General features: G+C 37.4%; 1 pseudogene across 1 annotated transcript; it reads left to right on the plus strand.

The window, feature by feature from the left end:
• Positions 1-1,718: 1,718 nt before the first annotated feature.
• Positions 1,719-30,649, plus strand: LOC311606584 (annotated as a pseudogene). The gene is made up of 2 exons: positions 1,719-1,800; positions 30,248-30,649. The product of its transcript is annotated as an uncharacterized misc_RNA (transcript).
• Positions 30,650-72,089: the final 41,440 nt, after the last annotated feature.

Raw genomic sequence — 72,089 nt, forward strand, 5'->3', positions numbered from 1 at the left:
TATAAATGTTACATTCATAGTGATTTGGCTATTTCTATTTGGCAAACTTGAAGTAAACATCTTTCCTATCTTGTTAGGTCTAAATTTCTAAATGAAAATCAATATCTATCATATCTCATCTCCATTAACTTAAAACACCTTCTTGATCTAAAAACATCTTAACCCCTAATCTACTAAGCTTCATTGAAAGACTAAACTATCTGGTCTTCAATCCCATCAGAGATTTGAGAAGGAATAAAATTTAAATACCTGAATGAACCAGAAGTGCAGGTTAGCAGCTTGCAAAATGAAAAAATTATTGAGACAATTTACTGCCTGAACAGTCGCCTAACACTCTCTATAATGCTGGAGCATCATCTTCAGCCTTCTGGCCCAATATAAATATATTTGGAAGGCAGGAACTATTGAGAACTTGTTTACCCTGCCTTGGCAGAGTTCAGCCACAGACTCTGCCTGCATCTAAACTTGCCTATTTTTTGGCAGGATTCTGTCTGTGGCCGAAATGAGGACATTTTGCCCAGTGGCTTGTTTGCCACATTTGAGGTCATCTCCATAAGGAGGTTCTTTGATGTTCATCATCTTCTTTGGGGAAGGCTGTGTGTTGCCAGGAATTAACTTGTCTTGTCAAAGAATCTTTAGAATAATAACAACATTTTAAATGTCATATTCCATAGGTCTCTGAGGCTTTATAATTTCCTCTCATGTTTCTTTGTAATTTCATTTTAGACATTATCACTCTTTTGAAGTAGATTTGCTTTCTCACTATATGCCAGTATTTATCCTTCTTTCCTTTTTAAAATTTAAATTGTATGTACAGAACAAAGTATCAGACATGTTCTGGCTTTGTACTTTCACCCTAAACTATTTAGAAAGCAAAGAAATTTGCTAGTTTTTCCTAGAGTTCCTGAAACATCCACACCATCTGTTTTAGTCAAGGTTACTCTGGCAGTGATAAAAACACCATGACCAAAAGCAAGTAGGGGGGAAAAGAGTTTATTTGGCTTATACTTTCACATCAGAGTACTTAACTGAAGGTAGTCAGAACAGAAACTCAAACAGGGCAGGGAGCAGGAGGCTGGAACTACTGCAGAGGTCACAGGCTTGCTCAGCATGCTTTCCTCAAGAACCCAAGACCACCAACCCAGGGATGGCACCACACTCAACAAGTGGGCTCTCCCTCATCAATTACTAATTTAAAAAAATGCCCTATAGGCTTGTTCACTTATAGCTCAACCTTCCTGGGGACACTTTTTAAATTGAAATTCTCTCTTCTCAGAGGACTTCAATTTGTGTGAAATTGACACAGAAATAGTGAGCACACCATCCTTCCATGAATGTACTGTAAGTGGTAAATTCCTTTGCTTCTTTTGTTCTTCAGTGATGAGTGTTAGGAAAACACATGTTACTAGGTGTTCTACTTTTCCTACTAGGTTTTGTCTGAGAAAAGTAATTAGTCATATAAGTTCTTCTTGGAAAAAAAAAGAAAACTTTTGAATTGAAAATGGTTGTAGTACAATGGAATCAAAATATCTCAGATCTAGTAGATTTCTTTGTAACCTCTTTTACTCAATTAATACTACATTTATATCACTTATATTATACAAAAGTAGTGTGAAAAAATACTGAAAAGCTCATATATATACACATATATACAAAATCAAAAATACTATCAGATATTATATGTAAGCAACCTAGTAGGAAAAGCGGAACACCTAGTAATGAGTGTGCTCCTTACACTTGTCACTGAAGAGAAGCAGCAGCAAAGGGATTTACCACTTGTACTACATTCACGGAAGGATGGTGAGGTGGCTAGTTTTGTGCCAACTTCACACAAACTGAAGTCCTCTGAGAAGGAAAATATAATTTTAATATATATAAACTTAGATTGAGATGCATTACTTATTAAGTAAGTTAAAAACTATTGTCTATTGCTGTGTATCAGCAGTATGTTCAAGAGAGAGAGGAGAGAGAAAGAGAGAGAGAGAGACAGACAGACAGACAGACAGACAGAGACAGAGAGACAGAACCAGAGACAGAGAGAGAGAGACAGAAACAGAGACAGAGACAGAGAGACAGAGACAGCGATAGACACAAGAAAGAACATGTGTCTGGGGAAGGAAAAGCGGGTCACCTAAAATGACATTATTAATAGCAGCGGTATAACTGGAAAGAGACTCACCTAACCTCACCATGACATTAATTATCGAAGGCTGCTTAGGAAGCCATAGCATACACTAGGGAACGCTGGGCAATCGGGTAGAGAAACATACAGTCCTTGGAGTGAATTGTTCAGCAGCTATGGGAAGTTTTTAAGTTTTATTTGTGGAATTTATACATCCATCCCTTTCTCTATGAGAGGAGGACTGAGTTGAAGTCAGGATAGTATTAGGCATGGTTCCCTGATAACTAGGCTAACCAATAGAGCTAAAATTCAAAATGTGGTTAGGGGCCATGCCTCAAAGAGTCTGTCCCACATACTTAAGATAGTAATTGAATGTGTGACAGATAGGCCAAGGGTGCTACCAATCATCAGAAGCCTACTATCAGGATGTATCTTAGGAAAACAATATAGCATATTGTTAATTAAATCATAGTCACCGAGTCACCAAGTAACAAACAGCCAATTCATGCATCCCTGGTTACTATGGTGATTTTACAGAGTTTTGGTCACAGATATGATTTGTTAATTTACACAAACAAATCTTATCCTTAAGTATTTCAGGCAGAACTATATGTAATTTTACCCTTGCCTTTATAAGTAAGCCACTAAAGCTCACAGCAGCTGCGCTGATGCTGGAGCATAGGTGAATGCAGCATGAACTGTGCTGCAGCCTAATTTGGAGTTGTTATAGACAGCATTTTGACTATAAAGTGATCATGTAAGAGATACTTTTGCAAACTTTGGGTGTTTTTTAAAACTTAATTTTAGACTTAACTTCTTGACTTTGAGTTATTTGTATTTCTTACTTAAACTTTTTTATTTTTTGATACTTTCATGCATGAGTACCATATTTATATCATTTCCATCCTTCCCTCTCCCCTTCCAACTTCCCCCCCATCTCCCCGACTTCCCAAATTCATGACCTCTTCTAAGCTTTTAGTGTTGCACTTATGTGCATCTGTTCAGGGCTAGTAACTTGGAATTGAATAACCAACCAGGGAGCTCATTCCTGGGGAAAAGTGATCCTTCCACTTTGAGCCACCATTAATTGGTATAACTCTTCATGTAGGTGTGTAAAATTATCCCCAGCCACACTGGTATGTCAACTAATGTTCCCATTATGGAAGCTTTGTCTAGGCCACTGTGTTTCTGAGATTACAGAAGTGAAGCTTCTCTCACATCTAGAAGACACTATGCACCAATGGGTCTCCTGGCCATCTGGTCCTTACCACCTGTCCCTTACTCTTCCATGATTTCCTTTGAGCTGTTGGCATCAGTGTTGCACTGTAGATGTAACAGTTGTGGCCGTGCAACTTATGGTTCATTAGTCTCTGCATTTTGACTAATTTTGGGTCTCTGTCACTCTTAGATAAGGAGTGACAACTACATTAATTTGCAAATATTCACATTAGGCACTGGTCTTTGAGAATTTGTACGTAAAAATACTGAGATAATGAATATTTATATATACTTATCTGAAGACTCCATGAAGTTAGGGCTTAATATTACTGAAAGCAAAATGAATAGTCTTAATAAAGAAATGTAAATGCTCTTGGACTTTTGGTTGCATATTTCTTTGCTTGTGATTTCAAAGTATTCTACTAGCAATATGAACTTCCCCTACATAAAGAAATGCAGTTATACAAGCACCACTTAATGAAGATGGATTATACTGACTGACTTCTATATGGTGAAATATCCCTGCATATCTGAGAGGAAACCTACTTGATCACAGTAGATATTATTTTTGATGTGTTCTTGGACTCAGTTTGCAAATATTTTGTTGAGTATTTTGCATCTATATTCCTGGGAAAATTGGTCTGTGATTCTCTTTCTTTGGTGAATCCTACATCCAAGGATCTTTCATTTTCAGACAATTGCAGTTTGAGTTGTATAAGGAGAAGGACTAATATATTTCCATCCTGCCATCAAGAGGAATCATCAGACCCTTGTAATAATACAGGATGGTAACTTGGAGTTGCAGGAAGTAAGCAGGAAATAAGGTTAAAAGTTAGGAGAGTTAACAGCTTGCCTAGTATTAAGTAAGGCTCAAATTTGCTCTTACAGACTGAAAAAATTAATTAATTGATGGACTAATTAACTTATTAACAGAAAATATATGAAGGTATCATATATTTTCTAAAGTCTAGTTTGAGAAATGACTAATGACCTGAATAGTAGTTCAAACAAACATATTAATAGAAATATACTTTTTAGCTGGATAATAATTTAGCAAGATGTACGGGAAACTCATCAAGGAAAGTATGTTCTGAAAATAAGTGAAATAGAAATAAAAGAAATGCATGATATAATAAATCACATTAGAAAAGCCCAGGGGGAAACATTACCAATAAACTGGATCAAACAAAAGGAAGAATTTTAGAGATTTAGCCCAGGTTGAGGAAAGATTATATTCAAAGATCTATAAAGAAAACATTAAGCAAAACTGCAAGAATTATGGGATGTCATGAAGAGACTAAACCCAAGAATCCATAAAGTACCAGAATGATCTGACTTACATAGTAAATGCATACAATACCCAATGTCTTTAAAGTAGAACATTCTAAAACTTTGGTATAAAACATGGATACTAGTGCCATTTAGGCTCTCCAACAATTTCAATACTTTCTGGTATATTCCTCACCATGGATATGGGGAATCTTGACTAATATACAAATCCTTAAGATAGAATTAACCATTTTTCCAAAGAGGTCTTAAAGACTTCTAGTTTATATTTTTCCTATTTACACTGAAAAATGAAAAACAACATGCAGAAAAGTAAAATAAGCAAATAAATGGAAGAATCTGCAATAGATATGAAAAGAAGAGAGCCTCTCAATATCACATTATAGTCAAAATGCTAGCACTACCTGTTATGGAACTTATCTTTCTGTTAATTTAAACATAACCTTACATAACAAAGACAGCTGCAAGAAGAAAATATTGATTTGTGTATTAAGACAAACTCATCAGTATTATGTGACTTTTTCTTAAGAGATATTAACAAACTTCTATTTACCAATATATAGGTAATTTGTATCAGAAAAAAGACATTGTTCTACAGAGATCATGCTTGGTAAATCAACAAGTTTCTTGGAGTTGCTTACAAGAGCATGGATGAGCAGTTACTTTTGGGAGGATGAATAACTCATCTGAGTTAAAGTCTCATTAAAAAGCCATACCATGGTGTATCAATGACCCAGAAAAGCTGTGCTCATCAAGATTTCTTTCCAACATCTAAGTACCTCTGCTGGACAGAGTCTTCTATGCCAAGAAGTCATTCACTATTTTTATAAGCTTATGGAGGAGTATTATGGATCTTGTAACTATCTAAGTCTTGTCAGCTTCCTAAGCCTTGAAAATTTCTTGAGTGTTATAAGCTTCACTCTTTCATTAAAAGAGAATGTTTCCATTTAGAGAAAAGAGTTACACAATAATCATAACAAAACAACAATTTTCATCAGAAACTCTAAAATTCAGAAATGTGTGTAATAATATAAACTAGGATCCAAGAGTAAATGACTGCCAAAAGATGATTAATGTAGCTACTAAGGTTACCTTTAAATTAACAGAAAGATAATTTCTATAGCAGATAGATCAAAATTAAACAATCCATATGTATTTCATAACACATATACATTTTATACAAGAGAAAGAAGAAAGAAAAGTAGATACAAATATATAACCTTGGGAATGAATATATTTCATCAGAGGAATATATGAACAAATGATAACAGGGATATATTATGTTAGACTCAATAACAGCAAGTTCTTAACTTTAATAAGATGAAAATGAAAAGAACAAATGATATTAAACTAGGGAAATAATAAGAACCTAGAAATTGAAAAATATTATTCAGTAATAACACTAAATATAAATGGGCTTGGCTTTCTAATTAAAAGATGAAGAACAAGCAACTTTTCTTCTACCAGAGAGATACCCCATTGGAAATCATATGCATAGACTGCAGCTGAATGTATAGGAAATGGCAAGCAAGCAGACCCTGAAAACAAATAGTAATAGCTGTACTTATAGATGACACAGAAGACTTGAAACTCAAATAGTATAGAAGATATAGTATGGTCACTACATAATAATAAATGGAACAGCACACCAGTAAAGTATAATGAGAGTAAATATATATATTTAACATTGCTAAACCTTGTTTCACAAATAATTCTTATAAATATGTTAAGTGTAGATGCAAAATTATGGGTCCTTACAATTCTTCATTTTAGTCAGAAATATATGGAACTAGAAACAATCATCCTGAATGAGATAACTCAGACCCAGAAAGACATGTATGGTATATACTTACTTAATAAGTAGATATTAGCCACATAGTACAGGATAGCCACATTATAATACACAGACATAATGAAGCTAAGTAAAACGGAGGACCCTAGGGTGAATGCTTAATTTTCATTCAGAAGGGCAAATAGAATACACACCAGAAGTAGCTGGAGAGAAGGAACAGGATAGGAGCCTACCATAGAGATCCCTGAAAGATCCTACCCAGCAGGGGATAGAATTGGATGCTGAGACTCACAGCCAAACTTTGAGGAGGAGCTCAGAGAGTCTTATGGAAGAGTTGGGGGAATAGAAGGAACTGTAAGGGACAGGAGCTCTACCAGGAAACCAATGGAACCAACAAATCTGGGTTGGGGGTGTGGCATGTGCAGAGTGCTGCAGATACTAATGTACCAACCAGGGACTACACGTGGTGGGGACCTAGGCTCCCTGCTCAGATGTAGTAGATAGGCAGCATAGTCTCCTTTTGGGTCCCATAATATGAGGTGTAGGGGCTTCTTCTGACTAGGACTCTGGTGCCCAACGGTTGATTACTTCACCCTGGCCGGGCCAGCCTTGCCAGACCAGAGAGAAAGAGGATACAGATAGACCAGATGAGACTTGTGTGGCTGAGGTCAGATGTTGGGGGAGGAGGGCTTCCCTTTCTGAAGACTAGAGGAAGGAGGGAGGGGGGCACACAGGAAGGAGGTTGGAACAAAGAAGTGGTGAGGGATGGGTTACAATATGGATGTTAATTGAACAAATTAAAATAATAAATAGAGACTATTACAACTAATAAAAGCATAGAGCTAGATAGATTCACTGTTGCAATCTCTCAGACCTTTAAAGAAGAATTGACACTAATACTCTTCAAATTATTCCATAAAATATAAATATTTTACCAGAAATCTCTTAGATCTGATCATTGTTTTTGGCAAAGTATGAGGATGGAAAATCAACACATAAGATCAGCATTATTTTTAATTGTTAGCATTTATTATTGTTGTTATTAATAATAATAAATATTATTATTAATATCATCTAGGTATAGAATGGGTACAGTGAAAAAGAACCAGAAAAACAACCTGAAGAGAAGACCAATAAATAAAATAGCACAGATACAGCGTCTTCAACAAATGATGTTGAGAATGTTGTATACTCTTATGCAAATAGTTGGAGTAGAATCTAATTGTAACCACATATCAATTTTAATTAAAATTGATCAAAGATGTTTGTATATGCCACAGAAAGTACTAGAAGAAAGAATTTGGAAAATACTTCCAAATATATGCATAAGCAGGGCCTTTCTGAATGGAATTGCAATAGCAGGGCAAAGAGTAAGATTTGACAAATGGAGTGTAATAAATTAAAAAAGCTTTGTCAGTAAAAGAAACAGTTATGAGAGTGAAGAGATAACTCATAGAATAGGGATATCTTTTCCTTGCTAACTATTCATCTGGCAGATGATTAGTGTACAGAACATACAACGAACTCAAGAAATTCAGTCCCATCAAATTATCCTATTATTAATGGAAACATTATAGGACAGAATATTCAAAAGAAAAGGTAAAGATTGTTACTGTACAGATGAAAAATTTCAGTATTCTTAATGGGCATCTTTGCACTCTGATATCCCATAGCTTCAGAATTTTTTTATTAATTTATTTATATTACATCTCAATTGTTATCCCATCCCTTGTTTCCTCCTGTTCCTCCCTCCCTCCAGCTTTCACCCTATTCCCCTTCCCTATGTCTGTGACTGAGGGGGACCTCTTCCCCCTCTATATAATCATAGGGTATCAAGTCTCTAGTTGATAGCCTGCTATCCTTCCTCTGAGTGCCACCAGGCCTCCCCATCCAGGAGACGTGGTCAAATATGGGGCATGAGAGTTCGTGTGAAAGTCAGTCTCCATTCAACTGTGGAGAACGTCCTGTCCTTTGGCTAGATCTGGGTAGGAGTTCGAGGTTTACTGCATGTATTATCCTTTGCTGGTGCCATAGTTTGAGCAGGACCCCTGGGCCCAGATCCGCCCTTCATAACGTTCTTCTTGTAGGTTTCTAGGACCTTCTGGATCCTTCTGTTTCCCCATTCTCCCATACTTTCAGAATTTTAAGACCTAGTCTAGCTGAATCCTGAATGCAGACTGTACTGTATGTCTACGTTTCTTTACCACAGCATGGTTTATGGCTTCTTTTTCTGGTTGGGCAAAAAGAAATTGCAGTAAAATAACAACAATCATGAGGCATTGAGATTTGCCTCTGGCCATTCATGAGTCTCCAGTGCCACTACATGCTATGAGACCCCTTTCTACAAGCCAATGGAAGCTGGCTGTGATGGGCGTGTTCTCTTCATGCTCTACACATCATATTCTCTGTGTGTCTGATGAGCCGGGATGTGAAATATTCAGGAAATTATAGCCTGTCTGAAAGAACGCCCTTTTCCCTTTGTCTTGTCACAAATCTGTGGCATCTCATTTCTCTCTACTAAAAGTTCTGCTATTATGTTCCTTTTTATTACTACAATATCATTCATGACTGAAGCACTTACATGTATATGTATTGTTAAGTGCTAATGGCAGTGGCAACTTTCTAGACTTCAGTGAATGAGCTTGTAAAAAGAGGGTTAATTTTCTTTACAACTAAGCGCATTATTGCTTTTGCACAGCGTTTCCTCAGATTTTTGTCCATTTTCTTATGCTGTTCCTTTTCTCAGTGATTTTCCGGAGGAAGATGGGGGTTTGTAGACATGGTTTTTAATTCATCCTTCTAAGCTTAAGGAAATCAGTCGCTGTCGTCATTCAACAAGACAAAGTAAAGATGCTACATTAATGTTCAGGTTCAACTGTGAGGAAGTGTACAGGGCAGTAGCTAGTGACTGAGCCACTTCATGTAACACTTTATTCTGTCTCTGAGATATATGTTCTCATTTAATTTTATTTTGGAGAGTAACTCTCTCACAAATTAAACTCTACCGTTCCAAACCCATGTCTTTGCCCTGACACACAAATGATCACAACACCTCCCTAGTGACAGAGAAATGCTTTCCATCATGGTGATCATTACCTTGATCTGCTAAGGTCAAGGCACATCTGTGCTCAGATACAGACTTTCATAATCTGCTTCATATGAGTTACTTTGCATTCTACTTATTGTGTGATGTGTTATGTGCTATGGTTATGATGGTCACAATATATAAACCCACTTAGAATCATGTGCTTCATTTATTGCTTGCGTTTGCATAAATGTAAGTTAAGGTTTTACCTTTATATGCAGTAAAAATTAGCTACTGTGTTCTTTAGTATTTGCTGGGTTACGTTTTTCCGTTTTCACAGCTTGCTCATATATTGGATAAAAATTTTGGGTGATCTAAATGATAACTATATGGGTTTTTCATTTGAAAATCTAATATAAAATGTTTACAATGAGATAAACAAAAAATATGGCTGTTTAAATTTGTTACTTATTCTTCTGAGGTAGGTTTAGACAAGAGCTTATCTTCACAGATATGTTAAGATTGATGATTGATTATTTAATAAAAGTAACAGTAGTACTTATATATTTGCTGTATTATAAAAACATTGAAGCTTTTTATCGTAAAAACCAACTATTACAGTCTTATTTTCCTATTTACTATCTTCATAGTACTTGTTTTCTCTGTCAAAAGAATATTGATATAACAATAAATGTTATCTGCTTAAAATGCAGGAAATAAATTCCCTTAAAAAGACTAAACCTAGCCACACTTCTTTTACTCAGATTTTTGTATATTTTATAGATGTATTGAATAAAGATAGGGGATGTCCACAGGATCTTCACTCGCACAAGCCCACTTCCCTATTAATAACCAGTCTTCTAGATATTTGTACACTTAACTGACAAGTGATGATTGTATGTATTATGGGATATAATGTGAATGTTTGATACATGTGTAGCATGTGGTGGGAGGAAATTCAGATAAATAGCACATATTACTTCACATGACCTCTATTTATTGTGGTTAATACATTTAAAATATATAAATATTCCTCAAGGAATTTTTCAGCATACCACATTGCAGTATAATGAGTAGCACAGCCCATTCTTCTTATTAGTACAAATTTTGTTATCTTTCTCTTATGTTCCTCTCCCTGTGGTCTGGTAACCAGCTTTCCCTTACGTTCTTTGGTTCTGTAGATTCTATACACATATAAAAATGTATTAGAATTTTTATGTGGCTAGGTCATTTCAAAGCAGTTTTGTTGCACAATCTTCATCCTGTTATACATGGCAGTTTCCTTTTGAAGGCTGGATAGTATTCTGTTGCATTATTATATATATAATAATATATATGCAAAATTTATATACTTTCATATATACACACTATACATCTCAGTCTTGTGTGTGTGTGTGCGCGCGCACACACACACACACACACACACACACACACACACACACACACACACAGAGTTTCATTTCAGTTGCAGTACTCATATACCCTGACAAAAAGGATATTGGATGAGGAAGAAAAATGTCCTTTGACTTACAGGTCCAAGTACAAGTCAGTCATTCTTTCTGGCAGGTTCTCAGCTAGTCACATCACATCCACAGCCAAGAGCAGAGAGAAGTGAGTGCACTCATGCTTCCTGCTTGCTTCTGCTCAGCTAGCTTTCTCTACTCCTGAACTTCTATAAAAGCCACCACAATGTAGCATACATGTTTGCTACAATTTTCTAGCTTATTTATCTTTGATGACTTTGCTACTTCCATTAACTTGACTATTGTGGATAAAGCTGCAGTGTGCATGGAAAATCATATGTCTCTTGAAAGTACTAATTTCAGCTCTTTTGTGCATGCCCCAAAGTGGACTCATGAGATACCATGGTAATTATACTCTTAATGTTTATATAAGAATAATAATTTTCCAACATACCTGATTTTATCATATAATTGCACAAGAATTGTTCCCTCTTCCTCCCGTTTCTTTTTATTATAATACTCATCTTTTTTCTCTTTCATGATACCGCTTTAACAGGCATGAAATGAAAGCTCATTTTTATTTTCAGTTCATATTTGATTGACAGTTAGTGGTATTAAGAAGTTTTCAGACATCTACTGACCAAGTGTAGATCTTCTTTATGAAGGTGAGAAACATCTATTTAGGCCCTGGTCTACTTTAATAGAGTTATTTGTCTTTTCAGATCTGGTATTTTTATTTCCTTCTATATTATAATATAATACTTTTGTACAGTCTTGTCTCCAGTATGCAGTTTGCAAATACTTTTTTTCTATTTTGTAGGTCTCTTATTGTATTGTTTAGTGTGCAGAAGGTTTATAGTTTCATATGATTCTCCTGGTCTATTCTCCTGTTGTTTCCTGTGATCCTGGAATTATTCCCAAACTAGGTTCTCTTATAGCAGTTGTATAACTTCTCATCTCATATTTAAATTTTTAATTTATTTTGCTTCAATTTTATACTTGGTGATTCTAAGGAAAATTCAATAATAGATTTTGGCAGTGTTTAATATAGCATATAACTGCCCTTCCACATGATCACAGCTTAGTGGAAAATTCCTGATTGTTCTCCAAGTAAACTCAAACAGGACCTCCAAGTAAACTCAGTGAGTTTTCTCTAGCCAGGAATGAGTAATCCTAACATTTAGGAAGGTAGAAGCGCATGGGTCTCTGTGAGTTTGAGACCAGCCTGGTCTATGATGTGAGTCCAGGACAGCCAAGGCTACACACAGAAACGCTGCCTCAGGGAAAAAAAAAGGTTCTGTTTTGTGCTATTATTGTCTTAAGTTTATTTGTTACATAACATAGTATGGGAAAATGTCAATCAAAATAAATTTAGAATATTAAATCTAAAATAGAGAAATCAGAACATATAATCATACTCTAAATTCTGTAACTCCAGAGATGGACAAAATTAAAGCAATGAGACCTAAAACCCTAGATGTGCTTCATATATAAATTAGAGCCTAACTACATCAGTGAATTGTTCCTACATAGGAGTTCAGTTAGACTAAATGCCTTGTGATAGGACGTCCTTCTTTTCTAGTGAGGTTCAGCATCCAAACTGAAGCACCCATTTGCCAACTTAAACTACTTCCAGTTGCTATATATTTAAATATAGTAACGTTTTTGTCTGAGAATTTCATACATGCATTAAAGCATTTTGAATTTTACTAGTGATTTAGAAAGGAAGAATTCAAAGCTATACTTTTTATTAGTTGTTTATGAAAGTGATATAGATACTAATATAAAATAGTATCATAAAATTTTAGATGATGATCAAAATAGAGAAACACAATCATAGCACAGAAAGAGGTATTTGGAATGCCCTGGGACCAGACCACATCGAGCTCTGAGGACTTGAAGGGAGGGCATGAGGTGAGAATGACTCTTGCACAGAATGTAGGTCTCAGGTTCCTCACAAGCAATCAGCAAGTCTCAGATAAGGTGAAGTTTGAACAACTGCCTTTGGTAGGTTCTTAAGAGAGTGTGGTGCCTGTGGTTCACTGTAGGATTCCTATACACCTTGAGAGAAGCATTTTCAAAACTTCCTAAGATCTTAGCACAGTTGTACATAACACGTACAGAGACAATGAGGGGAGATGGAAAAGGATGAAGTTCAGCAAATAGTTATTTCAAGCTCTTCATGTCTTTAACTAGAAGATAAAATTATGGAAAATCTAAATATTAGATGTCAATGGTTTCAAAATTATTTTAATAAATTTTAATAAAAACTAGTTTCATTTCCAAATTATTCTTCATGACTATTTTTAGTGATGACTTTTAAGGTACTTGATTGCGCAAGCCGGTGGACAAAAAGTCTTCTACAATTCTTAAAGAATTCGTATGGCTAAACTTATATCTAAATATCTTAATATACCTTCTTAAAGAATGATAAATGAAATCCAATTTCCAGTGAGCTTATAAATAAATTTCCAATCAAGTTGAACTTTTTACATTGTTTTAAAACAAAAATAACACCAGACTTGCAAAATGTGTATGCATGCCTAGATGTTTTAGTCTCAGCAGTTAACCTAGACACTCTAAAAGGGCAGGGAAGCCACAGCCATTATCAAATACCTAAGAGATGAATCCTGGTGCCCTCCAGAGTCCCTCTCACTTGTGCCTTCCTGTTATTCCTGGTCATAACTGATTACACCTGCTGGCTCCTTCTACAATTTCTGAGATGAGCAGTGGCATTCCTTTTATCTCCTGACAAAATGACGTGTTCCACAACTGGCTACTCACAAGTTCTGGGTACTTGGGAAGCACCAGTAGACATGCCAATGAGGTTGCCTTCCTGAGACAGACTGGACTGTAGGCAGCCATCTTCAGGCAGTGGCACCTGGGACTCACTGTCTTAGAAATGTTTGCTTGAGAATCTCTAAAATGATTCACAATTCCTAATAAAAATTATTACTCTGGTAATATTTATCCCTAATATGTAAAACCAATTACGCATATTTTTCCTAGAAGCCTCTGACAATTAAAGTAATTATTTAATTGGGATGTTCATAAACTTGTCTCTGTAAAATGTATGCCAAAGACAAAAAACTTCTGGAGATCACTTTGCGTGCATATTTTTATCTTTCTAAGTCTAGTTCTTTCCACAGACATGGCTTCACTTAACTACTCACTATTTATAAAACTGTGAAGAGTGATGATGGGAAGAGCAAAAATATGGTTCTATCTTTAATCACAGCCAATTAAGGAAAATGCATGGATTAATAGGATACAGGACAGCAGTGTGGTTGGAACTCGGTGGTTCTCACCTTCTTGGCTTAACAACCCTAAGGTTCTTTTATTCTCTAATGTAACCCACGGGCACAGGAATTAGTCAGAGCTTACATGGATGCCCAGATTATAGCCTATGGATTTTGGAGCAACTAAGTTTCAACTAGGTGCCTAATTCATAGCAGAATAATAGGGAAAATGAGAACAGTGCACTGATTTTTCCAGCTAAACGTATTTAGCACAGAACACATAGTTAGTGATGAGTGTATAAATGAATTAGAACAAGTTTTCTAATAAAAGAAACTGCGAAGTCAGTGCATGAAAACATTAGTTATGCAAGGAATGTCTGAAGCTTTGCTAATAACATTTGCATAGGCTACAAAAAATAAATATCATTCCAGCGAAGATATTTTGGCATATACTATAAAGTTATATCCTTTTGTCTTTTGGTTCACAAATTGCCTGATTGGTGGAAGGTGAAGACAAAGGCCAGAGAATTTAAATAATGTGTGTTTTCTGTAGCAAATAAGTGTACTGTTTTTTAATGCAATCCATGGATCTGAGCAGTTGTTAGCTTTTCTTTCTTTTCTTTTCTCCTTCTACCTCTTGGGACTATCTTCATCTACTCAGTTTATTCACGATCACATAGATGTTTATTTGCTGTTTCTTTTGAGCATTTTGATTATAATGTAACTCTGGGATCATCCTCACCTCTTCTCAGGGGAATATGAGTGATGGAGCTGCCTCACTTTTGAACTCCTCCAGTCAAGCCATCCTTCCCAAGTTCCACACAACATAATGCCAACACTCCATAAAACTCTAAAAGAAATCTACACCATTGAGAGAGACACCATTGAGCCACAGAGAGTCTCAGCAACATGCTTTTCACTCAGTCCCATTTTGATAATTTATAGACAGTCATAGACATCCATATCTGCTGATTTCAGAAAGTCATTATCATGCACTTTCTTCTTATAGTAATATGAATTGGGGCTTTTTGGTTATCTTTTCTTGGTTTCATAACATTCTTCTTAATATGCCTAAAGACAAGGTGTTAGAATCAGTGCAGCCTTTTTGCCTTCTCCCACAGCAGCCCCCACATGTAGAGTTCCCCAAAAAATTCTGACAGCAGTGAGGCAGGGATTTGAGGAGTATATTATGCAAATACTGCCACCCAGCAGCATAGAAGAATAGATTCCTGCTACTGAACATGCCGTACAATTACCTTTGAAAGGCTCATTGTATATATCTGTGTGCGTCACAAGTCAGTCTAAAGAAAAAATAATTACTTAAGTCTTAATTGTTGCAAGTTTTTATATTTTTTTTTCATAAAAGTGCTGTTGCTGAAGCATTGGCATGCCTTTGAAATATGACCTATTATTCTTGTTCAGCTGGTGGCTTGTTGCTTTCAGAAAAAAAGAGTTTCACCTTGTACGCATTTTGAATGTAACATGCTGAGTCTTATTGAAGCATGGATGGGGACTGCAGTTATTTGGTGGGAGATATTGAAATGGCATAAGAGAAAGGCTAGACAATTAGTACAGTCCAGTCTTCATAGAGAGTCGACTTTGAAGAGAGAGCTCTTCATTTCTGGCTTTGTTTGGTCTTTTTCTCCTTTTTCTGGAGCTATGAGGAAAGAATAACATCTTCAAACTGAACTGCTTCTTTCTAGAGGTCATGCTGTTTTCATTCTTTCTTTCTTATTTTTTCAGTGCTTAATGCTTTAACCTCTAGCTCTTGAGGTTACTTCTTTTTCTTAATACTGTTTTTTTATTTTTTTTACATTGACATTTATTTTTAATTTTTAAAATATTTTTAATTTTTTTACATATACTTTTATATTATTATACACATGTAAAATAACTACATACAGCAAGAAGAACCATGATACAATCAGGAATTATATTAATGTTACACTCATAGTGTTTTGGCTATTTGTATTTCACAATCTTGAAGAAAACATTTTCCTATCTTAGTGACCCTAAAATTCTGAATATAAATCAATATCTATCATATCTCATCTTTATTAACTTAAAACATCTATCTAGACCTAAAAATCTTAACCCCTAAACAACTAAGCTTAATTGTAAACCTAAACTATTTGTTCAGCCTCACCAGAGATTTGAGAAGGAATAAAATTAATTTCCTGAGTAAAGAGGAAGTGCAGGTTAGCAGCTTCAAGATTGAAGAAAAAAATAGTTTGCTGCCTGAACCCATAACACTCTATAACATTGGAGCATCATCTTCAGCCTTATGATCCAACATATCTGATATATATATATGGAACTATTGAGCGCTTACTTTACCTATATCCAAGCTTGCCTATTTTTTGTCAGTAGTCAAAATTAGGACATTTTACCCAGTGGCTTGTTTGCCATGTTTGAAGCCATCTTCACAAGGAGGTTCTTTGATATTCATCATTTCTTTCGGGCAGGCTGGATGTTGCCAGAAATTAACCTGTCTTGTTGTCAAAGGACCCTTAAAACAATAAAAAAAAATATCTTTAAATGTCGTATTCTGTAGGACTCCGGGGTTTTTGAAGACCTTACCTACCTATTCTACCTTATCCCTTATCTGTCTATAGAGGCATACCTATCCATTACATGTAGGATGTATATTCTTGTAATATAAATAGACTAGTAATTAACATGACTGTGATTTGATCAATTGACGATTAACTTGTCTAACTTACTCATCCTAAACAGCCTGCAATAGCACTTTCACATTATTGGAGGTAATTCTTGTATTCTACTTGAGTGGTATGGGTACAATACCTCATACTAGAGTAGAAATATATATATATATATTGTGTGTGAAGAATAATCTTAAATTTGAATTCTATACCAATGTATCAAAATTAAACTTATTTTGCATCAATATGCAAATTTCTATACCAATGAATCAAAAATAACTCTGTGAGCACAAATAAGGCCTTAAGTTGAGAAGTTAACTCAATAATCTACTTTTTGTCCTATCATCACTATGTTGTTCTATATTCCTCCTTCTTTCTTTTCAGCCCCTACCTCCAAACCTAAGAAAGAACGAAAAAGGAAAAGAGAAACATCTCTGAGTCCAGCCTCTTTTTCTTTCTGGATAAGACTAATAGTAACTTATAACCAACTCCCAATGAAAATAAACATCAATAGCCCAAGAAATCAACCAAAACCTACCCAACCTCCCCTTAAGGGAAACGGGGCATCATTCCCTTAGGCTTTCTTCTGGCTGATTCGGGATAAATAATACCTTTGTAGGGCCCAAATAAAATTGGGGAAATGGTTAAACAGGCTAGATTCATATGTGGTCCAGTTTCTAAATGTTGAGAAATTCCAGAGTTAATTAGAGTCCTATGTGTGACAGTTTGAAATGCTGGACCAATTGGGAACACGAAGTTTTCTTCGAAGCTATCTTGGGAACTGTTTTCTTGATATGAGATGATAGTAATAAAATGCATCAACCACATTTATTTTCAATTTTCTGTTTTTTAATCATACCTCACATATGAACTTATATATAGTTCATTTCTGCTTCTTTCGTGAAGCTATTTGCATGGTCCAATGCCATTAAAATTTCCAGCAACCGTTTTTACTGGGTCTTAACTCCAGACTCTTTGTGCCTCTAGAAAATACCTTCTATATGATAACACACCGAGGGAAAGCATCTTAAAGCAGAAATGGTAATCTTAAAACTCCCAGGTTACAGTCCATCCAGAAGGAAGTTAGAAACTCCCAGGCCATCGTGCATCACTGAGGGACATTAGAATGTCCCAGGTCACAACCCGTCATTGCGGGAAGTTAGGGCAGGAACTTAAGGTATCAATCTAGAGGCAGGAACTGACGCAGAGGCCAAGAAGGAGTGCTGTCTACTAGCTTGCTTCCAGACTTACTTTCCTTTCCTATTCAGGCCAAGCCTATATACTTAGGGATGGTGCAACCCGCAGTGGCCTTGGCCCTCCTACATCAATTTGCGATTATGGAATGTGCTGTAGATACCCCCGATGGTTAATATTATGATGGAGTTAATTCATTAGCTAAAAGCACTCTTCCCTGGGGGGGGGGGGGCGAGGTTGAAGTGGAAGTTTCTGGGTTTTATGAAGATTCAGCTGTGTCATGTGAGCGTGTTTTTTGTTTTGGTCCCAAGTGTGGGAGTGTTTTTCCACTGCTGAAGGCAGACTTGTGATCTTTGTTAGCTGAAAACAGACTTGTGAGAGAGCACGTAATGTTTTCTTGGCAGCTGTTTTGTTAGAGGGGCATGGTGTTTGCCAGCTGAAAAACATCTTTGTGTGGACTCTGAGGAGGGAAAAATAGAAGCCCGTGGACAATGAGACAACAATTTTGCGTTGCTAAGCTTAGCAACAGTTCACATCACGTCACTGTTTTTTTTTTTCTACACTTTGCTTTGCAGAGACAAATGCTCCACAGAACTTCTCATAGCGCTCCAACTGGGTTTATCCCTTTCCACTGACTCGCGCAATTTCGGTGGAGTCTGACTGTTTCTGCTGGATTGTGCCACTGCTGCTGGTTTACACTGCTGTTTGGTGTTTGATGTTTGACTGATCTACTGGTATGTTGATGATCAAGACTGTACTTACCCCAAGGAACTATGTCTAAAGAAGCTCATAACCTCTTTTCCTACAAAACTTCCCCTCCCACCCCCACCCCCCACGTAAGGTTCGTGGGTCAGAAAGTAGGTAGAATCATTTAACAGCCCTTTAAAGAGTAGGTTTTTATATTTTTGGTTGTGAGCCTAGCCTTTAACGGCTGAGCCATCTCTGGGGCTGGAGAGATGGCTCAGAGATTAAGAGCACTGGCTGTTTTTCCAGAGGTCCTGAGTTCAATTCCCAGCAACCACATGGTGGCTCACAACCTGGTGCCCTCTTCTGGTGTACAGGTGTACATGCAGGCAAAACATTGTATACATAATAAATAAATATTTAAAAAAATAAAAATTTAAAAAAGTAAAAAGGAGGTTTTTGAAAATTCTAAGCTTACGGAGGGGTGCCAAGTTAACAATCAAAATTAGGCATCATAGATGGCTTCTAACTTGGAGAACTGGGTTCAAGTTCCAATTTACAGTTCACTAGAGATAATTTTAAAAATCAACTTAGCCAGGCATGGTGGCTATACATAGAAACTCTGTCTCAATTTGTTCACGCAGTGTGTGTGTGTGTGTGTGTGTGTGTGTGTGTGTGTGTGTGTGTGTGTGTGTGATATCACAGGATGACTTTTAGAAGTCAGTTCTTACCTTTACTTTGAAGCAAGGGCTCTCAAGTGTGCTGCTTGTGCTGGAATGCTGCATCCTTCAGGCTAGCTGGCTCAGGAGCTTCCACGATTTTTGAAAATTTGTTTGTTCCTGCCTCTTATCTTGCCATAGGACTCTTAGGTTACAGATGGGTGCTAACATACCTAACATTTTAAAAGTGGTTTCTAGGATGGGATTTGGACTTTTTAGCCTGAACATCAAGTACTTTTTCCTATTAAGCTTTCTTCATGTGCCCAGGTCTTAGAGCTATTGCAATTTTATTATGAAAAAAAATACTATTCATGTGATAGAATAAAGTATTTCACAGTTATATTAGTAGTTTTGTGTGAAAATAGCATTCATTCAGAACTTATTAAATCTTCACTTTTGATGATCTTTTGTTATTTTTAAATAAAAATAAAATGTGCACTAGGAATGGTTTATATTCTAACTGGAAAATTTGAAATAGGTTTAAATAGGACTGGTTTCCTCCGTTTACATTTCTGGAAATTACACTAATTAAAAATGTTAAAATTAATAACAAATGTGGCATACTTAGATCAGAGATGAAACATATAATTTATGCTATATGTTGAATTCAGATACTGACATTAGCTTGGACTACTTCAAAATATGGCCTTATTTATGTGTGGGTCTATTTTTAAAAATTTTTTATTAATTTATTCTTGTTACATCTCAATGGTTATCCCATCCCTTGTATCCTCCCATTCCTCCCTCCCTCCCATTTTTTCCTCATTCCCCTCCCCTATGACTGTGACTGAGGGGGACCTCCTCCCCCTGTATATGCTCATAGGGTATCAAGTCTCTTCTTGGTGACCTGCTGTCCTTCCTCTGAGTGCCACTAGGGTCTATTAAAGATATAAGTAGCAATGAGTAGGTTTTACTAGAACAGTGGAAGGCCCTGATTCAATATGTAACTGCTGTTTGTATGTCCTTGAGAATACATACACACATACACATAGAACCTTTGTATAGCCATAACACACATCACATTGAAAGGATTTGTCTATAAGTCATGGAAGAACAAAGTGGTCAGCAAACCAGTCAAAGCTATGAAATTGATATTAGATTTTTATAACATAGAGTAATGACTGCATAATTTCACGTGAATATTCCTTATAAGACAACATTCATTGAACACACACACACACACACACACACACCCATATATAAACACTGGGGTGACTGACCTGAACCTTGAATGTTGCATTGACGCCTTCTGACACCAGGGTTTCCAATACCATTGAAATCTGATGTTAATAGAGCCTTTTACCTTTATCAAACTGGGAGCTTCACCTTCTCAAAATGCAGTTGTCATGGAAACAGCAGTTCCAGGAGTTTTGTTTTCAGAAGGTATCGAAAACCTCCATGCCAATATAATCACACAGGGAAGCATATTAACATATGCAGTTCAGCTCTATTTTTAAACTGGAGGAGGAGAAGAAAAGGGTGCAATAATACTTCCATTAAACCCTCCAGGGGCCCTGTGTAACCTTTGTGCCATGCCTGACTCTTATTTATACTCACCTTTGTTCCAGAAACTGATTCAGGCAGCCCAAGCCCTTGCAATTCTTACCAGACAATTAAACAGAGATATACAACATGTGTGAACTTTCTGTACCCACACCCTCTGTAAATGTGTCTTTTTGTTGCATCCAAGTATTAGAGGAGTTTTCTTTGAAGGTGGTAGCTATATTATTTCTTTATCGTTATTTTGGATGATATGATGATAAAGCTAGTTGTCAATTTTTCTTTGTTTTGTTTTGTTTTTTCCTAGACAGGGCTTTTCTGTGTAATAGCCTTGGCTGTCCTGGACTCACTTTGTAAAGACCAGGCTGGTCTCGAACTCACAGAGATCCACCTGCTTCTGTTTCACCAAGTGCTGGGATTATAGGCATGTGCCACCACACCCAGCTTGTTTGTGATCTCTTAATTAAGCTTTCCACCTGACTACATTTTTATTATAAAGATAATAGTAAGCTTTCAAACTGCACCTTTTAGACCATCACTGTTGATACATCCTTGAACATCCAGATCACAAGTTTTGAATAACTAATCGCTGAGGAGCTGTCATTATATATATATATATATAATGGAAATGCAACCGTAAAGAACAGAATTAATATCTGATCCTCAAGATGACCTGGAGAGGCTGGTGAGAGAGTTAATCACAAGGACCTGTAGAAACCATGTGGAAAAACTACAGAGTTGCTAACCGTTGTTTCCAGCACTGGGAAATAGAAACAGGCCATTCCCCAGAAGTTGATGGCTTATAGGCCAGGAAGAGACGGGAATCAAACAGCAAAGGTTGATGGTGCCTAAAGAGTATAACTCCCAGGTTTATTCTCTGGCTTATACATGAAAATGCATATATGTGCATCCCACCCCACCCCCAACACACCCAAATGCACCTGCTTACACTAGTGTATATATTCGAGGATGCACACAGAAATGACCTTGGATTATTTCATCTAAAAGACATATTGTGATGAGGAGAAGTGATAATATATTGTAATAATGGCTGCTACTATGACCTGATATTTATTTTTAAAAGCCTAACAAACAAGGGTCAGCAGTAAAAATAGGTACTTTTCATGGTTCCTTTCACGGACTGCTAATGAGGGACCACTCAAAGCTTTAATTTATTCCTCTCTTGAAAGGTGATAATACATCTCTCACATAATGTTTTGAAAGTTAGTGCGGATGCATAATAAGTACATTGTTAATTTTCAGCAAATAGCTCTATTTACCTTCCAATGAGACACTGGGTTACTTGAGGTCAGCAACCCTTATTTATATGTGCATCTCCAAGTCCCAGCACAGAATCTTGACAATCATAGAGATTTGGTATGTGTTAAATGACTGCCTAGGGAAATTCAAGTGATGACATCAAACCGTAGTTTCTCCCTAGCAGTGTAATTGACCAGGTACTGGCACAGAGCCCAACTTTGTTCTGGGGTTGTGTTCAAAACTTTTTCCTTATAGCTAGAAATAATGAGGAAACTTTTCTTGTTCACTGTTTTCTATGAAGCTTTAAAGATATGGGGCTTGGTTCTACCTACAACTGTTGTTTCACGCTCAAGGGTACACCAGGGCCTCAGAAAGTGAAAGTGAGAGAAATAAGAAATAACAATAGGATATATAAAATGAGAAAACATGTTATACCTGCATCCACTCATCCATGAGGGTAAGAGATGACACAACTCTATTTGGGATGGTGAATATATTTAAGTAGGACTTTTAAAAAAAAAGGCTTTTGTTACTTTAAAAAAGAAAACAGATGACCTCTTGCTTTCCTAGTAGCCCATGGAAGTGCATCTAGTGCTGTTTTCATGTAGAATACTGAAAATCTCCATTCCAAGAGATCATGGCCTCATCGACATATGAAACTAATTCTACGTGGGAAATAAACATTAAAGAATGTGATACTTTCATTTCCGAGTTGCGATGATTCCCTAGTCTGAGAAGACCATCTGGCATCTTTGTTGAAAGTTTGGAATTCAGATATAGAACAAGGAATGTTGTCCTCCAACCATGCACTGAACCAACCATGGCTATCTGTGCACAGGGCACCTTAGGTATCTGCAATGGTGGAGCCATTGTCTCATTTTCCCATGTTAGGTGAATGTAGAGTTCTACTACTTGTAACTAGAAACATAATTTTAAAAAGAAAAGGCAGACATAATGGCCCATGCTTTTAATTCCAGCATTCTGAAGGTAGAGGCAGATTGATCTCTGTGAGTTTGAGGCCAGCTTGGTCTAAAAAGCAAATCCAGGCAGTGCTATTACACAGAGAAACCTTGTCTCAAAAAAAAAAAAAAATCAAAGGAAAAGAAGAAGAAAGAATGAAAGAAAAGAAAGAAAGAAAGAGACTGTATTGGAGTATGATCACAGTGCAGCTGTGGTTTGAGATTCTGTTATAAATTTAATGGAACTTATTATATATTTGTTAATGAAATTCAGATACAATGTCACCTTCTTATAGTAAAAGTCATTAGAGAAACAAGGCATGTCTGGTAGTAAGTAGTTAGGTCAGAATGAAGCCTAGTACTAATTCCACATTTATCTTTTGATTGCTATTTGCCTTATCTCTCAGTGAGGAATGTTAGTAATTGCTAGGAGGTATCGGAATCCAGTTCCAGGAACTGAGAACTGAGTTATTGGTGCTGTTGTAACCTCTGGCCTTCTTGGATGCCTGCAACAAAGATGGTTGCATCTTATGCCTTTTGGCATTTGCCTTCTTGGAGAGATAAATATGTAATTTCTGCAAAACTAAAACAAAGTAAAAAAACAAAACAAAATATTTTCCCCAGTAGATAAAAGCTCAAGTTGAAATGAAAGAGTTCAGATTGCGGAACGTTTGCTGTGAGTTTTGTTTTTGTAACTATTTTCCACAAAAGTCATCATGAGTACTAACATAGCAGAAGCATGAGAATGAATTTAGCCCTTGAGTACTTTCTTTTAGGCCAGCCTTCTCTGGTATTCAGTAGATCCTGGAGTATATATGCCAAAACTTTCCCTTGAATAAATTAGCACATAAGATATACTGGCCAAGCAGTTCTTGAATTCTAGCAATGTGGCTTATTTTTCTATATTTAAGTAGAAATTTGCTGAGCCCTGACGATACTTCTTCTATCACTCATGAAATCCACATTTTGAGCTTAATCCGGAAAGCGTGTCTCAGAACACAAATGTGTCTCTGGGAAAGTGGTCAAAACATGCATTGTACTTCAGAATAGTAGTTGTTGGCCAAGCCAACACAGATGGTTGCTCTCCAGGCCACTCTAGAGATCAAATGGAATTGAAATGTTCCGCAACATTTCCAAATGAGAAGGGCCAAAAACACATGGCCCCTTAGAAAAGAGAAAATATTTTCTTCATTAGCAAGTGGACAGATCCAAGCTTTTCTCCCTAGCTATATTTAGTCCTCCTCTGAAAAATCACAGAGAAAGCCTATTTTGTACACAAACACCACTTTCCAATGTCCCTTTTAACTAGAATATATCTGGAAAACAAAGAAATATTAAGACACCACCCATAGTATTTCAAGACAAGTAAGAAAAAGTTTTGAAGGGGAAGCAGCTGGAAGCAAGCTGCCCAACTACATATAACTCCAGTCTTACTTAGTGCTAGATTCAAGCAATGGCTAAGTGAACAGAAGATAAGCACTGACTATTTAACTGTAGCTTCCTATTAACAGCTAGCTAAGTGTTGCTACATCCCCTGAAGTGCAATGTTAAATGAACAATGTCACAGCCCACTGGATCATAGTAGCAAGTGTATGTTGTATAAGAGTCAGCATGGCTCAATAAAATTCTACATTTGGCTGATGACTGATTCCAGAAAAAAACAGATACAATGGTATTGATTAAAAGACAAACATGACTTTTTACCTTTAAGTACAGCTACCATGTCATAAAAGACCAAAAATTGTACAAGTTCAAACACTGATGGCTAGAGATGTGGTTCAGTGTTACTGCATTTGTTTATAATTTATGCCACCCTAAGTCTGATCCCTAGCAGAACAACAACAGCAATGACAACAACTATAAATGAATAAATATGAATATGGAGTTTATTATAACTGTGGATCTATAAACAAACATATCCAAAGGTATAGGTATCAATCTGATATTATCCTTCAGGACTGAGGGAGAAGGTACAGACTAGAAGCATTAAAATTCCGTAACTGGAAAAGAACTGTCCTTAAATTGCCAAGGGTTGTCGGTATATCTGGGTATATGCTAAAACTTGTGCATAGCATACATATTAAATGGAATGAGTAGCCCTTCACAAAAGAGAATATCCAAATAGCCAAGCTCAATCACAAAATGGGCCGGGGCTTTACCCTGCTGGCTATCAAAGAAGGACAAATCTAATCCATGCTGCCATGCTAACACATGCCTACCAGACTGGCTAAAAGGAAACAACAACAAAATGAAATAAAGTAGAAAATTCCAAGTGTTGACAGGCCTGTAAAACATGAAAGTCATGTCCTGTTGGGGAAGTTCAACAGAAGTACAGCACCTTAGACACCCACCTTAGTCTACCAACATGAATATGGGCATCATCTAAGATACCTCTAGATGTGTAGCTAATTAGAAATGTGTGAACACATTCAGTAAAAGAAATAGAATCTTTCCAAAACAGCATTTAAAGTAAACCTACCAATTTTTCAAAGCTCTGTTAATAATAAAACTGCTAAAATAATTACTTTGTATTCACTCAAGGGAACATGGAGAAGAGAATTGTTTACAGTTGTTCATGACAATATAAACTTCACAAGCTTAATGCTGAACGGAAACAAACACAAAAATGACAGTGTGTTATTTCATAAATGCAAACTGTAAAACTCAGCAAAGCCAATCTAGCCCATTAGAAATCACAGTACCTTTCCTTTGGGGAGTTAAAGAGAAATATGCACTGGGAATGAAGCAGGCTGGGGGATTCTATTAATATTCTGTTATATTTAATGTGCTTGCAGATGATGACTGTGTTCAATTTATAAAATTCATTAATCATACTTACATTCACTTTTAAGTATTTCAATGGAAAGTTTAAAGAAAATAAAACTGTTTTCCCATGTGTCAAGTTAAAAGCCAAGGACCTTTAAGTTGCCTGTTTAAAGGATGAAACTATGTATAGAACACACTAAATTATTAATAATGACTGTTAGGAATTATATCATGACTATTTTTATTTCTTTTTTGTGCATTAAGCAAAAATAGCTACAAAAAGGAAAGTATTTTCAGCTGAAACTTCTTTTGATATTGTTAAATTACACCTACCTATCTATCTGGTTTTGGTCATGGGAATATAAGAGATTCCTAGAGACCAAAATTATGATCGTTCCGTGCGTTTATCATCCAAACCTATATTTCAGATATTGCTAGTAGAAAGAAAGCAGCAAATGAAAGAACATAAGAATAAATGTAATTGAGCTCTTCTGTGGGCCCATTAGCAATGACATATTTGTATGGGAATTGAAGTGCAGCTGCCTGATGTTACCATTAGCAATGTTAAAGCTGCTATTTCTACACAATAACAGAAACTCATATGCATGTTAGATGTATATAACTTAATGATTTTATATGTCTGCAAAAGAGTGATGTCATCAACAAACTCAAGACACATGCATCACGTGTGTGTGCTTGGTTGTTTGTACCCACAACTGTTGATATGACAACATGTTTTAAGGTATCTTAATCTATCCTTAAGGATCTTGGCATCCCAGCTCTAATATGCTGAGCCCATTCAGGCTTTCATAATACATTGTAATCTTCCAAAGTAGCTCTTCTTCTTCTTCCACCTACCATTTCAGTGAGTCTAAGGCTATTATAAAGGAATATGTAACCCTCAAGAAGTGTTTCTTTCAGGATTGGTTAAAATATACCTAACGTTAAATCAACGATTTCAAATGGAAGGGAAAATTATTGTTTTAAAACATAGTAATGGTGTACTTTATACTGTTTCATTTAAACCACTAATAACAATCACAGTCATTATTTTCCAAACAGAGAAGGTAAAAATCGGACAAAATAACATATCTGTGAGAGATCAGCATATAGCTGCATTTAAGTTTTTCGCTCACTATGCAGATCTGCAAGGAATAGGAAAAAGGGTTCCAGTCAATAGAAAGTATAGCTGAGTAACAGCTATCCCAATTTACTTACTAAAATGTATTCCAGATCATTCCAATTAAAAAAATAATAATGTAACACCTACTAAAATTTCAGAACTAATCATGTCCATTAAATGTGGGCAAGGAGTCTGAGCAGTGTCTATCAATATAATAGCACATTTCTCTTTTATGTTTTAAGATTATAAAACAATTACATCACTTTCCCCCTTGCCTTTCCTCCCTCAAAACCGTCCTATAGATTTCTCCTTGCTCTCTTTGAAGTTAGGTAAATAATTGGTTGTTCTAGAATCTGTTGAATCATCAAGATTAATTTGTGGTATACTACAGATTCAGCACTAAGAAGCTCATTGAATTTGGAGAGGTTGAACTGGTGCCTGCATTGAGCCTTCACCCATTAGTTCCAGTCTCTTTGGTGCAGGAAAGTACTCTTCAGGCGATGCAAAGAAAAACCTGGGCACCAACCCAGCCTCAACCCCTTCAACCTACATCTGTCCTGTCTGCAAGATATGCTAGGGCAATGGTGGCCCAGAACTCCTGGGAGTGGCCAGTCAATGTCTGGTTTAACTTGAGGACCGTACCGCAAGAGGGCGCCCATACCTAACACTGCCTAGATGACCAAGAACCAGAGCCTGGATTGTTAGGCTTAGAACTTTTTCAAACCTACTTTATTTGGGGTTTTCTAATGCTTATAACTTCCTTCCAACCCACCTACCCTAGATAGGAGAGAAAAGAAGTTAATAGGAACAAAAGAAATAGACCTTTTTTAGACTCAGTTCCTTGGAGCGATTCCACTAGTGCAGTTAGCAGGATTCCAATAGACCAGTTAAACAGCAAACCAGCAATTCAGCAAAGGTGACTGCAACTGCAGCTGCTGGAACCCAAAGCAGCAACCAGAGCCCAGAGCAGTAGCTGGAACCTGGAGCAGCACCCAGAACCCAGAGCGTTGAAGCATTTGTTGGAGTCGTTCTCTCTAGGTGTGTCCTGAAGTGGAGTGATGAATAGCCAAGACCAAAAAGCCCCTCTTCTTGTTTTGGGCATATATATATGCCCATATATATATATATATATATATTTTTTTTTTTTTTCCTCTCAGAGTTCATACTAGAACTTTTATCAGTTGACAAAGGCCACGTCCCCACAAGAAGCACTTCCTCTTCCAGTGACAAACATCACCTGTTCTCTCACAAGTCTGTTTTCAGCAGAAAAACACCACGCAGCCTTACACAAGTCTGTTTCACACCCCACACTTGGAATAAAAACAAAAACATGTTTACATCCACTACACTGGATAGTCCAGAGACCTAGGGCAGAACCAAACACAACCAGCAAAAAGAAAGAACAGAGAGAGAAAGAAAGAAAGAAAGAAAGAAAGAAAGAAAGAAAGAAAGAAGTGATTCCTAATTATATTCTGATATAGTCATAGATCTGTGCCTTGCTCAGTTGTCATCAGGGAGGCTACCTCTGGCAGAAGATCAGAGCAGATGCAGAGACCCAGAGCCAGGCCTTATGCAGAAAGAGAGCATACATCAAAAGTCACCATTGAGTTTCTCATCTTGGAGGTGGGAAAAACACTTGGAAGAGGGGAAGGAAAGACTGTAGGAGACATAGGGGATGGGAGACACAAGGAGAACACAGCCTACCAAATCAACTAAGCATGGCTCACATGGTCTCACAGAGACTGAAGTGGCAAGCATGGGGCCTGCATGAGTCTGCACCAGGTCCTCTGTGGATATGCTATGGCTATTAGCTTGGCATTTTTGTGAGAGCCCTAACAGCAGGGGTGAGTCTCTATGACTCTTTTTCATGCTGTTGGGCTTCTTTTCTCCCACTAGGTTGCCTTGTCTAGCCTCAACGCGAGTTCCTTTGTCTTAGTGTATCTCATTTTGTTGTATTTGGCTGTTGTCTTTTGCAGGCCTGCCTTTTTTCCCAAAGGAAAATGGAAGGCCAGCTGGGAGAGAGGGGGAACTGTGGTTGGGATGTATTGTGTGAGAAAAGAACCTCTTCTCAATAATTTTTAAATTATCCTAACAAAAAGAAATGCTTCTCTCTATTTGAGGTGACATTCTTTTAAGATATCTTAGTCTAAGGGGTACCAACCCACCCTGGTTCCTCAAGTCACAGCAGAACTAAGTGTATCTTCTCCCACTGAAGCCAGACCAAGCATCCCAGCTAGGGGAGAAGGATCTAAAAAAAAAGGGGCCTCCCATTCTCTGAGAAGGAGAGTGAGGAATGAGCAGGAGGGGCACATAAGAGTAAGACTGGGAAGAGAGGAGGGAGTGGGTTGGGATCAGGCTGTAAAGGGCTTAAATAATTAAAAAATTTTAAAAAGACATCTGTCTACAGAGTCAATGCAATTCCTGTCAAAATATCAACACAATTCTTCACAGACCTTGAAAGAACAATACTAAACTTCATATGGAAAAAAAACCAGAATAGCTAAAACAATCCTATACAATAAAAGATTTTCTGCAAATAACTCCATCTATGACTTCAAATATACTACAAAGCAATAGTATTGAAAACTGCATGGTACTGGCATAGAAATAGACTAGTTGATCAATTGAATCAAATCAAAGAATCAGAAATAAAGCTACATATCCATGGATACTTGATTATTGACAAAGGAGCCAAAACCACACAATGAAAAAAAATATATCATCTTCAACAAATGATGCTGGCCTAACTGGGTGTCTAAAGTAAAACATGCAACTAGGCCCTGCACAAAACTCAAGCCCAAGTGGATCAAAGACATCAACATAACACCACATACATTAAATCTATTAGAAGAGAGAGTGGGGAAGAGCCTAGAACTCATTGGCGTAGGAGACAGCTTCTTGAACTCTAAGCTCTAAGATCAACAATTAATAAATTGGACTTCATGAAACTGAAAAGCTTCTGTAAGGCAAAGGACACTGTCAAGAGAACAAAATAGCAGTCTATAGATTGGGAAAAGATTTTCACCAATCCTACACCAAACAAAGAGCTAATATCCAAAATATCTAAAGAACTCAAGAAATTAAACACAAACAAACAAAATAATCCAATTAAAAATGGGCTACAAAGCTAAACAGAGAATTCTCAAAAGAGGAATTTTGAATGGCCTAGAAGCACTTAAAGAAATGTGCAGCTTCCTTTCTCTGCCCGCCGCCGCCGAGGTCGCACGTGTGAGGCCTTTCTGCTGCTGCTGACACGTGTTATGTCACCTCTTACCTGCTGGCCACCCTAAGGTGGCAACTCTGCTCCTAGCACCAAAGACATCAAGAAGATACTAGACAGCGTGGGCATCGGAGTCGGCATCGATGCGGTCGTTGATCAGCTCAACGAGGTTATCAGTGAGAGGATGTCATTGCTCAGGGTGCTGGCAAGCTCTCCAGTGTGCCTGCTAGTGGGGCTGTAGCTGTTTCTCCTGCCCCTGGACCAGCAGCTCCTGCTGCTGGTTCTGCCCTTGCTGCAGCAGAGGAGAAGAAAGATAAGATGAAGGAGTCCGAATAGTCAGATGATGACATGGGATTTGGCTTGTTTGATTAAATTCTTACTCCCCTGCAAATAAAACCTTTCTATGTATTATGTATGTATGTGTGTGTGTGTGTGTGTGTGAGAGAGAGAGAGAGAGAGAGAGAGAGAGAGAGAGAGAGAGAGAGAGAGAGAGAGGACAAATGTACAAAGTCCTTAGTCATGGGGGAAATGCAAATCAAATGACTCCAATTATATTTTACAGCCACCAGAATCGCTAAGATCAAAAACTCAAGTGACAGCACATGCTAGCAAAGATATGGAGAAAAAGAAACACTCCTCCATTGCTGGTGGGAGTGACACATGTACAGCCACTTTGGAAATCAATCTGGAATTTTCTCAGAAAACTAGGGATAACTCTACTTCAACACCCAACTATACCACTCCTGGGCATATACCCAAAAGATGCTCCACCATACAACAAGGATACTTGCTCAACTATGTTCATATCAGCTTTATTCTTAATAGCCAGAATCTGGAAACAACCTAGATGCCACTCAACCAAAGAATGAATGAAGACACTATGATACATTTTACACAATGGAATACTACTCAGACATTAAAAACAAGGAAATCATGAAACTTTCAGGCAAATAGATAGAACTAGAAATGATCATCCTGAGTGAGGTAGCTCAGAACCAGAAAGATACACATGGTATGTACTCACTTATGAGTGGCCTTTTAGCCATTTAGTACAGGATAAACATACTACAATACAAAGACACAAGTACAAGTAACAAGGAGGACCCAAGGAAGGATGCTTCTCACTCAGAAGGGGAAATAGAATAGATGTAGGCAGTGGTTGAAGAGAGGAAACAAGGTAGGAGAGGGAGTGCAGAGAGAAACAAGGGTGGAGATCACACTTGGTGAAAGTGGGGGCGGGAGTACAGAAGCCTTTAAAGGAAAAGCAACTGTGGGGGTATCTCTGTGACAAGCTCTAAGTCAGATTAGGACTCCAGAGGGTTTAAGGAGAACTATAGCAGAGACTACTAGTAGCAAGAGCCATGGAGACCGAAGAGGGACCCCCTCTAACTAGATAGGACTCTTAGTGGAGAGAGGGAAACAACAACCCACTAGCAAAAACTTCACTGTTACAAGACATGCAGTGATAAAGATAGAGTAGAGACTGAGGGAATGTCCAGCCAATGCCTGGTCCAACCTGAGACCCCGCCATGGGAAAGAGCCAACCTCTGACACTATTAATGATATTCGGCTATGATCACAGACAGGAGCCTAGCGTAGCTATTCTCTGAGAGGCTCCACCCAGCAGCCGATGCAAACAGATGCTGAGGCTTACAGCCAATATTTGGGCAAATCATAGGGAGTCCTGTGGAAAAGTGGGGGGTGGGGGGGTGGGGCATAGAAGGACCTTGAGGTGGCAAGAGCTCCACAAGAACAAGAGCTGCTCCAGGCTCCGCATCCATACTAGGAGTCTTAGGCAGGTAGGGTCACTCTCATAGACTCCTGGGAATTTCCATTGCACTAGGTTTCTAGCATGCCCCTAAGCAGCCTCCCAATTCTGTTGTTTCTCCAAGTGCTTTTTCCTTTCATCCTTTCCCCCCACGTAATCCCTCCTGTTCTCATCTCAACACTTGAGCTATTACTCCTCCCTCTACAAATGTTTAGCAATGACTGATCTGTTTATCAATATTGTATCACATATATGGTTCATATGAACACAATTCTAAACTATTAAATCTTTTAGAAAGACTGTTTCAGTCAGGCAGTGGTGGCACATGCCTTTAATCCAAGCACTTGGGAAGAAGAGGCAGGTAGATTTCTATGAGTTCAAGAACAGCCTGGTCTACAGACAGAGTATACAGAGAAACCCTGTCTCAAAATACCAGAAAGAAAGAAAAGAAAAGGAAGGAAGGAAGGAAAGAAAGGAAGGAAGGAAGGAAGGAAGGAAGGAAGAAAGGAAGGAAGGAAGGAAGGAAGGAAGGAAGAAAGAAAGAAAGAAAGAAAGAAAGCCTCTTTCACTTGCAAACATGGAGTTAAGAGTGGTCAATATCTGTGTGGCTTATTCACTTGGCCAGTGACTGCTATTCCACTATATAAATGCACCATAGTTTATCTACTCACTTATTGAAGGACACTGATAGATTCTGTAAAGAAATCAGCTATACATATTTAGGTTGTTGTTTTTGCATAAGAATGAGGTTTTTTAATCAGTTGGAAATATTCCCATAAGCTCAGTCATGAAACCTAATAGTTAAATGATGTTCTAGTATGTAATATAATGCTAAACTAGACTGGGCTCTTCTTGTTGCACCTTTTTCCTGCACATGGATGGTCATTTAAATTCTCATACACCGTTGGGGTGACATTATGTACAGGGGATAAAGAAATACTTTCAAGAATAATATTTATATTCTAAATGAGTGGTGGTGATGCTCCCTGAGCTATGATTCACAAGTCTAGAAATCAAAGGGTGAAAGTTTCAATGACTGTTCACTGCCCTAACAATGATCTACTCATAAAATATTTGTGTTTCATCCCTATGGTTTTAGTCTCTGCTTTTCTCAAAATCTGTTTTTTACAATGGAGACATGTTTCCTCAAGTGAAAATAATTGTTGCATTTCCAAAAATTGAAATGTTCACCTGCCCACTTTGTGTTCCCAATGACTACATCAGCAAGCAAGCTAGCAAGAAAAAAAAAAACAACATAACAACAGCAACAAAAAAAAATTGTGGTTAATCTGGACAGATAAATAAATTCACTTGCTTTAAACAGCATAGTTAAGAAAGCACGTGTCAATGAAGCACCAATGTGGATGAGGGGTAATCTCACAGGGCTCCAAACCTAGATGAAGAACAACAGGCAAAGTATAACTGCTGAGAGAAAAAAATGAGCACTGTCATGACTGTACCACTAGCAAGCAGTCATTATTCAAAACATGTGTATTCATATATGAGAAATTCCAAATGACTCAGCAGGTTATACACACACACACATGCACGCGCGCGCACACATACACACACACACACACACACACACACACACACACATACACACACTTCATATATAAGTGAATAATAGTAAAATAAAAACAGCACATAAATTTGATAGTGAGGGGTGGGAAAGAGGAGGTTTGGAAGTAGAGAGTGATGTAATGACTGTGTTGACCTGTGTACCAACCAGCTAATTTTTTTTCATTTCTACCTCTTATCCCCTTACCATTTAACATAATACATTTTTATAACAATTAATTTTCATCACAGTAAGTTATAATAAAAATGGTGAAGAGGCATACTGTCCAATAAAGTCATGGGAAGTAGGACTGGTACGTTATTGCTGTTCGTAGAATGGATGTATTATATTAGGCAGAAGCATGTCTCTGTCTTTACTTGGAGATAAATAAATACAAACTAAGAAGATGCATTTAAATTACACCAAATTGACCATGAATTTTAATAATGTTTTAATATATCACCTTGGATAGTTATTTCCTTGTTTCATATAAACCTCATAAGGAAGCTTTCTGGGTGTTTTATAGATATAAACAGCATCAACATTTACTTTTAAAGGGATAGTTTTACTAGCTAGCCTGAGAATACATGAATCAATGAGCTGAAAGGAAAGGCTTAGGAAAACAATTCAGAATCCCCCAACAAAGCAGTAATTCTGCCTACGGCTAGAAGCTCGGGCCTGTCTTAGCGTACAGATGGCTCTCCCTGGTGGGCAGCTTTATGGAATTTGATTTGTTTCACCAGCTATTATTGATCTTCCCTGTGACCAGTGCGGCTGTCTCCAAGGATCAAAAGATTTCAAAGACCCGTGTATGGGTATCAGGGGACTGCAGGCTTCTGAGCTCAGGAGTAGTGCAAAACAAAACACTTCTTATTTTTATTAGGAAAGGAAAAAAATCACCATGACGTGATGTTTATAGCCATCTAAGAACAGATAAGCACAGGAGGGAAGACACCTGGTGTTATGCAGTCTTTGGCCTTGTGAAGAGTATTCCACAGAGGCCTTTGCCTTTTCCACCAGATAATGTGGATATCCTTTCATGTTCTTCCTTTTGTGTATTTAGTCATCATAGTAGAATTATTTCTAGAACACCATGTTGAGGGAAGAACATTCATACAGCCTCCCACATGCTACCGCAAATACATGGCAGTTGCTTGAAGTGGCTTTGTTAATGTGTACATACCAATGATGGTTTACCTTGCTTACATTTTTAATTGAAACACTTAAAACATTGATTTCCCTATTGGTTCATGTGATTGTTTACTATTGAAAATTTTTACTGTTGTCTCACATAAAACAACCAGCTTAGAAATGGCCCTTGCATCCTCTCGGCTTCGTGTATGTATTTAATAAGAAGATAGAGGAGGGTTTTGTTTACTCCTTTGTTTTATTTTGATAGATTGTACTCAAATAATTTCTTTATAAGTGTAAATACTTCCTTTGAAACTTCTTTATTATTATTATTATTATTATTATTATTATTATTATTATTATTATTATTATTTAGAACTGCCAGAACTGTGGTAACAATGCATATATTTGCCCTGGTCCTGACTTCAGGGGAACATACTCTGTCCACTGTTATTAACTTTAAGTTAGCCACAAGTTTCACATAGATAATTTCTATTAAGTTAAAGATGACCCACTACCTTCCCAATTTCCCAAGTTTTTGAAAAATTACATATCTTAAATAAATACTAGTTTGTTGCATTTATTTCTACTTGTGTGTGTGTGTGTGTGTGTGTGTGTGTGTGTTTCTATTTCAGTGTATGCTATGTGTATGCTGGTGGCAAAGAGGCCAGAAGAGGGCATTGCATTCCCTGAGCGCTGGAGTTATAGGTGGTTAGAGGCCTGGGGAGGAGGTGGGAAATCAACTCTGTACCTCTAGAAGGACAGAGAACACTCTAAAATGGTGAGCTATTGTGTGATTTTTATAGAACAGTCTCTTAAGATTTTGTTCCAGATTCCTGTTTTCATGTCTGTGAGAAATACTGATTTAAATTTCTTGTAATGTCTTTCTCTGATTTTGTTACTGGAATTTGCTGATCTTAAGTTGTGAAGTGTTCTCTCTGCCTCACACTCTGTGAGATACTATGAATAGTTGAACATTACTTCACTTGTGATTGTTGCTTAAATATACTAATACTAATACTAATACTAATACTAATACTACTACCTACTACTACTACTACTACTAACAACAATAATAATAATGATAATAATAATAATAATAATAATAATAATAATAATAATAATAATAATAATAATAGCTCTCATGTTTTTTGTATGGCTAATATATTTATTCCCTTGTGAGAGTGAGTATGTGCTTTCTTTCAGTAGAATAGCTCATTTTGTTTCAGAAGCTTAAGCTCTGAGATTAGATTCATTACTATTGCTCCTTTTTGTCCTTTTAATATTCATGAAATGGATAGCAGTAAACCCACCCACCTTTAATCTTGATGCTAGCTATCTTTTTCCCCCTATAATTCCACAGTCTATGTAGAAGTGAACCAAGCTGACACATATTCTTGAAAAAAGGCTTTTTTGTTGCACTGATACCCTGTATAGTTTTTTCATGGTTTCAATTTAATTGAATTTTATCTTATTTTTATTCTTCTTGCCTCTGAGTTGATTTTTCTCTAGTTTTCCCTGGTACTTTTGAGTGTTTAAATTATGATCCCATGAGTATCCTGCCTTTCCAATCCATGCAGGTAGTTTTTAAAATTCCTTTTAGACAACGTCTTGCATATTTCATGGATTTTATGAATCATAATACCTTTCTATTTATTTTTAGAACTCTCTTCTACCAAAAGGTAACTTGGAGATATTTTCTTTAATTCTATTTTGAGACTTTCCAGTTATTTTATAGCATTTTTTCTTGTTTGTTTTTACTTGATTTTGTTCTCAATATTTTCAACATATTAATTATCAAAATTTATCTTTTGCTAAATTTGGGGAAATTTTAACTCATCCTTATCTACTGACCACCTGCACATAAAGATCCAACTTTCTGCATTTTGGAGAATAATTAATGTAACTTGATAAATGTTGTGCCCAAAAAAACTGCATATGAGCATCCTGTGAGCCTGGAACAAGGGTGTTTAACAGTGGGCTCTTTGGTATGTAGTTGGATCATAAAAGTAGAATCATCAGGATGAGATCTGTGCTTTTGGGAAAAAAAAAGATAAAACTAACTACACTTTGTTTTCCAGTGTGAGAACTCAATGGACATATGAGCATACGCAACCCAGAAAGTGGATCCTCACAGATATAAGATCTGAACGTGACATACATTTTTATTTACTACATTTCAGAATGGAAAGAAACAAGCATTTATCACCTAAATCTACCTAATCCATGGCTAATATGCCTAATCTGTGGAAACTTTTATAGTTGCCAAAACTGAATACAATCATTCAGAATTTATTACTTATGTTTATTCATATGATTTATATTCTTTTGAATGTATAAACTCATTTTTTCAGGCGTGGTATATTCTGTTGAGTGCTATAATGCTGAGGTGAAATCATCTGTAGTAGTCTGTAAACAGTTTACTCGGGTGGAATTGGGTTTTTATAGGCCTGAACCTATAGGTTTACACATGTCACACTATGTGTCAGATATCAGTAGAAGGTGCTAAAGCCTTTGTCATAACAATAAACTTGCATGTCTTTACTTCATTGTCATTATTTTTGTTTTGGATTTTGATGCTAGTGTTAGGAATATATTTTGTATTTTAAATCCTCCATTGTGGTTTTTCTTAATATCTCTCTGTATCCTTAATAAGTTATTCTAAATTGTGCTTTGTGTAGAATTAACACATTTTCCTCAGTTCTACTTGGAATTATGGCAACATAATATATATTTCACCATCCATTTCATTTTACCTAAGGTTTTATTATAGTTATCATAAGTTTCTAACAGATAATACATGGCTAATTCTTATTTTGGCTTTCACTCTGGAAAATGTATTTAAATTGGTATATTTAAGCCAAACTTAACATGATTATTAAGGTATTTGGCTCATACTTACTATGTTAGCAATTGATTCTATTTTTTTGTTGTTGTTGTTACTTTGCCCTGTTTTAAGATGTGTTCTTAGGCATTCTGTATGTTAATTTCCTTAATATTTTTCCTCTGAAAGTGTATCCTTTGACACTACATTTAATTTCTGTAGGATAAAACATGCAGTATATAAAAGCCCGTTGGTCACAAGTAAGTGTTCTTGAATCTGTCTGAACTCAGCTTTTAGTATTAGAAAGTTTTTTTTTGTATTTAAAGGAATATAATTATACAGGATTTAAATTTTCTATCCTAGAAATTTTGTCATTATACTTAATGCCGAATAGCATATTTTAAACACACAAGCCCCCTTTTGTTGTTATTGTTTTTGTTTTGGATAGTTTTTTTCCTGATATGAAAAATATCACCAATCCCTGCTTAATTTGAACTTCTTTCTGTAGAAACATTTCAAAGAACTTTTCCTAGTCTCTGATATAACCAAGAGTCACTTATGATTTAATTTCCTTTTAGGATGTCTTGCATTTGTCACATAGATCTGCTTATTTAATGTCAATTCATTTTTCATCAGCATAAGGGGATAATACTTCGCTTCCACAGAGAAGAAACTATCACCACTACTTTCATTTTATAACTCCCAGAGACTAAATTCATTTCTAAACCTGAGGTAAATTAACTCATCTTTATATACTGGTTACATATATAAATCCAAATACATACTTTTCTGAAGACAATTGAAAATTGTTGAATTACATTAATTTCCCTTTACTTTTAATTTTTTAGGTTGGAATTTTATATGGTTTAAAATTCATCAACAAACTATGATTTATATCTTATCTTCCTTTTAATACACAATTAAACTTATACCATAAAATATTCATTATGACATATGTTTTACATAATTTTTTTCAGATTTCTAGAAAAGTTACAACTGAAGTTGTCCATGAATGATTTATATGTCAAAACACACCAGAAGTTCTGTTATTGGTGGTAAGTGGAAATAGTATGGGGCATGAAAAAAAAATCAAGATAATCTGAGCATCTGGATATACATAGGTAACTGCTCTCTTGTCTCGCTTCTGTATAAGGAACACTGCCCTCCCTGAAGGTCTCAATTATACAGCTTTGGGGAAAGAACAGCACACACTGTGGTTTGCTTACAGCTGCTCTTCAGGGAAAGTGGTGAGATTGTGCAAAAGTATTCACCTCTCCTCTCTATGCCTATAAAATATATGATAGCTGACAAATACGAACAAACACTAGATATATGAAAGGTGATGAAAAGACTCAAAAGTTTATAAGACCTAAAAATTAAGACTGCTCAGCCACATTGGGAAGCCAACAGGAGGAACATTGGTGCCATTCTGGGAGTATGGACTGATAGGGAAGCACTGGGGTATTTGTAGGTAGGCCAGTGCCATGGGAGGCAGGACCGAAACACACACACACACACACACACACACACACACACACACACACACACACACGATTAGAGACTTTGACAAAATACTTAACTAGATACTCAAATTTTCTTCCTTATCTGAAGAAGCTGGGGACTTGGGCCCACAATGCATTAGGGAGAGTGGACACACTGATGAAGTATTCTGACTCTTTTAAGGCTGCTCAAGGGTCTTTTAAGTTATTTCACAGTCAAATATTGAAATCTATCTATACATCTATATCTATCTATATCATATATATATATAGCTTAGGCTATATTGGCCTTTTTGAAATCACAATCAGAAAATAAATAGATTATTTCTAATTTTAAAAAGGATTACAGAAATTTAAACATGCTCAGCATTTACAATGGTCCCAAAACATCTCTGGGAGTACCAGACAGTCATCACTCTAGGAGGACAGGAGAAGTTATCTGATTGCTGGACAGGATGGGAGAGAAACATACCACTCAGCCCATCAGTTTCAGAGACATAATAAACTCACTATGCTCATAAAGGAAGAAATAAATGAAAAATCTGCTTGCTAAGTACCCTGGCTCACAAGCTGCTCTCTCCTTGTCAAAGGCAGGTTCATAATGGAACCTCCAGTCCCTAACAGAAATAAATTTTGAGAGATTGCCAGATCATCATGAGAAGGCAGATCCACACCTCTCATTCTGCCCCTCCGGATCCAATCCCCCAAACTCTGTAGCAGAAAACCTGCTGCAGTCTCCTCTTCTCTCTGACCCCACTCCCAAGAGATCATGAAGATCTTCCCCTCCAAACAGCCTTTCCCCAACTTGTCCCGCTATCCTAGCCTCTAACGCTAGTCAGGCATTCTCTGTGAACACACCAGCTAAGCAGGCGAAGGTACAGGTAAACCAGCTGAAGCCTTCACCACACTCTCCTCTCTTACAGATCCAGTGCCCTAGTCCCATCTCTATCTCGGCAATGCCCCGGCCTGTGGGGTTCAACTAAAACTCAGGATGGAGTTCACCTGTTGAAAATGCAAGACACAAAGAAGGAGAGCAAGTGTGATTGATCAAACTCTCAAACTTTATTAGTCAGGCAGCACCTTTTATAAGTCAGAAGGCAGAGAAGCATATTGCTATAGCAGCTGAACTGCAGGCCTGTCGGGTCCCATCCCGCAGGAAAAATCGAATCAGGGTTCATGTGAAAGAGAGTGTGGGGATTGAAAGTAGGATACAGAGATGCAAGAAATAACGAATCAAGTCAGGACATTTCTGATCAAGATTCACTGTTTTGCCGACTAGCAGGAACATATATAGGGCAAAGTCAATAGGATCTATTCTTTTTTTTTTTTTTTTTTACTTTCTTTTGTATTTTTTTTAAATTTTATTTTATTTTTATTAATTTATTCTTGTTACATCTCAATGGTTATCCCATCCCTTGTATCCTCCCATTCTTCCCTCCCTCCCAATTTCCCCTTACTCTCCTCCCCTATGGCTGTGCCTGAGGGGGACTTCCTCCCCTTTATATGCTCATAGGGTATCAAGTCTCTTCTTGGTAGCCTGCTGTCCTTCCTCTGAGTGTCACCAGTCCTCCCCCCCTCCAGGGGATGTGGTCAAATATGGGGCACCAGAGTCCGTGTGAAAGTCATACCCCACTCTCCACTCAACTGTGGATATCGTATTGGGACTCTAGATGAGAGAAGCATGGGAGACTAGCAAAGTAGAAGGATCCAGAGGGTCCTAGAAACCTATAAGAACATTATGATAGGCAGATCTGGGCCCAGGGGTCCTGCTCAAACTATGGCACCAGCCAAGGACAATACAGGCCATCAACTTCAAACCCCTACCCAGATCTAGCCAATAGGATCTATTCTTATCCCACTCACCCTAGCCCCCGGGCAAGAATGCAATAGTCTAAATCACTCCCTGTAGAAATTCCTAGTTCTGAGTAGTTCCTTGTAAGAACTTTCTAAATTCTCTGGGTGGTTCCAAATTGGGACTTCCCTACTTCTTTCAAAGGTAAATAGTCCAAGGATAGCCTAGAACACAAGACCTCATGGTGAGGTAAAGGTCAGCAACTCGAAGGTCACAGCATACAGCCTAAGCACAGGATTTCTGACATGGCAGAATTTGGCACAGGTCCCCACATATGCCCCTTCTAAAAATAAAATCATGAAGAGCCTGTCTTAGGACAGTGAGTAGGCACTTATGGTTGCCCATCATTGGCATATGAATTCCATCATTCATAGCCTGTCTTAGGATCGATAAGGCTCAGACTCACTGTTGCCCATCTCTGGCTTGCCTCCATATCAACACATGAAGAAGGGCAGTGTCTTTGAGCTCTGTGCCATGTACTTGTGCTAGTATCGGCTGTGACTGCTGAGACATGAGCTGTGTTAGAAAGGACAGAAGGCACAGGCTATAATCCTGAGCCCTGCTATCCCGCCAAGGCTAATCCATGCAGTAGATTTCTGTTAATTCTAAGGAGACTACATTGAATGAATCTAGCTGCATTCTACTCACAAGGAGTCTAGGGAAGTCTAGCATGACATTGTAACTTGCTCAGTCATCTCTAACTGCTTAGTTAAGGCATAAACAATTAGTAAAGCAATGACCAAAACAATAGTAGATATGAGAATAATAACAGAATTATAAAAGATTTTAACATTCAACAGCACACCATAAATCCCTTTTCAGATCTCCACAGTCCTGCAGATGAGACTGATCCTAACAATTAGGATGGAAAAGTATTTATAAAACTTAAAATCTGGGTTTCTGGAAGGAAAACATTCCAGGAGTCCCTGCAAAGCACCACCTCCAAAGTTCAGTCAGGTCCATAAAGAGGATGCCTCATAGGTACCAGAACACCTTTCCTCCTCAAACACAGGGAAATCAGGCAGTGAGTGTTATCCCAAGAAGCAGGTTGGAGAAGAGAAGGATCAGGAATCAGTGTCCAATGAAGCTCCCCCTCTGACCTCAGAATCATCAGCAAACTCATCCATGTCAGCATCCACTTGACGCACAAGCCTCTCAGGTAACCAGCATGTTCCTGTGAGAAAACACAAACAGAGCCTCAACCCCATATTAATACTGGATCTGGTCTATTCCATTGTCTAATTAAGAGATCCTTCCATTTTACTCTAGTGAAGAATGATTGAGTACTTTTGTGCCAGAATCGATCTGCTGCGGAATTTCCTTTGGCATCAAGCAGTAAAAAACTTAAAATAAAGAGAACATGACTCAAAGCATTTTTAGGTGATTGGAGGTAAAGTTCCCCTTTCTTTACTTTTTGTAAATAGGTTTTTATGGTAGAATGAGCTCGTTCCACCACACCTTGTCCTTGAGTACCTGTAATATGCTTTATGGGAAAAGAGCCAAAATCTTGAAAAGTTTGCTCACATACCCTGAGCAATTATCTGTCTTGATAGCCTTAGGCACACCAATGTGGGAAAAGGCGGACAGACAGTGAGCAATCACATTTTTTGTGGCTTTTCCCAACTGGAGAGAAGCAATTAAATATCCAGAATATGTGTCTGTAGACACATGAACATATTTTAACTCACCAAATTCGGGTATATGAGTAACATCCATTTGCCAAAGTTGGTTAGGGACCAGTCCTCTGGGATTAACTCCCAGGTGTGGTACAGGAAGAAACTGAGGACATGTGGAGCCTTCACAATGGCTCGAGCTTGCTCTTTAGTAATCCTATGTTGAAGTCTTAGACTTCGGCTACTAATATAATGTAAATCATGAGCCTTTTCTACATTTGTAAGGCATACTAAATTTTTCGTAGCTGTATCTGCTAATGCGTTGCCTGCAGCCAAAGGTCCAGGTAGATCAGTGTGAGCTCTTGAATGTCCTATAAAAAAAGGATGTCTTCTCTTTTGAATAGCTGTCTGGATTTGAGAAAATAATTAGCTGGCCTGTGATTGGTATTGGATTTGCCCTGCAGTTTTTAGGCGAGGAACTGCCTCTGCCACATAGCCACTATCTGAATATAGAGTAAATGAACAGAAGGCATAGCATTGGAAAACAGTAGCCACTGCCTGTAGCTCAGCGATTTGAGCAGGCTTAGCAGTAGTAGTAGGAATAACATATACCTGTCCTTCTCCAGCTAACAAGTTAACATTCCACTGAGGATTCCCTGCTTGAGCATTAAGCTCTGTAGTTTTTTTTTTTTTTTTTACAGCATCCATGAATTCTGTTTTCCATAACAAATGATTTCCTCCATCTAAACACACTTTGCTTAATGTATCCCAGTCAGCAGGGGCAAGGTTGGCATTCACTAATGTAACAACCAGTGCTACGGTGAATGGAGCAGTGGGTCCATACTGAGCACAAGCAGTCTTGAATTCTTTGATTTGTTTCCATTCTAACTGTTTGGTTTGACTGCCCTGAAAATCTAGCACTCCTGCAACTGGAGAAGTGAGCTCCTTGCTCATTTCTTGTCCTGTGTTTCCAATTCTTGGCATTCCAGCCTCTAATGGGGACATACTCTGAGGGCTATTTATTAGACTGGAAGCCTTCTCTCTCTGACCGCAATGACTTTTCGCCACATCATCATCAATCCTTGTTCTTTCTAACTCTCTCTCTAATTGTTTCCAGCTCTTAGCTAAGTTAACTTCTTCCTCCAGGGCCCAAACCCGTCCCTGAAGTTTTTCAATGGAATCCTGTTGCTCTGGGGGTGCTGTAGAAGGGGGCTGCCGGTCATGGTCTTTAGAGCAAGCAGCTTCCCTTTCTATATCTTCCTTATCAATATTCTTGGATTCTATTATATCTCCTTCCAAGACGTCTTCAGCTTGTGATAATAAATCTCTCATTTTGTCACTCTCATGTCTGGGATCAAGAACATACCTTATCAAAATCCAAAGGGAACAAAACATGACAGGTATCTCTTCAGATCCATCAGTAACATAGTGACCCTGCAATCTTTCACCAACCTAACTCCAAGTTTTTAAGCTAACTACTTCTTCAAGAAACCATGGGCATACTTCACTGACAAAATCTAAAAATTCATCCAACTGTCCTTTATTTACCCTTATTCCTCGCGTTTGAAACTTCTTTTCCAATGTCTCTCTGAATAAATCTTTACTACTGCTCTGTCCCATATTTGCGTTGCTTACCTTGCTGTTTCTCTGCGAAGCTGATGGCTTCGGAACAAAAGCCCACTTGTCTTTCACTCTTCTTTCCTTGCCGTTTCTCTGGGAAGCTGATGGCTTTGACGCAAACTGTCCACCTGCCTTTCACTCTTCTTTCCACGCAACGTCCCTCACTTAGCCCCTTGTTTTCAGTCCCCTGCTCAGGCGCCAAATGTCGGGTCCCATCCCGCAGGAAAAATCGAATCAGGGTTCACCTGAACGAGAGAGTGGGGATTGAAAGTAGGATACAGAGACGCGAGAAATAATGAATCAAGTCAGGACATTTCTGATCAAGATTTACTTTATTGCTGACTAGCAGGAACCTACATAGGGCAAGGTCAATAGGATCTATTCTTATCTCACTCACCCTAGCCTCCGGGCAAGAATGCAATAGCCTAAATCGCTCCCTGTAGAATTTCCTAGTTCTGAGTAGTTCTTTGTAAGAACTTCCTAAATCCTCTGGGTGGTTCCAAGTTGGAATTTCCCTACTTCTTTCAAACGTAAATAGTCCAAGGATAGCCTAGAACACAAGACCTCATGGTGAGGTAAAGGTCAGCAACTCGAAGGTCACAGCATACAGCCTAAGCACAGGATTTCTGACATGGCAGAATTTGGCACGGGCCCCACACAGGCCTTTCTCAAAACATAGGGAATTCCTGGCAGAGTCATAATGTCCTGCCACGGGGGGGGGGGGGGGGGGGGGGGGGGGGGCATCTTGCTCCTTCATCTTGCTTTAGTCTAACTGCTGACTCACAACAGGGTCCCTCCATCTCTATCTTTAGTCTAACTGCTGAGTCACAACAGGGTCAGCTAGTTTCTGGTGAAAGGCAAGCTTTGGGAAAGACAGAGACTTGGACAAGATGGCTGAACACTGGCCATATGGCCTATTGTCCCCAGCACTGCAACAGAACAGCCGATGCAGTTTTCCTTCCAGTTTACCCACAATTCCTGTGGACCTTGCACACCTTTCCCCTCTTAACACTCCTCTCCCTAGTTGTTGCTTTATGCCAGTCCTCAACTTCAGCAGACATGGCCTGAAAGCCAATAGACCACTCCAGAGAAGCAGACAGGCTGTCTGTAGATCCTTCTGTTCCTCTGGATCCTGCCGTCTGTATCATCCCCAGTACTATAGCCGACCCTGTGAGGTGACACCTCTTTACTATCTACTCCCGTTCTGAAGAGATGGAATAAGTATATCCTTGTTGAACATTGCTCTTCTTCCTCCTGTGGACATCCTCAGATACCTGGCCTAACCCGATTTCCAATACAGAAACACATTTAACCTGTAAGCCCTAGTGGCCACAACTGTCAGGTCCACAAAACATGTCCTACTAGAAAACTCAGCCATCACACACTCTGAAAATCCAGAGAGGAAACAGAAGCCAAGGAACAAAATGTTGACCCAACAAAGACAAATCCAGAAATCAGCACCTAGACCTACAATCATCTGAAACTCAGATGCCTAGAAGCCAGTGTAAAAACACAATCAGTAATAGCAAGGGCAGTACATCTCCACTAGATCCCAGCTATCCTACAATAGCAGGTTCTAAGTATTTCAACATAGTTGAATCAAAAAAAGAAGAAGACCTAAAATAAACTATATGAAGATGATAGAGGTCCTAAAAAAAGGAAGTAAACATATCCCTTTAAAAAAATGCAGGAAAACACAAACAGTTGGAAGAAACTAATAAATCCATTAAAGAAATGCAGAAAAACATAAACAGTGGAAATAAATGAATAAAATTCTTCAAAACCTTAAAATAGAAATAGAAGCAATAAGAAAATGCAAACTGAGAGAATTCTGAATGTGAAACTGTTGAAGTGGAGAGGGTAAGCTTGGGAGCAAGCTTTACAAACTGAATGTAAGAGATGGAAGAGAGAATCTCAGGCATTTACGATACTGTAAAAGAAATAGATACATCAGCCAAAGAAAATGTTAAATCTAAAAAACTTCTGATAGAAAAAATCCAGAAAATCAGGGACATTATGACAAGATCGAACCTCAGAATAATAGGAATAAAGGCAGGAAGAAGAATCCCAGTTCAAAAGCTCAGAAATAGTTTTCAACAAAATCATAGAAGAAAAATTTCCTAACCAGATGAAGAAGAAAATGCCTATAAAGGTACAAGAAACATACAGAATACCAAATAGACTGAACCAGAAAAAAAAGTCCTCTTGGAACATACTAATCATAACAATCATAACACTAAACATACAGAACAAAGAGAGAACACTGTTTTAAGGTTTCTATTGCTGTGAAGAGAAACCATGGCAACAGCAACTCTTATATAGGAAAACGTTTCATTGGGACTGGGAGAGACAGTGGTCCTGGCTTGAGTATGTAAAACTTCAAAACCCACCCCCAGTGACACACTTCCTTCAACAAGGTCGCACCTACTCCAACAAGGCCACCCCTGTGAATAGTGCCACCCCCTGGTGATCAAGCATTTAAATCTATGAGCCAATTGGGGCTATTCTTATTTAAACCAACATAAATATTAAAAGCTATGAGGAAAAAACACGAGGTAACATTTAAAGGCAGCCCTATTAGGATTATACCTCACAGATCAATGGACTAAAAGCCAGGAGGGACTGGCAATATGTGTTGCAGACTCTAAAGGACTACAGATGTCAGTGAAACTAGCAAAACCATTCAGTTACTACAGATGGAAGAAATAAGGTATTCCATGGTAAAGCCAAATTTTAATGCTATCTTTCTACAAGTCCAGCCCTACAGAAGGTGCTGGAAAGAAAACTCCAGCCTAAGGAAATTAACTACAACCATAAAGACAGATCATAAGGAAAGGACTTGTGTTCCTTCTATAGAGAATTTGGGGTCTGCAGTACAGAGCCCCACAGGTCCCTACAGGAACAAGGCTCACCAAAGAGGAACAATGCACAAACCTGCATATGTTAGTGCACAGAGTAGAAGATGACTTCAGAACAGATATGAGATGGGAAAGAAAGAGACAAGAAAGGAAGTAGGATCTAGTTAACCTTCTTAGGAAAAATATTCAAATTATACTTCTTAGTACACAAAGAACACATGTCCTCCATATTTAAAACATAGTTAGACAACAGGGCAAGATTTCTGGGATTTAAAAATAAATAGAAAATTTAAAATTTTGTTTTATTTTTAAATTTTATTTTTAGTGTATGTGTTCATTTTATATTCCAATCATAGCCCCCTCCTTCGTATCCTTTCACTCTCCCCACCCTCTTTCCCTTATTCTCCTTGTCCTCAGAAAAAGGGATTCACACACACACCAACCCATGCCAGCATACCAAGTCTTATCAGGCCTGAGCTAGCTCCTTCTGATTGACTGAGGCCAGGCCAGGTAGGCCGGTTAATGCGAAGTGATTGAAAGCAGGCAGCAGAGTCCATGACATAGGCAGCACCCACTCATAAACAGGGGTACAGTAGTGCGTGCTTGAGAACACTGAGAGGCAGAGACAGGCAGATCTCTGTGAATTTGAGGCCAGTCTGATCTACAAAGTGAGTCCAGTGTAGCCAAGGCTACACAGAGAAATCATGTCTCCAAAAACAAAAACAAAAATAGTTTTTAAATGAAATAAAACATATAAGATAGTGTGATGATGGAAAATAATTATCACTGGAAAGAGGGATAAATGGAGAGACAGAGACAGAACCAGAAACAGAGAGGAGAGAATTGGATCAAATAAAAAAGTCTCATCTTTGTGATAAGTACTAATCAAGAAAGGTAAGGAAAGAAATGTATAAGAAGCATTTTGTTGTGGTGGTGGTTCGTTTGTTTAGAATTCAATGGCAAAATATTTCAGGGCATATTTTTGAACAAGAAATAAAAATGTCTGCATGAAGGCACAGTGTCTTACAGTATTTACCGAGAGAATGCAAGTAGAGTAGTCAAAATTCCTCACAGGAACACAAGCAATCGTGTAGAAAGAACTAGAAGACAATCCTGAGAAGGAATTAGCTCACTGTAGTTTGAAGGCTGGGAGATTTTATAGTCTACAAACTGGACAGCCAGGGGGACCAACCAGTGCTGAAACCCACTTAATGTCTGCTTCCTGCAAGTTGGGTAGCCTCTGGTGGTAGGTTGAGAATCTAAAGCCTTGAGGGACCACGAGCTCTGGTGATTAAGAACAAGCAGAAGTGAGTGAGCCAGTTCTAGAAGAGACAGAGTTCACCGGGCATCTCACTTCTTCCTCTCCCTACCCTCGGTGGATTAGATGCTGTCCACTCAAATGAGCGATGGTGGATCTTCCTCACTTGGTCTAAAGAATCAAATGCTTAATTCTTTCAGAAGAAAACTCTCAAAAGTATACCTAGAAAAAGGTGTTCTACCAGCCTCTGAACATTCTTTTTTTTTTTTTTAGTTTTAGTTTTTTTTCCTTTATTAATTTATTCTTGTTACATCTCAATAGTTATCCCATCCTCATTCAGCACGATTTTTTTCCTAGTTCCATCCATTTGCTTGTAAATCTCATTGTTTTTAAAAATTGAGTAGTATTCCATTGTGTAAGTGTACCACAGTTTCTTTATCCATTCTTTGGTTGAGGGACATTGGGGTTGTTTTCAGTTTCTAGCTATTGCATACAAATGAAGCTGCTATGAAGATAGTTGAGCAAGTTAGTGGGAGTGCAAACTTATACAGACACTTTGGAGGTCAACATATCAGTGTCTAAGAAAATTAGAAATCAATCTAGCTCAAGATCCAGCTATACCACTCCTTGGTATATACAATTTCTTATTTTACACCCAGGTAAAAAAATAGTTTCAAATAAGTGAAACTTTCTGGAGTATTATTTTTTGTAGACCAATCACTACAAAGAATTAATATTGCTATTTGTATTCTTACTGCTTTGTTTTTCAAGTTATTGTTAAAAGTATTAGATAACTATAATAGTAATTACCTGCACTATTATTTACTGTAACAGTAAAATTTGCATAGATGGGATTAAACAACAGATTCCATTTATAATTGAATGGAGATGAAGGGAAGTGAGTGTGCAAGTGCATACTATGCAGACTGGTGCCCGAGCCAGCAAATTTTGGAGATTAATAGCATCATGGAATTTGGAATACCCGTTAAATGCAGGTCACTCGGACAAGTTTTAACATTTACTTCATTTTTAAATTCTCCATAAGCCAGTAATAGATCTGTATTGGTTCAGGAATATAAGACAAAAGGATAGAACAGCTGGCACATAGAACATAGTAGGCTTGAGTTAAAAAAAAAATGATGCAAATCAATGTATACAGATATTAAGAACAACTGTGAAATGCCACAAATGGGAAATGTTTTCTCCATACTTTCTTTAATACTGTCTAGACCATTCGTGCTGACCTTGTTTTTTGTCTTGCATATAATTTCCATAGCAGTCTATAATCATGCTGCCAATTCTGCTATATTCAAAGTTCTAATCGACAAATTACGTGTGCCTCCAGGCTCAGAGAAAGCAGCATTGTTGAAGAAAACCCATTGTTTGTATTTAAAGAGCTGAAGAGTTTTCTAAAAATTTATAACAAAAACTGTTCTAAAGGGCAAAAGTGAAGATCATTCATACTTTAGAGAGACTAAGCTGAATAAAAATCTTAGCAAAGGTTAAGTGATCAAAGGAAAATCACTCTCAGTATAATTAAATATTGTGAAAATTTAAGTGGTTTCAAATGTGCACTCTTATTTTATATGGAATGTTAGTATGTTCATTTTGCATAGCAAAAATAAATTTAGAGACTATCGTTCATGGATTTTTTTAGGGTGATAATATTGGTAATGACTTTTACTATGCCTATTAAGATAAAAGGGAAAAATGGGCATAAAAACCACAAACACAATAAGGCACTTGTGGTCTTTCCGTTGATACTTCATCCTGGTGATACCTTTTGCAGTTATTTATAGTTATTAGTTTTTTAAGTTACAAAGATATTATATCCTGTGGTAATACATAAAACTCCAAGAACTATTTTTTAAAGTCAGACTGGAGGCTGGAACAATGGATCAGTGTTTCAGAGCATTGGCTGCTCTTCCAGAGAAACTCGCTTCAATTCCCAGAGGCATCATGACAGCTCAGAACCATCTGTAACACTAATTCTAAGGAATCTGATGCACTTTTTTGAGTGCTGCTATAGACGCATAGACATACATATTAGATACATGGACATACACACAGGTGAGACACATATACACATATACAAATAATAATAAAATAAGTTTTTAAAGAGGCAATCTCTACACCTTTAGCTCATAGCTATTGTCATGATAAATGCTCCTTGTCCCTGAAGATAAAAACACACAAGGCATTATGTAACTATTATGCCTTTCAGCATTAGAGACCTATAATTTTATAGTCTTAGCACCTTATATTATCCTAATTAAAACATAGCCAAAAAAAAAAAGAAAGACATTTTAGTTTACTACAGTATAAAACATCAAGCGTCCATTTTTAAATTAAAGTGCAAATTTAAAGTTATTCTATGTTGTATAATGGAATTCTCATAAACATTCTCTTTATAAGTATGTGGAATTCTATAAAAGGGTGTATGACATATATGAAGTTTTTTAAGTGGAAATCAAGTATAATAATCCTTTGTGGATACTGGATGTCTTTCAGGAACTACGTGCAACATTTGACATCCTAGTATGTAAACACTGGTCAGCAGTGGAGATATTAAGAGTGTTGTCTTTACTTGTGCATGCCCTGAAAAAAAAAAAAGCAAGAGGAAGCTAATTACTTAGATTAATCAATGTCTGTTTCTTGCAAACTTTCATTTCCAAGCTCCTAGTCACCTTATGTTAACTCCTTCTGGTTTTCCAGGATTTAAGATGTTTGTCATGAACTGAGACTCACGGAAAAAGGAAAATAAAAGAAAGATATCAACTAATTATTTCACAATGCTACCCATAATAATCTCTACAAAATTATTCCTCCCACTCTTCAATATATGGGCCAATTATACCATTTCTATGGAGATCTTGGTAATAGCATTTGTTGAAGAATTTCAATGATAAAGCCTAGAAAAAAAGACCATTGCCTTTGTCATGGTTTTGCTGCAGATACATTTCCAGCAAGCTTCATTTCCTTCCTCCTTTGGCAATTCAGGCTGAAAAAAAAAAGGCTTTTTCCTTCCCCCACTCTCAGATGCAGTATTTGAAATGCTATTTGTTGTGCTCTGAATTCCAATGAGTCTTTGAAGCTTAAGGAAGACAACGTTAAGAAAACCATATCCCTTCCAGAACGTGTCTCTTATACTTCTCATGAATAGAGATGAAGCAATGGCACAGCTTCCAGAGAACACTGGTGTAGGACAAGCATCCACTTTATCTGTACTCTAGCTGGGCACAATAAATACTTCAGCGTTGAGAAATATTTTCATTGTGACTCTGCAGGAAAACATCTCTTGGAATGAACCACTGTGAAAGAAATAAACAAAAAGCTCAAGTCATACCCTCTCAGTGTGGATGCCCAGAAAAGTGCCACCTGCTTTATTCCTTTATATGATAATTATTTCTAACAGAAAAGTTCCAGAACCTAATCAAGTGTTTCACCAAATGACACATTCCTTCAAAATACCAACATGAAAGGTAAAAGACACTAGGAGCTCTGCACATGCAAACTGCAAATTCATGTATGCCTTCTACCCTATACTTGTTTAATGAACAGGAGCAAATGCTTCAATATAAATCTTGTTGATTCATGATATTTTATTCATTTTTATGTATTCTTCTCTCATACAATACTTCTAGACAGCAGTGTCTTCTCCCTCCTCTGTTCCCAGTCCCCTCCCTAGACTTCACTCCCCCCCCCCCCCCACCAAATCCACTTCTTTGTTTCCCCTCCAGGAAGGGCAGGCCTCCCAGGGATAGCAGCCAAACGTGGCATTTCAACTTACAATAAGACTAGGCACATGCCCTCTTATCAAGGCAATCTAGTATCAGGAAAAGGCCCCCAAAAGAAGATGACAGAGAAGCAGAGACAGACCACTCCCATTGTCAGGAGTCCTACAAGAACACTAAGCTGCACATACATAACATATATGCAGAGGATCTAGGAAAGGACAAGCTCCCTGACTGTCATTTCAGTCCCTGTGAGTCCCTATGAGCCTTAGTTTCATGATTCTGTGGCCTATATTCCTGTGGTATCCTTAAAATCCCTGGCTCCAGCAATTCTTCCTCCCTCTCTTCCATTGGATTCCCTGACCTCAGTCTAATGTTGGACTGTGGGACTCTGTGTCTGCCCTCATCAGTTTCTGGATAAAGTCTCTGTGACAAAGATTTTGCTAGGCTTTGTCTATGAGTACGATAGAATATCATTAGGAATCATTTAATTGCCCTTTTGTTTGCCATGGTGAAGGATGTAGGGGTGTGCGCCTTTATAGCACTTGGGAGGCAAAGGCAGGTTGATCTCCGTGATTTTTAAGGACAGCCTTGTCTAGAAAGTGAATCCCAGGGCATCCAGGGCTATTAATCAGGAAACCCTGTCTTGGAAAAAAAAATGAAATTTTTAAGATTTATTATCAATGATGATATGTACTTTTTTTTTGTTCTTCCAGAAGCTTCACATTTTATTTTTTTATTTTTTTATTCTTATTTTTTTACTTTATTAATTTATTCTTGTTACATCTCAATGGTTATCCCATCCTTTGTATCCTCCCATTCTTCCCTCCCTCCCATTTTCCCCTTATTCCCCTCCCCTATGACTGTTCCTGAGGGGGATTACCTCCCCCTGTATATGTTCATAGGGTATCAAGTCTCTTCTTGGTAACCTGCTGTCCTTCCTCTGAGTGCCACCAGGTCTCCCCCTCCAGGGGACATGGTCAAAGGTGAGGCACCAGAGTTCATGTGAAAGTCATATCCCACTCTCCACCCTACTGTGGAGAGTGTTCTGTCCATTGTCTAGGTCTGGGTAGGGGTTTAAGGTTTACCGCCTGTATTGTCCTTGGCTGGTGCCTTAGTTTGAGCAGGACCCCTGGGCCCAAATCTGCTTATCATAATGTTCTACTTGTAGGCTTCTAGGACCCTCTGGATCCTTCTACTTCGCCATTCTCCCATGCTTCTCTCATCTAGAGTCCCACTAGAATGTCCTCCCCTCTGTCTCAGTTTCCTGGTAAGTGAAGGCTTTCGTGGGACATGCCCCTTGGGCTAATATGCAGATATAAGTGAGTATATACCATTTAAAAATATATTTTATTAATTTATTCATATTACATCTCAATTGTTATCCCATCCCTTGTATCCTCCCATTCTTCCCTCCCTCCCATTTTCCCCTTACTCCCTTCCCCTATGACTGTGACTGAGGGGGACCTCTTCCCCCTGTATATGCTCATAGGGTATCAAGTCTCTTCTTGGTAGCCTGCTATCCTTCCTTTGAGTGCCACCAGGCCTCCCCATCCAGGGGACCTGGTCAAATATGGGGCACCAGAGTTCATGTGAAAGTCAGACCCCATTCTCTTATCATAGCAATAGAAATGGAACAAAGACAGCTACTATATATTTAAGGTTGAACAAAGAACATACATACCTAATGTACAGGATATGTATGTTCTTTGTTCAACCTTAAATATATAGTAGCTGTCTTTGTTCCATTTCTATTGCTATGATAAGACACCATGACCAAAGTAACTTGTAAAAGAAAGTGCTTAATTTGAGTTCATGATATCAGAGGATTACCTGAGTCCATGATGACAGAGCAAAGGAATGGCAGTAGGAACAGATGAAATCACTTTCACATTGATATTCAAGTAAGAGAGAGAGAGAGAGTAGGAGGGAGGGAGAAAGGAAGGATGGAAGGAAGGAGGGAGGAAGGAGAGCGAGAGCGAGAGCGAGAGCGAGAGAGAGAGAGAGAGAGAGAGAGAGAGAGAGAGAGAGAGAGAGAGACTGGGAAAGGTAGGTGCAAAGTCTTTTGAAATCACAAATCTGATCTCAGTGACACACTTTCTCCAACAAGATCACATCTCCAAAACCTTTCCAAACAGTTCTACTAACCAGGGACCTAGTATTCAGACATATTAGCCAATGGGAGCCATTCTCATCCAAACAACAACAGTAACAGAAAGAAACCTTTGTCTGCAAAGAATATTCTACTTTAATACTACCTGATGACAACATTCAGTATCAATTTTGACTAGTCAGGAAATGACAATTATACTGTGAACATAATAACTCCCAAGGTTTAGGCAGAAGGAAGGGGCAGCAAGATAAATTGTGGGATTCTTTAGTGATATGTAGGTAAAACATCTCCAGCTCCCTTTCTTCTGCTCTTGTCAATATGTCATGCATTGTTTCTCCTTACTGTTCATTGACCAGAACTAGTCAGACAGGTTGGTTTAACTGGAGATAAGAATTCCAATTCCAGGTACTGAGTGGTCAGAAGAGAGGGAGCTGGAAACGTTTTACCTACACATCAGCAAAGAATACCACAGTTCATCTTGCTGTGTACCAAGTCCCTCTTCATCTTTCTGAGAAAATGATAGACTCACCTTTTGCTTCTGGGAAACAAATTCAAGGCAATACCCAATCTTCAGTAAAATTAACTGATGGTGTCTCAGATGACATTCATTCTTTTTCTTTTTCTTTCTTTCTTTTTTTTTTTCTTTCTTTTTCAATATGTTGTGAGTCATGTAGGTCACACTGAGGAAATCTGAAGACAAGTGAGCTCATAAGTTACCTTGTAATCTTATATCCAGTAGTCAGTGGTGAAAGGCAAGATAACCACAATCACATTCTCAATAACATGGGTTCGGTAGCTATGGCTGGTTTTGATAGTAAAATACCAAAACCTTTGTCGAAATTGTCCCTATTTATGTTGGCTATCTATATGCAAATACACATGCCCATCAACATTTTCTAGATATACTTGTTTAGATTTATTAAATTTCTTTTTGGTCTCAGCTCATTGATACCTTTGCTCTCTTGCCTTAATTGCACATGAGTGGCCTTTCAAATGTAAATGTTGAATGGGGGGTTTACTTTCTGTTTAGTTTCCTTTGCACAGCCATTCTGTTTAGGTCTTATCTATGCCAGTCCTCTGAGACACTTTAATCTTATTATGAGATTTCACAGTGGCTGTGGTGGCAATACCCACGGTTGAACCTTGTCATAGGAATGTATTCTAATTGACTTTTATCAAAACATGTCACAGTATTACTCATCAATGTTATGTAAGAGAAACATCTGCCTCTTACAAAGTACCATGACTAAAATTCCAAAGGATTTTAGTTGTTTACTTTCTATGACTATCTTTGTATTGCACTCTTTCTCCTTTTCAAACACTGGTTATATCCCATATGTGTTTCAATCCCACTATTCTCCATGAATTATATAACTGGCTTTGACCTTACTAGAGTCCATAAGACCTTCTACAGCCCAGCTATTATTTTATTAAATAATAATAATCAACTGTTCTTAATGTATACTTGCCTCTTCCACAAGAATCCAAGCTGATACACCTGGATCCAAGCAAGAGAAACCACTGTAAGATTTTGGAAAAACCATACATATGGGATGGACTGTACCACTGACCAGCAAAATGCTGTGGTCGTCAGAACTCCAGTAGTATTCAGGCAATTCCTGCCCTATGTTCTTACCACCTTGAGATGTGTCAAACCATGTGTATAAAAATGAGCAAGTTACCAAGAAGAGACTCAATAATCTTAGAGCATACATAGGGGGAAGAAGTCTCCCTCAATCACAGACATAGGGGAGGGGAGAAGGGGGGAAGTGGGAGGGAGGGAGGAATGGGAGGAAACAGGGGAAGGGCTAACAATCAAGATGTAATATGAATAAATTAATTAAAAAAAATGGTCAGTGTGGGTGGCATCATTCTCAATTTGTTGCTGAATTGAGTTCACACTTAAATAGATATTTTCAGGAAAGCATCATTAGTAAGCATATGGAAACTTTATATGAATTAATTATGTAAGCTTCTATCTTCCATCCTTCCTCCTAGACTCACTTCAACTTAGGTGCTTTTCTCCTTATTTCCTGTTATTTTTTTTAAAGACAATAATTAAATATACCATTAGTAAAAAAAATTCTCATCATTTAGACAATATTGCCCCACTGTGTTTTTGTTAGAATCCAGGCCCACAAATAAAATGATGGCCTATTGTCTTTGAGCACTATGGCCTGTTCTGATCTAGCTTGCTATACCACAGAGGGCGATATGAAACAGCAGAGATCGGTGTTCAAGGGATCACCAGGATGAAAATCTGTTAATAAAGAGTTTGCCAGTGGGGAGTCCATCACAAAAATTAGCTCTATGTGATACCATAATCTCAACTGTAGGCTGACAGAGAGACACATTACTGAGCATTTATATAGCATTAGAACTAGATGAGCGAATTAGAACGTAGAAACTAAAAGGATATAAGAGCATTTCCATTGCTTATACTAGTTCGTAAAATCTAGCCTCTGATCCAACAATATCATTTCTGGAGCCAGTAAGAAAGTTACTCATGGGCCCTAGCCTGGATTTGTTGAATCAGAAACTCTGGGAATGGATCTAAGCTGTCTGGCCTTAGCCATACCTTTAGCTGATTTTCTTCCACAGCTTCTTAGCCTAATGAGTGCCGCAGTCCCCTGCTTATTACCATGCAGATCTGAAGCAGGCAGCTCTGAGGGGAGCCTAGATTCTGTCCTATAATTGGCTCTGGGGAAAGCTGTTGCCATTTCCCTTCAGACTAGAGATCTAATTATAATTTTAGTGTGTTTCGAGTAGTCTTTTACTTTTTTGATATTGATGTTGTTAGAAAAGCTTATTTCTGAGTATGTTCCTCTTTAGTATTTTCCCCAACTCTAGATCCTAAGTTCTAAATGGATGACCACATAGCGGCAGCCGATCCCACAGAACAGCCATCTAGTTCCTTCCCGTCTGGGCTGTTCCCACACACCGACCCTGTTACCCAACCTTCCAGCAGTCTAATTTAATCTCAGACTCTCAACATCTCCTCTCATATCTCCTCCCTCAATGTTTCCTTTTTGCAAATGCCTAAACAGTGATGCCACGTAAATGGAGGGCATGGACTGACAATTAATGTTTTCTCCTTCCTCACCTAAGCTTCCTTTCCACTCTCTTCCTTATCGATGGTGCTTAACTTTCAACATTGATGCCCATGTTCACCTAGGACTTTCTCCAACATCTCTACTATCAGCATTCAGGAACAAACTGGGACTGTTGTACAATACAGTCTCTGTAAAGAGGAAGTGGCTACTTACAGGGTTACCTCACCTAGAAGTTTTGATGTTTTTATGTGGAGCACACAGGAAAAGGCAATCTAGCAATTCTTCAGTGAAGATGGATCATCCTGGGCACATGACAAACATGAACACTCAAGGGCTGGAGAGACGGCTCAGCCAGTAAAGTGCTTGTTGTATAAGTTGGAGGACATGAGTTCAGATCTCTGCACCAACTTAAAAGTTGGACATGGCTATGAGTGCCTCTAATCCCAGTGTTAGGGATGGCAGAAGGCAGAGATGAGACAGGAAGATCGTTGGGGATTACAGGCCATTGAAAGGCTCCAGATTAGTGAGAGACCTGGCTAAAAAAAGAAATGTTAGGAAGACATAGAGGTCTATCAGGCCTCCAGGAGCACACATTCAAATCTACACACACACACACACACACACACACACACACACACACACACACATGCACACATGCACACAAACATACACACCCACCATGCACACTAATCACGTACCACACACAACATGCATGCATGCGACACACACGTACACACACACACACACACACACACACACACACACACACACACAACTTATTAAATGTTAACTGGAACATTGCCTTAAATCTGGTCTACTAATACTTCTGATGACAGAATATAAAGCAAATAAAAGTTCATTCATTCATGATACACTGTGGGAAAATTCCTTCTTGACATTTCTCAGGATGTGTGTATGTTTTTTTTTTAATACCAGATGTACTGAACAGCCAGCAATATGGAGAAAGCTACCGCAGTTATTCAAGAAGACTATCCTTACAGTGAAAGTAGAGACTATCCTGCTTTTCAAAAAACAAAAACAAAACACATTGACTCCAATTTTAAAAGAGTAAGGAATAGTTCATCTATAAAGCTGAAGGTTGTGGTGAGTAATTCTCGAACCTAAGATAGGCAAAGGTACAGGAGTTCAACTAGCTCTGCAGAAAAACCCTCTTCAGGCAGGGCTTGCTTTCAGCTGCTGTTTTATTTCAATTTGGAGCTATAGATACGCTGCTGTTAAGAGTGAGCCATACTTAAAGTTAAAATAAATATTTTCAAGTGTTTGTGTACAATCTATTACATGTAAGTTCTTGATGTCTCAGAAATAAAGAAGAACTGAAAAAGATTATTTCCCAGCAATTGTTGGGTTATTCAGATATTAATCTTTCTATGAGATCAAGACACATGTTAATCTATACTACCAAATAATCATCCAGGTTATTTGCATATATTTTAATATTTTCTTTGGTAGTGGTTCTCAACCTTCCTGCAGTTCCTCATGCTGCAGTGACCCTCAAATATGCAATTATTTTTGTTATTATTATGAATTATAATGTAAACATCTGTTTTTTCTGATGGTCTTAGGAGACTCCTGTGAAAGAATTTTCTGAATCCCTCCACCATGAGGTCATGACCCACAGGTTGAGAACCATTGCTATAGGTCAATGTGAAATAATGCAAGTAGTATGTATTTTAACTAAAACTTATGAAAAATAAGGTAAATGTAGAGCAAGAATTTTAAGTGCTTGTTTTCCTTGGTAAAAGGAAAATAGCTAATGTAAAACAAGACTTGTCCTAATGCCCCACTGGAAGATATCTTTGGATGGCATATGGAAATTCAATTTAAATAAATAAAAAACTTTCTATATATAAAATGTTTGTCAAGAAACAAGAGTTAGGACTATCAGTTTACTCAATATTTTGTATGCTTTTTAATTAAAATTTAAGAATTAAATCTTTGAACATATAATATGTATGATACAGTATCTTTAAAATTTTTTTGTTTGATGCTTATATTTTGCTCAAATACTAAATTTCAATGTACAGTCTCAAGAGACTATCTCCTTTATAGGACAATTTTCATACTATTGAAATATATAATCTTGCAATGAGAAATTTTAGCATAACTATATCACAAAACTTACTAATTTCTTGATACTTCAGTTATTTTCAAAACACACTAGTAAAATGTCATAAAAATGAATTCTAGTGAAAATTTAGGTTCTTTCTGAAAAACCCTAGCAATAAGGAAATGCAAATGGTGTTGAATCTGTATATTCTTCAAATACTCCCGGCTGTGCTAATTCCTGTGTTCTGAATGGGTAATATTAAACAAAGCATCAAAAACAAAGAAATCAGTCTGTCTGGACTCCAGACTCTGGAATCAGGCATTTGAGGCAACATCTGGCAAGAGAGGGATAAACAGGATTTGCCTAAGAGGCTTTCCTCATTCCTGCAGACATCTTTCACATATTTCCATAGATCCTTCAGATGTATCAGATGGCTCATATACAGCACCACGATGTCACAAGCCTTTGCTATGGACTATTGTGATAATTAAAGTAAATGATACCAGCCAGTACCTCCTCAAAACATCCTTGACACGTGGGAAACTTCCTTTCTCATTCTCTCACCTCACCTAAAGCATCTTTATATGAACTTACATCTTTGGTAACCATATTTCTAGGATATTGACACCTCACAGGGTATCTTTCACTATGCCCCCAAGGAATCATCAACAGTAACTGCCTACCACAGAAGGAAGGAGAGATGAGAAGGCATTAGTGTCCCTCCTGGCTGCCATGAGGTGCACGCAGAATAAGACAATCCTCTCTGTGCATCTGTTAGAATTCAGCTCACATACTTGCTGTAAATAGTGATGGTGCATTTTTGACAGCAGACAACAGAACATTTCCAGATTCTTCAAGTGATGTCTCTACAAGCTTGTGCTTTTAGAATTATAGTCTTAAGCACATAAAAGTATGCCTATAAGCAGTAGTTTAAGACTCTCATCTGTTTTCTGTTCTCCACTAATTGACTTAAGCAAATAGTTTGTGTTTATGTAAAATTTAATTTCCAAAGGACCTTGAGAAGGCTCCAAGCAAATGCTTTAGATAATTTTTATGAATCATCACACAGCACAGGACATTTTAATATTGTAGTCTTATCTGCCAAATTATAAATTTTTCTGTACATAACATACAGAATAGCAAGAACTGTAATGTTGTCAGCTGTTATATTACTACCTATATATTTCTTCTTCACAGGGGCAGATAAATAAGTGGCCTTAGAAAGAGACTAAATATCTCCATTTGCATTTCAGTTTCAGAGCATTTCACATCACACAGTTCTGTACTGCAGGCATTCCAGGTCAGGCTGTACTTTTTAATTGCTGCTTCTTGAGAGTTGACTGGAGAGCACTTACAACATTTTCTTCTTTTGTGACGACTGGGTCTCTGCAGATGGTGCTTTTGTCCACTTGTGGCTCCAAAGTAAAGATACAAACTATGTGTATGTATATTTACTTTCACATCTACATACTGTAGTTTTTCTCATTTTGAAGAAGATAATAATTAATACCACAGCTTTAGCCTTTAAACCACAGCTTAGCCTCTGCCTTGTGCTTGTCATGTATTCATTCAGTGTGTAATCAGTGAAAGGGCTCATGACTGCCAGATGTTGCACTAGAGCCTGGTATAGTGCATCTGTGGTCATATTTCACAGGCCTAACCCCAGGAGAAAGTACTTCCTTATGTAACACAGGCATCACTCTAAGTGATGGAACATTTTTTGTTTGACCTTGATTGGCTCTTAGACTTCTGTAAGCTAAATGTCACATGGCACTTTGTTTATTTTCAGTGTTTCCATTCAAGCTCAGTGTCAGAGAGACTGGGTGTTCACATACAAATGGCTCAGAACTGGGCAAGGCACAGCTCCTGGCTTTTACCAAGTGGGATCAAAGTTGCAATCTGACAGGCTGAAGCAACTTTTATGTTTATTGAGCCACATTTATTAAGGAAGCAAAGGACCATTTGCTCATTCTCCTTTGTTTTTGTTTTACCACTTAAAATGTAATATAAAATGTAATAACTCTAAACAGTAAAATTTCACCATCTTAGTAACACAAGTTTTGATATACTGACATCTAGTTACAATAACAATCAAAACAGGCAGTATCCTTGTACACAGTGTGCAAACTGGAGGGCTTAAGCAACAACAAACCCAAAATATTTTTAAGTTGCATCTGTACTGAAAAAGTACAGATTATTATTTTACCTGATAGCCTAATCAATATAACATGGTGACTGTGTTAATTCTATACAAACTCTATTAGAGATTTACAATCTGAAAGTAACTTTATGTATATATGAATACAATTATAAGTAATATATAAATGCTAGATTGTTTTACATAAATATTTAAGGATATGTGAATTCTTTAGGGGGGGCCTAAAACTTTTTAAAATATATTTTATTAATTTATTCACATTACATCTCAATTGTTATCCCATCCCTTGTATCCTCCCATTCCTCCCTCCCTCCTATTTTCCCCTTCCTCTCCTCCCCTATGATTAAAGAAACTGTGGTACATATACATTATGGAATACTACTCAGCTATTAAAATCTTTTTACTGTAGGTATCAAGGGACAATTATGTAGACCAATTCATTCATGATGAAAAAAAAATTGTCCCCAATGATCCTCTGTAATCAATGACTACATTGACCCGAAGACTCTGAATTATTGATGTTTGCTTATAATTTTGCTTTGTCCAAGCTCCCCTAATTTTAAGTTTATTTTTTGTAAACAGCCATCAGCTCTCTTTCCCTCTTATCCCTTTAGTTCCTACAGCATTGGGTTTTTTCAAGGCTATTTTATAAATGTAGCCACAGCAAGTAGCTTTTTGTTTCATTTGTTTAGTTTATACATTTAAGAAACATCCATACTGTCACACATAGCAGCATTTACACATTGCTTGGTTGTATTCTTTTGCACAAATATATAAGATCTGCTGGATAAATAACATTTTTACCATTTCTTACCTGGAGGACATCTGGGTATTTTTCACCTAACAACAATTAAGGTTAAACCCCTTGCAAACATTTATACAGAGACATCTTGAGTGTGAACACAGGCTTCTTTCTTTCTTTCTTTCTTTCTTTCTTTCTTTCTTTCTTTCTGTGGGGAAATATGTAGAAGCAGGTGAGATGGCTGGGTCAATGGCGGGTATACTTAGAATTATGATTCTATATGAGCAGTTCTAAAATAGCTCGGTTATTCAAAATCTGTAAAACTGCAGGTGTTTCATCTGCTGTTGCCTGACAGATCTTTAGGTGGCTGTGTGTAGCACCTCCCTCTGACTTTAGTTTTCTTTTGCCTGGTGAGTTAGTGTGTTGACTATTTTTGATGTCTTCACTTAATTTAAATATTTTCTCTAGGAATCATCAGCCTAATGATTTTGTCCATTTTATTTATTTATTTTTATTGTATGAATGACCTTTCTGAATTAAAAGAAAATCTGCATACAAGCTGTTGATCAGGTGTGTGGTTTCTGAATGTCTTCTGCTAGCCTCTTCTTGATGTTTCATTTAATGAGCAGTGTCTTCCAGGAAGCAATAGGATTGTGCCGTGATTGTTTTGCTTCCAAGATCTCGAGTGTGCATACTGTAAATGATTTCAAATTTCAATATCAATTGCATCACTGCGAGGTCTGTTCATCTATCAGCCCTTCTTTATTCTGTAAAAGAGCAGGTGATGGTGACCCATATCTACACAGCTAGAATATAAGTATTTTTTGCCAAGGGAAATTTTTACTTAAGCAATCATCAGTGGTATTTCCATATTTAATCATATTTCCATACCATTAAAGGCAAAAGTACTATATCCATTGAAAATGATTTTTAAAGATATCAAGAGAAAAAAAGCACTTGATGTCATTAAATCAACTTTTTTCCCACTAGAGGCAACATTTTCATCTTTCTTCATCTAAGTTAATGTATGTTTATATTTCCTTTATTAATACAAAAGTCCCAGTTCTCTAAGTTTTTGAATTATGCATAGAAAACAGGTATTAGGAAGATTTCTCATTGTCCCAATTATATAACCTTTGAAGTACATGAAAATATAAAACCAACCATCATGCAACCCATTTGGTTTCAGCTTCCAAATCTGCCATTTCATAGGCAGAAATATTATTTATTTGTGGACATTTTTCTAAACTATGTTTTGGGTATCTATCCTCTAAGAGGATTTAATTTCTTCCTCAAAAGCTAAAGATACACTTTAAATAATAAGGTGCTACACATTCAAACATCACAGGAACTTTAGAAAGCAACATACTAAACTAACACAGCAGCTGCTAGCTGCTAACACTGCTAGTTTTCTTTACTGTAACAAAATAATTGAAATGGTGAAAAGAGGAAAAGATCCTAGCTCACATTTCATACAAAACCATAGCACTCCTCTGGAGCAACACTCATGGCCTCATTAGGTGTGGAAATCCTCAGGCTCCTCCCACAACTACACAATCATAGACTCTGGGTGTGCCCCCAGCAATCTATGCTAGCATTCTATACAAGTGACTCTAATTTAGTTCAGGTATGAGAACCACCATAGGATACTTTGAAGCCACCTTAAACAAGTAACACAGATAACTCATTTAGAGAGGAAAACACATCCAAATATAGACACATAGAAGTCACTCTTAGCTTCAAAAACAGTAACTGTAAATATTTCCTATTTTTTTTTAATTATAGTAACACCACAAAAATCTTCTGCAATGAATCCTTTTGGAGTCAACCATAAATACATACTATTTTGTATTTTTAAACCAATAAAAGAAAATGCTAATTTGTATTAAACTTTAGTCACAGTTTTATAATCACTAAAGATAACCAAGCATATTTCTTTGGAAGATATTCCAAGGTCTGTCCATCTTCATTTCCTTCTCATCCTTTATGTTGACATGCTTTTTAATCTTAATCAGGGAGAAATAGTATTTTATTTTATTACACTAATTCTGGTACCAGATTTTTTGGTTGGTTAGGCACTGTTAAATATAACAGCTATACTAATTAGAATATTCAAGAGGACAGCTTTCTTTCTTTCTTTTTTTTTTTTTTACTTTATTAATTTATTCTTGTTACATCTCAATGGTTATCGCATCCCTTGTATCCTCCCATTCTTCCCTCCCTCCCATTTTCCCCTTATTCCCCTTCCCTATGACCGTTCCTGAGGGGGATTACCTCCCCCTGTAAATGTTCATAGGGTATCAAGTCTCTTCTTGGTAACCTGCTGTCCTTCCTCTGAGTGCCACCAGGTCTCCCCCTCCAGGGGACATGGTCAAAGTTGAGGCACCAGAGTATGTGAGAAAGTAATATCCCACTCTCCACTCTACTGTGGAGAATGTTCTGTCCATTGTCTAGTTCTGGGTAAGGGTTTAAGGTTTACTGCCTGTATTGTCCTTGGCTGGTGCCTTAGTTTGAGAGGGACCCCTGGGCCCAAATCTGCCTATCATAATGTTCTACTTGTAGGCTTCTAGGACCCTCTGGATCCTTCTACTTTGCCATTCTCCCATGCTTCTCTCATCTAGAGTCCCACTAGAATGTCCTCCCCTCTGTCTCAGTTTCCTGGTAAGTGAAGGCTTTTGTGGGACATGCCCCTAGGGCTAATGTGCAGATATAAGTGAGTATATACCATTTGAGTCTTTCTGCTTCTGGCTTAACTCACTCATTATGATCATTTCTAGCTCAATCCATTTATCCACAAATTTCGGGAATTCCTTGTTTTTAATAGCTGAGTAGTATCCCATAGTGTATATGTACCACAGTTTCTTTATCCATTCTTCTACTGATGGACACTTAGGCTGTTTCCATGTTCTGGCTATTATGAATAAGGCTGCTATGAACATGGTTGAGCAAATTTTCTTGTTGTGTGCTGGAGCATCTTCTGGGTTTATTCCAAGGAGTGGAATAGCTGGATCTTGAGGAAGCCCTATTCCCAATTTTCTGAGATAGCACCAGATAGATTTCCAAAGTGGTTGTACTAGTTTGCATTCCCACCAGCAATGAAGGAGTGTTCCTCTCTCCCCACATCCTCGCCAGCATGTGGTGTCGCTTGAATTTTTGATCTTAGCCATTCTGATGGGTGTAAGATGGAATCTCAGAGTTGTTTTGATTTGCATTTCCCTGATGATTAAGGAGGTTGAGCATTTCTTTAAGTGTTTCTCAGTCATTTGATATTCCTCTGTTGAGAATTCTCTGTTTAGTTCCAAGCCCCATTTTTCAATTGGTTATTTGGTTTGGTGGTGTTTAATTTCTTGAGCTCTTTATATATTTTGGATATTCATTGATACCTAAACCTAACAAAGACTCAACAAAGAAAGAGAATTTCAGACCAATTTCTCTGATGAACATCGATGCAAAAATACTAAATAAAATACTTGCAAAACGAATACAAGAGCACATCAAAGATATCATTCATCATGACCAAGTAGGCTTCATTCCAGGCATGCAGGGATGGTTTAATATATGGAAATCCATCAATGTAATCCACCACATTAACAAACTGAAAATAAAAAACCACATGATCATCTCTTTAGACGCAGAGAAAGCATTTGATAAAATCCAACACCCATTCATGTTTAAAGTTTTAGAGAGATCGGGAATACAAGGCACTTTCCTCGACATAATAAAGGCTATATATAGGAAACCAATAGCCAAAATCAAAGTAAATGGTGAGATACTCAAGGAAATTCCTTTAAAATCAGGAACAAGGCAAGGCTGCCCACTCTCTCCATATCTCTTCAATATAGTACTCGAAGTTCTAGCCAGAGCAATAAGACAACAAAAGGAGATCAAGGGTATTCAAATGGGAAAGGAGGAAGTCAAATTATCCCTATTTGCAGATGACATGATAGTCTACATAAGTGACCCTCAAAATTCCACCAGAGAACTCCTACAGCTGATAAACACCTTCAGCAAATTGGCTGGATACAAAATTAACTCCAAAAAGTCTGTAGCCTTCCTATACACAAATGACAAGCTTGCAGAGGAAGAAATTAGGAAAACTACACCCTTCACATTAGCCACAAGCAATATAAAGTACTTAGGAGTTACTCTAACTAAGCAAGTGAAGGACTTGTTTGAAAAAAATTTCAAAACTCTAAAGAAAGAGATTGAAGATGACATGAGAAGATGGAATGATCTTCCTTGCTCATGGATCGGGAGAATTAACATAATAAAAATGGCCATCCTACCAAAAGCAATCCTCAGATTCAATGCAATCCCTATCAAAATACCTACACAATTTTTTAAAGACATTGAAAGTTCAATTCTGAACTTCATATGGAAAAACAAAAAACCCAGAATAGCTAAAACAATCTTGTACAATAAAAGGTGCTCTGGAGGAGTCTCTATACCTGATCTCAAACTGTACTATAAAGCAATAGTAATTAAAACAGCATGGTACTGGCACAGCAACAGGCTGGTTGATCAGTGGAATCGAATTGAAGACCCAGATATGAATCCACACACATATGGTCACTTGATTTTCGACAGCTTTCTTTCATAGTATTCTCCCCACTGGTTACCTAGCCTCTACAGGTCAACAGCTAAAAAGGTAACACCCACATCAAAGAGAGAGCATACATATTTGTCTTTTGAGGGGCTAGGTTAGCCCATCCAGGTTGATTGTTTCTAGCTTGCTCTTGCCATTTACCTGAAATTTTCATAATTTCATTTTTTAGTAGCTGAATAAATGTACCACATTTTCATTTCCTTCCATGCATTGACAGGTATCTTGTCTGCTTCCGGTTTCTGGCTATTATAAATATAGCAGCAATGAACATGGATGAGCAAGTGTCTCTGTACCAAGATATAAGGTCTTTGTAGTATATGCCCAAGAGGGGTAGAGCTATATTTTGAGGACCCTCCATACTGACTTTTATAGTTGTTTTACAAGCTTGCCCACTCACTAGTAATGAATAAATGTTTCCCTTTCTCTCTGTCCACATTGACACCAACATAAGATGCCATTTATTTTTTATTTTATTGATCTTTGGCATTCTGACTGGCATAAGATGCATTTTCAAAGTAGTTTTAATTGCATGCAGCATTTTAATAAGTATTAGTTCTAGATTAGTCTGTCATGAATTATGAAAATCATTGACAAAATGGCTTTTATAAAAGAAACATGTGAACATACCTTATGAATCCTTCCAAGACACATGAAAAGCAACTGCCTAAACTGGATGCCTCTCCTGAATGGTTTTCCTTGGCACTTGGGGATTTTTTAACCTCTTTTTGAGAAGGTTTGGAAATCTAACAGGCAAAATACTTTGAATACAAAGTTCTATACTTCATGTAGAGTTTGAAGAGGTATTCACAGGGAAAAATAGATTGTGCATAGACACTAACTAAAATGCTAGCCAATAGTCATGTGTGAGTACATGAAATGTACATACTTTGAATTAATATAGAGGAAACAAAAAAGGAACATCAGGCTTTAAAACATTATAACACATGGAGATTATGTCATAAATATATTTATACTAATTATCATTTTAAAAAAGGAACATTTTTCAAAGAAACAGTAATGAATGAGAATTTGATACCTGTGTTGTCACTCACATAACTTAACTACAATTAAGTCACACTAAAAAAAAAAACAAACAGACTATTTGGATATTTAAAATGATGCCTAATTTAACATTTAATCAATAATATAGCAATTTTTGATATAGCAATTTCTAAAATGCATAAAAGAAATAAAATAATATTCCTTTAAAAATGGACTGTATTTTCTCCCTTTCAAAGGTTCATTTGGCATCAGGTGGAAATGATCTCATTATCTGAAAAACAGGATAATCCAGAGAGGTTTCTCTTAGTATCACTGAAGGTTCTAGTGTTTTTGCTTTCCTTTTACATGGTAACACCTCCTTGATAGATATGGGGAAATTTTATTTCATTTCAATTTTTTCCATCAACAATTATATAAACATACTTCTACACATTTTCTGAGATTCAGCATTTCCAGGTATTCTCAACAATTATGATAGGTCTTCAAGCTCTATAATTTCAATAACAAAAATTCTTCATTAAAGAATATAATGCCTCAAGTTTAGTCGTGCTCACAAAGAATTACCTCATACACAATTTAATGAAAAAGACAATTTAAAATTCAGGTCTCCCAGTAAGATATGAATTTTAGGCCATGGAATCACATGTTGATACACACTGCCTATTTAAGGATTTATTTTGCATTGAAAAGATGTTATACTTGAGAATATATTCAAAGGGCTTACACAATGTATTATACAAGAGGAAACATCCGTCTATTTTTATTATCCTTTGTTTTTCTTTCTATGCATTATACTACATATATATATATATATATATACACATATAATGTATATGTGTGTATATATATATATATATATATATATATATATATATATATATTTGTTTACCTATATACATGCTGTGTTACAGTCTAGGCTTACATATGAAGGATAACATGAACTTTTTTTTACTAGTTTAAATGATCCCACTTTATATTGGACATCTACTTGTTTTGAGTTAGGGTCTCTCTATTATGTAGCTCTGGCTGGTCTGGAACTCACTATGTACAACAGGCTATCCTTGAACATCAGAGATTTCTCAGCCTTTGCTTCTGTCTCTGCCCTTGCCTCTGCCTCCCAAGTGCTGGGATTAAAGCCATATGCTACCACACCCAGCTTTATAGGATACAGTTTAGGTCAATCCAATTTCTTGCAAACTTGTGACTTAATTTTTCCTTAGAGATACACAATATTCCATTTTATAAATGTGCCAGATTTTCTTTATCCATTCATCTGTTGATGGACAGCTAAGTTGGTTCCATGCCCTTGGTAAAAATGAAGAAAATCACAATAAACTTAAGGAGGGGTGCAAATATCTCTACGGTAGGGTATGAGGTACAGGCCACAGAGTTGGATCATGATAGTTCTATTACTAAATTCTTTAGGAAACATCGAAATGATTTTCATGGTAGCTGCAGTAAGATGGATCCCATCTGCAGTGAATAAAGTTCCTCTTTCTCCACATTTGTTGTCAGAGTTCTGATTAAGGCCACTCTGACTGGGGGAGGTGTTGTCTCAAAGTAGTTTTAATTAGCACTTCCTTGGCAACTATGGAAGTTGAACACATTTTAAAGTAGTTATTGGCCATTTTTATTTCTTTCTTTGAAAATTGTCTATCTCATTCGTTAGTCCACTTATGCATTAGTATTCTTATGTCATTAGTAATTAATTTCTGCAGGTTTTGCATATTGTGCATATTAGGCCCTTGTCTAAGACATAAGTAGTAAGCGTTTTATTCTAATTTTTGAAGTGTCTGCTGATAGCTTCCTTTGCTGTGCAGAAACTCCTAAATTTCACATAAGCTCATCCTTTGATTTCTGGGGCTACTTTCTATGCTTTTTGTCTCCATTCAGAAAGTTTTCATTGACCCTAGTGTCTGCAATAGTATTCCCTAGTCCTTTGTCTCAGCCTTTGTAATGCTGCAACTCAAGTTGTGGTGAACCCCACTCAGAAAATTATTGTGTTGCTACTTCAAACCTGTTATTTTGCAACTATTGTGAATCATAATGTAAATATCTGATATGTGACCCAACAAATGGGTCATGACCCATTTGAGAAATTTGAGAAATGCTGATCTAGAGGTTTCAATGTTTCAAGTTTTAAATTAAGTTCTTTCATCCATTTCAAGTTAAATTTGGTTCAAAAATAACATATATTAATTCAATTTGTTCTTCACTAATGAGTATCCAATTTTATCAATGCCATTTGTTGAAATAAGCTTTCTTTTATCTAGAGTATATTTTTCCCTCTTTGTAAAAAATGATGTGAACTATTTAAGAACAGGTCTGCTACACTGTTCTATTGGTCTGCCTGTATGGTTTTATGCCAGCGCCAGTATCTCTTTTACTGAAATAATTTTAAACAGATATAACGAAATATATCTTTAAAGTTTTATTTTATTTAAATAGTTACACTTCCAGGGACACAGCCAAAGAAAACACTGTAGCTGTGGTGTCCATTGAAAAATACCAGGCATACTCCAGAAATGACCACTTATTGTGATGAAAAACAGAAAGTGTGTGAGTTTTCAATTCTGTCCAAGGAAGGCTCGTGGATATTTGCAGTTTAAATAAAAAGAAAGGAAAGGGGTTTTATGGTAGCTACTCTCTCCTCTTCTTTCCACTTCATTCCTTATTTGTCAAAACCACATTTGAGAAAAGAAGTAAAACTGGAGGGTTGGGTCTGTGCTAACCGTTAGAGGCTTAACTGATTCTGTAATCACTGTGCTTAATGACTTTGGAGAAATTACACATTGTTATGTCTGAGCATAGTTGCTGGAATCATTTTGATAAAGTTTAGACATTTGTAAATATAATTCAGCTCTGATCTTCATCTTTTACCACAACAAAATTTTATGTTAGCCTAGCACCATGTAAAAAAAGTCACTAATTTAATGGATGTCGATTTAGTTATAAGAATTATAAGGTTCTCATTGGTTTATATTGTTGCGGTTTCATTGTTAATTCTCTTATAACTAACAAATTTTAACCATGATTTTTTTTATTGAAGGTATTTTTTCATACAATATATTCTGGTCCCTGCCCCAACTCTGCATAGATCCTCCCTACCCACCAACCCACTGAACTTCGCACTTTCTTTCTCTCGTTCTAGAGAAATAAAACAGGTAAACAAGGCCCAAGACATAGCCAGATATTCTTAGCCAGATAGAAGAGAAAATGGAGAATAGCCTTTTTTCACAAAACTTCACCACAAGAGTTTAATTTCTGTACTGTGTATGTCACTCTCTCAATTTCCTATAACAAGCTAAGATCTAGTTACCTCCTTTCAAATGCCACAAACTATACATACAAAGAATTGGAAAGTAAATGCAAAGAATATAATTCCCAACTATATTTGCCTCTACAGACAGAGTCTTTATGAGGACTGGCCATGTAAGCTGAGTTAGGACACAGGTAAAAAGACACAGATGTGAAAAGCAAGAGACCTTATTGCTCAGGTGACACTTGCTGGTGTCCTTGAAAATTCAAGCTTATGTCCATGTCCCATGTTTATATAAGTTTTTTCACTCACAAATTGTTGAGTTTCAGATAACAAGTGCCCACTGGGGAAAGTTCTACATCACTATACATTATGAATTGTGTAGCATTGTCAAATAAGTATTTAGTAGGAATTTGCTAGCAAACTTTCAGAAACACAAGTGTCACAAAATGTGCTATTTGTTCTCACTTGATCTCCACTTGCAGAGTCTAATTGACATGTGAGAACACACATGACTTGCTGGATAGAGTTCATAATTTAAAGCCCATTTCAGACAGATGGTATGAATCAGTGATTTCAAGCAAAGTATGTAATATCCCCACATTCCTACTGGCTGAAGTCAGTGTTTCTGCTTTTTAGAATTAAATAAGGTAGCCTGCATAAAATACCCAAAAGCTTGATTGGCTAATTGTAGGTAACCAGTAAAAAGTGACTCTGTCTATGAGACAACCCACTTAGGCTCTTGAAGCTAACGGTCTGGTCAGTAAAGCTCTTGTCGAGAAAGCAGCTCTTCCTTCTACAGCCACTCTTCTGTAGCCAAGCAGGGGACAAACTGGGAGGTTCCCTCTTAGTACCAGAAGAAGATACACTAAGAACACTGCTGGACTTAGCACGTGTTCGCTACACCAGATCCTCTTGGCCTGGGCCAGCACCATTTGGAAAATGCTAACGTCATTATGATCATGAAGATACAATGGAAGGACTTCAACAATGTGCCCTCACAGATGACTACGCTTCTTCCAGAGGCTTTGAACTGCCCTGATGACTCTCTAGTCTCCAGAGTCCCTTCCTGTCATCAGATCTGCAGTGGTAGAAGACTAGAAAGCTCCTGCCCACAAACCCCTGGGGACTTACTC

The sequence above is a fragment of the Acomys minous genome, assembly GCF_964271855.1.
Source record: "Acomys minous genome assembly, chromosome: 1".
NCBI classification, from domain to species: domain Eukaryota; kingdom Metazoa; phylum Chordata; class Mammalia; order Rodentia; family Muridae; genus Acomys; species Acomys minous.